The 72,089-nt window shown below is 39.8% G+C and overlaps 2 protein-coding genes across 3 annotated transcripts; both read left to right on the forward strand.

The window, feature by feature from the left end:
- Positions 1 to 1,901: 1,901 nt before the first annotated feature.
- On the forward strand, positions 1,902 to 18,537 carry AKIRIN1 (akirin 1). 2 transcript variants are annotated; one of them, XM_001381050.5, is made up of 5 exons: positions 1,903 to 2,766; positions 12,487 to 12,627; positions 13,990 to 14,124; positions 15,976 to 16,047; positions 16,914 to 18,537. In XM_001381050.5, exons 1-5 carry the CDS (start codon positions 2,562 to 2,564, stop codon positions 16,922 to 16,924), a joined length of 564 nt encoding a protein of 187 aa, XP_001381087.2. In that variant the 5' UTR covers positions 1,903 to 2,561; the 3' UTR covers positions 16,925 to 18,537. The 2 variants fall into 2 exon arrangements, with proteins under 2 accessions (XP_007492894.1, XP_001381087.2); XM_007492832.3 differs by lacking the exon at positions 15,976 to 16,047 and having other exon boundaries at positions 1,902 to 2,766.
- Positions 18,538 to 29,015: 10,478 nt separating this feature from the next.
- NDUFS5 (NADH:ubiquinone oxidoreductase subunit S5) lies at positions 29,016 to 38,158 on the forward strand. Its single transcript, XM_001365036.3, has 3 exons — positions 29,016 to 29,187; positions 33,296 to 33,513; positions 37,761 to 38,158. Exons 2-3 carry the CDS (start codon positions 33,298 to 33,300, stop codon positions 37,863 to 37,865), a joined length of 321 nt encoding a protein of 106 aa, XP_001365073.1. The 5' UTR covers positions 29,016 to 29,187; positions 33,296 to 33,297; the 3' UTR covers positions 37,866 to 38,158.
- The last annotated feature ends 33,931 nt before the right edge of the window (positions 38,159 to 72,089 follow it).

Genomic DNA, 72,089 nt, shown 5'->3' on the forward strand with positions numbered 1-72,089 from the left:
TACAAGTATACTAAGTGCTATTTGAGTGGTATACTGAATGTGAAGCATCAAAGGTGGAAAAAATAAAAATAATATGAAATCATGAGGGTAAAAATGTACTTAGGCTACTTAGGTACTTGGGCATAGATGGATCTGTTTCCTCTCATCTTCTCCCAAGATACAAAAAGTTCAAAAAGGGAAAAAATCACTTCTAAGAAGAAAAATTGCAATTGGCCCTAACTTTTGGGCAGAAGTATATGTCTATTAGAAGATTTAGAGCTGGAAGGCACACCAAAGATATATTGCAACTTAATTTTACAGATGAAGAAACTGAGGTTTGGAAAGATAACTAGACATGCCCAAAGCCACATAATTAATAAGTATTGGGTTTAAAAGCTAGGTCTAGACTCCAAATCCAATCCATATATTGGCATATTGTCAACAAGAAAGATGGACTAGCATGAACAAAGGTGGGAGACAGATTTTTACAGAAAATTAAGTAAAGAAGTTTGCCCAGTGCACAAAGTAGTTTAGAGAAGTAGGATGTTGGGGCCAATTCAAGTAGGCCCTTGAATACACGATTAAAGATTTGGACTTTATTGGGTGGATAAGAGGAAGTCATCAGAGTTCTTTGAGTATCAAAATGACATGATGTGTGTTATTTTTTGTTAAAACCAATCTGGAAATGTATGCAGAATAGATTACAGAGAAAAGAAATTGGATGCAGGAGTTTGGTAATAAGATTTAGGTTCAGTAGGCCAAGAAAAGAAAGGCCTAGATAATAAAAGACATTATGATTTGGTAACTTACAATGAGGGACAAGGGAAAATGGAGTCAAAGATGCTCAAAAGAGTTCTTCACGGCTAGGTTTTAGAGAATTAGGGTAATATCTGGACAGAGAGAGACAGACAAAGACAGACAGGAAGATCATGATGTAGTGCTTAAAGAACTGAACCTAAAGTCAGAAGTACATGAAGAAGTTGAGGAGATGATCCTCCATTCCACTTAAAAGAGGCATTGAATTCTTTAATGGAAGGTTGATGCTCAACCTTATCTTCATAATGAATGTTTACCAAGTTGGCAGGCAAAATTTCATTTGAAAGGATCAGAAGCAATTCTCATTTCATTAAGGCTTCCACCACAACAATCCTTAGAAGGTACATAGTGCGAATGGCATTTTCCTCATTTTACAAAAGAAAAAATGAAGTCTCAGAGAGACTATGCCCAGATCCCCACAGCTGGTAATTATAAGGATTAAATGCCAAACTCCTTACATGCCTTCTTGAGCACCATGTCACCCTGCCCAGGATCACACAAACTTAGAAAGTTTGGAAAGAAAGAACATGTCTTGTACTGCAACAAGGGTGGATTTGGTTAGCTTCCCAAGTAAGGGTAACAACAGAACATGGCACCTAGTTTTTTAGGGTTCTTAAAAATAAGACAGACATCCATCTATCAGGCCTCTTACAGCAGGTAGTGTGGCCCTAATGGAAAGAGCACTGAATTTAGAATTAAAACACACACAGGGCTTTGCCACCTAAGAGAATCACAGGAATCATGTAGACTGGAAAAGGGGTCTTATCATGCACCCAACCACAATGCAATGCAACTTGCTAAAACTCTTACTAAGTAAGCTCCTCTGGGTTAGGTCTTCGGTAGACATAGCCTAAAATAAACCCCTGCCCTCAAGGAGTTTACATTCTAAGGAAGGAAGTTGCTCAGCACCTTCAGAGAGACTGAGAGCTCTTCAGAAAGCAAGGCCTTTCAACTCTCTCAGCCTCAATTTCCTTCTCTCTAAAATGGGGGAGGGGTGCTGGGAAATGTCACAAAGGTGTCCTTTGGGGGATTAAATCTGTGCAGACTTGCGGGACCAGGCGTCACTGCCGCGCCCCTGGACAGGGGTGACCCTAGATGTGGGGGTGGGGAGGGCGGGGTGTGGCGGCTCTCGGGGCATGTGTCAGGGTCACCCATCCCCCGCTCCCCAGGGCGGCCACACGGCGCCCCCTGCCGGACGGCGCCCGTGGGAACCTCCGCCCTAATCCCCTAGTGTGACTTCTCCCTCGGGCCCTGAGTCTGGCAGCCAGCAAAGAGGCCCCGACTCCAGTAGCCCCAGAAACGTAGGGAAGAGAAGGCGAGACTTGGGGGAGGGGCGGGAAGAGGGGAAGGAGAAGGGGAAAGGAAGGAGGCGAAGAGGAGAGGGGGGGAAGGGAGTCTACCACCCGGCTGTTGCTTGGTGACCCTGCCCTCTCTTTCCCCACCCCCACCCCCACCCCACCCCCGCCCTTCTTGGGCATCAGGCGGTTCCATTTCCCCAAAAGGGGACGCCCGCGGCTGAGCCTCGGTTAGATAGGCACTTTCGGATGGTTTCGACCGCCTTCCCCCCTACGGGTGGTGTAGCAGTCCTCCTGACGTCACAGGGGCGGGGCTCGGCGGCGCTGCCGGGTGCGGGAGGCGCCATTGGAGCCGGCTCTGCCCGAGAGCCCCAAGCGGAGGCGCCGTAGCAGGTCGGGCCATTTCGCCACCGCTGCCTCCACCACCTTTCTCCTCGCCGCCCTCGTTGTAGTCGTCCTTCGGCCCCGGGCATGGCGTGCGGGGCGACGCTAAAGCGGCCCATGGAGTTCGAGGCAGCGCTTCTAAGCCCCGGCTCGCCGAAGCGGCGGCGCTGCGCCCCCTTGCCGGGCCCCGCGCCGGGCCTGCGGCCCCCGGACACTGAGCCGCCGCCTCAGCCTCAGCTCCAGCCGCCGCCGCCGTCCCCGCCCGGCAGCGAGCGCCGCCTGCGGACCCCGGGTAACAGGGGTGGGCCCGGGAAGCCGGGGCGGGGGGCAGCGGAGGGGAAGGGGCAGGGCCCAATACTGGAGTCCGGGCTAGGCCGGAGCCTAGGCCTGGGGAGGGGGAGTGGGATCAGGGGCAGAGTTTTGGGGTATGGGGGGCAGCCGGCGAACCTCTGAACCGCCCAGCTCAGTGCGACCCTCAGTGGTCCAGACCTCAGAGAGAATCGAGGCCGGGCCCTAAGAAAGAAAAGAAACCCGGAACAGCTGTGTGTCTGGGGGTTCCGGGGGCCACCCTCGTCCTCTTGTTGTGCTGCACACCCGTGCTTACTTACCTAAACTACAAGCAATACACCGGGCATGGGAGAAAGGAAGAACCTTAGGATTTCAGGGGGCAGAGGGAATTGGAAAATAGAATACATCAATAAAGTATCTGGCATTATTGCAGTTTATATGGGGGGAGTTAAGGCCTTGGGATAAAAAGGAGGGCATAAGAAGAGATGACACAGAACAGAAGGTCACATCAGGGTCCATTTTAACTAATTTAAAGGGATTGGCCCAGTTCTTTTGTTCAGGAATTTTTCTGTGTCAAATTTGGTTTCCAAGTGATAGGCCATCAGAGCTTGAAAATCATTAAATACCCTAAGATTGTTGTGATTGGATTTGGTGTGTAGACTGCCAGGAAAAAGGAGGAAAAAGCTTCCGTGGGAATCTCAGCAAAGGCCTGTCTTGATTTGTATGGGAGCCAAGGGATATGTTAAAAAATTACTTATTTAAAAACAAAATTTAGTTAGATCCAAAGGACTTCCTGAAATAGGAGTGTCAAAAAGAAGTCCTTGGGAAATAACCTTTCAGTACTTAGTCTCCTGATTCTTCAAGTTTATAATCTTAGAACTTCCTTAAACTCATCTCTAACCATTTATTTTTCTTTAATCATCAAATTCTGCCATTCCTTCCTTGCATATAGAAGATTCAACTTTTATTTTATTAACATAATCCAAGCCTTCACCTTCCCATCTAAATTACTGCAAATTTATTGCTTTGTAATGTTAATCTTCCTAAAATTTGATTTCATCCTATTATTCCCAGCTACTTTTCAGGTCATATCCAAACTTCCCATCAATTAACCCCCCTTATGCTTCCAGATTTCTCACTCTTCTCCAAAATTACACATGTTCAAGCTAAACTGGTTTTCTTCCCATCACCCAAATGTTCATTCTTTCTCCATTCTTTCATTCTGTGTTGATCTTGTCACCACAAGGAGGGTGCTCTTCCTCATTACTAAACCAAGTCTTATACTTCCTTGGAGGCTGAGCTCAAAGCTCACTTCCATTAAACTAACGCTACTCCCACAATAATCTTACTTTGAGTCTTTAGCACTAAAAGTGCTGTTATGTTATATAGCTATCACTCTCTGCTTGCCTGAATATTGCCTTAGTATTTTTCCTTTGTTTCAGAGAATGCTGGATTTGATATTAGAGTATTTCTGGCTTTGCCATAAATTAGCTGTGTGACCTTGAAGAAGTCTGTACATCTTTGTGCCTCAGGTTCCTTCTATGTAAAAAGAGGAAGATGAATGGCTGCTCCCATCTCTCCATTCAGTCTAATATTTAAGTGCTTTCTATGTAAAAGGCACTTATGCTAGGTTCTGAGGACGCTTAAGATGAAAAAAATGACATAGGCCTTCTCATCAAGGACCCTACAGAGGAGGCATCAAGGACAGCCTGCTTAAATAAATAGAAGCAAGAGATGTCAAGATAAAATCAGGGAACTGCATAACAGTCCAATTTGATTGGAACATAGAATGCTTCAAGACAAAAAAATGTGAAATAAGACTGGAAAGGTAGGTTGGAATCAGATTGTGGAATGCCTTAAATGCTAGGTTAAGGCATTTGTATTTTATCCAGAGTAAATATAGAGTGTCTTTGGAGACTTTTGAACAAAGGACTAGCATGGTCTAACCTATGCCTTAGGTATAGACAGTTTTAGTTTGCTGTGGGAAAAATGGTCTGGAGAAGAGGAAAAGAAACTAAAGCTAAGGGGGAGACCATTTAGGAGACTATTAAAGTCTACATGAAAAGTGATGGAAAATATCAGAATTAATGTGTAGCAGTGGGAATAGAGAAAAGGACAAAAGATACTGCTGAGGTAGAATTATAAGACTTTCTCATTAGATGTGAGAGGTATGGAATGATTCAAGGTTTTGAGACTGAAAGGCTAGTGGTATCTTTCATAGAAATTTGGAAGTTAAGAAAAGGAACAGATTTAAGTAGGAAGACAACTTAAATTTTGGATATTCTGAGTTTGTAGGACATCCAGGAAGAAGAGTTGAGCAGTTGGGGATACGGGACTAAATATTTTAGGACAGAAATGACACTTCTGAGGATCAAGTGAGATAAAAAAAAATATGTATAAAAGTGATTCAAAGAATAGAAAGAACTATACTTTAGTAAGAGATCTAAGGACAGTGCCTGTGCTCTCTAGTTTTGTATTCCTCAGAATACCGTCCCTGAACTGGACTTGTAAGTTCAGTAAAAGCTTATAGTATAGTGGTAGTCTCTCGGTGATCAAGTATGACTATACAGTAAAAGCTTACTGCATTGAATTTGAAGTGCCTAGGTTTCTAGTGTGGGCCCAGTGCAATATATTTGGTATGCAACATATTTGGAATGAGGACCCAACCTAGTTGAGTTGGAATAGACTTCCCCAACTGTAGGATCCTGTATAGAGCCAGAATGAATCTTTGAAGTGAGGTTGTCTGGTCCAACACTTTACCCCCCAACCCCTCTTTTTTTCTTTTGCTTTACAGATTAAGAAATAACCCTAGGGTGATTAAGTCACTTGCTTAAGGATGTAGAGCTAGTGTGCAACAGAGGCAGAATTTGAACCTGTGTCCTGATTCTAAATCTTGCTTGGTAATGAATTTTTGAGCCACAGGAACTCTTCTAAGCAGAGGGGTTGTGCCTGGTATCAGTGGAGGGAAGCACCCACCCCAAAGAAATTAATCCTCCAAGTAAATATGACCTCATAGACAGGAAGAGAACATAACTGAAATCTCAGAACTATAGAAGACCCAACCCACATCTAAACAGGAATTCCTTCTATAACATCCCCAACAGTAGCTATCCATTTTTGTCTTGAAGATCCTCCAGTAAAACAGGACTTTCAGTCATGATGTAGTCTCATTAGTAATAGGAATATGCTTTTTCATCATAGTGAACATTTACCATTTCTAGCCATTGTTCCTTGTTCTGGTTTCTGAGGTGTCATATACAAGTCCATTTCAGATATTTGCTATTGACTCTCCAGCTACCGACAAGGCTTCTTTTCTCAGTATCCCCAGTGCTTTGAGGTAATCCTCCTATGACATTGTCTTTAGTCCCTTCACAATTCTGGTTACTCTGATATTCTCCAGCATGTCAGGGTCCTTTATAACATTCAATAGTGAGAACTAAACACAATATCCTAGAGAGAGGCCTGGCCAGAACAGAAAACAGCAGTACTATTACTACCTCCACTCTGGATATTTGACTTTGATTGATGTAGCCTAAAGTGGAATTAGTTCTTTTGTCTGTCTTATTACAGAGTTATTTAGTGTTGAGCTAATAGTCCACTGAAATCCTAGCTTTTTTTTCTTATGAACTATTGTCTTACCATTTTATACTATATTAATCTTAAAGTGAGCCTAAAGCTTGAAGATCTGGTTAGTAGCTCAGTTATTTATACTGAAAATATTTTGTTTAAATCCAGTAATAAAAGAATACAAAATTACTAATGGTTTGCCCTTCAGGGTATATTTTGTATGAAAGGTGCCATTGGAATTTAAAAGAGAAAACCTTTGATTCCAGAGTAGAAGACTTTGAAAGCATGTAGGATGGAAGTGATAAAAGAAGCTATTTTGCTACATTCACTAAATGAAACCAACCAATCTCACAAATGAATTTTTAAATCAGTAATTAAATCAGTAATTCTTTGCAACTGCTCTAGGATGGCAATGATTATCTTAAAGGTTTTGTCTTGAGGGTTGTCCAACTTCACACGCACACAAAAACTTCTTTAAATAACTCATATTAATTCATAATAATTTGGAAAAATATGCCATGAAACTTTGTGAACGAAATTATAACATCAAACAATAGAGTATTTATAATCTAAAAGTGAATCTGTCATCATTCCTCAAGAATGTTTGTTGGGTCAATTGAAACACCAGAGATGACAGTGTTTTTTTAAAAAAACCAAATTGAACTTGGTCCAGGGTCTTTGGATTTCCTTCAGCTGCTTATGTGATCTAGTAGATTTATCACATTGCATTATTGTCACTTGTAAAGAAGAAGGGATTTTTTTTCTTTTAAAAAATACCCATTAGTATTTTGTAGTTTTAACTTAATGAAGATTAGAGTGGTTGGTGATAGGTTGAAAGATAATTAACATTTGGTAGAATGCTTTTTTTCTTCTTTTAAAATCACCTCAATATAAATTGTGTTTTCCTCTCTTGATCTGTATTCCATTTTAGGGTTGGTATTGGCCAGTCATTTTTGGAGTGCAAAGGATTTGCTTTTGCAGTTTATTCACCTTGTAACTGCAATGGCAGCTGGTGGTTGATGAAAGACCTTCTGTTCTGTAGCATTTGTTCTCCTCACACTTGTCCTTTCTTGTCTTTGCATTTCTTTATATATTTGTACTGAATCTGACAATTCTTTGATTCTGGGACAAAAGAGGGAAGGACTTCATAGTTTCAGTGAGTCAAAATTAGAATTTTGAGAACCTTTGAATGAAAACTTTGCTAATCTTAATGTTCTTTTAAATTGTTCAAGCAAAGAGTGGTAATTATACATGACTTAGACTTAAGTAAATAAGGCTACCTACTTGAGGGTTTTATCTATTTAAAAATCTGAATTCCTCAAGTATGCTTTCTAAATTGAAAACTAAATACCTTGGAAGTGATTGGAAGATTAGAGAATCTAGTGGGGGGGGGTTGGAAAGGGAGGGAGAGAGGAAGGGGAGAAAGAGACTTGATCATGTGTTATAGAGATGGACATGGATCATCCCTGCCTCTTTTTTTTTTAAGCACTGCTTTTAAGGAGCTTGATAGCTGCTGAGATGCACCATGGATATAAAATACATATTACCCAAAGTAGATTGTGGTAGAGGTAAAGGAGAGGTCCAGGCAAAATGAATTAATCACTAGAGAAAAGAGATCTTACTTATAGTAAACTGACATCTAAATTGATTGTTAAATAACAGCTCTATTGTATACAGCATTTAAAAAATATATTTGATAAAGTATTTTATAAAGTTTACACAGCATTTTTACTGAGACAACCTGAGTTTTGGTATTGTGGTTCATCTCATCCCCATTTTATAGATAAGGAAATTGGGGACCAGTGTAATAGGGATCTGCTTAGGCTTTGACTCTTCTCTAGACTCATAAAAGGGGAGCAGTCATGGATTCAGTAAGTGTCATGGTCATGTGCTGAGCTCCTTTGAATTTTTTCAGAGCATTCCTTAAGACTTTTTTGTAGAAGTAGTAATAATAGTTGCTCACATTGCTATAGCACTTTAAAATCTTGAAGTGCTTTGCTTATGGCAAACCTGTATAGTGAAAATATTAGCTCCATTTTATTAAAGGAAACTGAGGCTTAGAACCATGAGGTTCCTTGCCTGAGGCCACAAAACTACTGAGTGTTTGAGGTAGGTGGCTTAATATAGTACTCTCTCTTACAGCATTCTGCAATTAGTGTTCCAAATGAGGTGCTAAATAGGAGACTTTTCTACATTTAAGGAGTCCCCTGTCTACTTTGAAAGATAGAACAATGTAATGATGAAAAAAGTCATGTAGTTCTTATTAATTCAACAAATTAAGTTGGATTCCATTCCTTCCTTAGACTTTACTATTCAACCCTGAAGTCCTCTCTGAGCTTTAGTTTTCTTAGCTATAAAATATCAGCTATTAATTATTTCTACCTCAAGAGCTGTGTGGTTGGTTGTGAGGATCAAATGAAATAATTATGTATTATAGGGCTTTGCAAACTTTAAAAGCGCCCTACAAATTCTAGTTGTTATTTATTGGCTTTACAAGGACAATTCTAAATATTGTGTGGGAGACAAAAAAAATAAAATAGTCACTGTCCTGCATAGAGCTGGGGAGAAAAACATTTATACAAATAGCCACAACATAAGATGGGATATGCAGACCAATACAGAAGTATAAAGTTCCATGTTTAGAGATGAAAGAGACCCCTCCTTCCTGAAGCAGCTTTCATAGAACAGAAAGGAAGGAGACAGTGGTGTGATGGAAAGAAATTAGTTCAAGATCTGCCTCTGAAACTTAAGAGCTGTGTCATTTCTGAGCTTTGGCTTCCTCTTATTTAAAACTGGGGAAGTCATAATTACAATTAAGGTGCTATCTACATATGCATGTGAGTTATTTTTAGAATAGTCCGAAATTGACAGGCTTGGAAGGAAGATTAGAAATTATATGTTGCTGATAGGTAAGAGCATGAACATCCTCCAAATAATATCCTATCATTTATTGGCATTTAGGTGGCTTAGTGTCTTTTCCTGAAAGAAAGCTAGGGTTATTCATGTCCAGTGGTTTAGGAAAAGCTCACTTTTCTTTGATCCTAGTCAATCCAGTACATAGATTACTCTTTAGAAACTAAATTTGGGTAATCTCCTGGGAATTTTAGAGGAAGAGGAAAAGTTAGCAATATTTGGTGGGCATTTTTTTCATAGCTCACATTTATGTAATGTTTTATGGTTTACAAAGAACTTAAATATGATGAGAAATAAGACACTGAGGAAGTGGTAGATGAAATATCCTTAGGGAATAGGTAATACTTGTTTGGAAGTTTAAAAAATGAAAAGCTCAGCACACTGGAAAGCATATAAAGGGAACTTGATAAAGGTGCATTATATATTGAACTCCTTTGTGTTTAGGCAAGTTGAGTAAATGTTGCTTTTGAACTCTCACTTTAAAATTACAAGAACATTGTCAGACAGGAAAATGAACAATTTTCTCATAAGCAGTGATTATTCTCAAGATCACTACTGATATGATTTAACCAATTATGGGCACTTCTTCCACCACTGCAAATTGCAACTCCTTTCTGAACTTTTTATCCTTTACAGGTCATATACATAAATGCTTCATCTATCCAATGCACTGGAGGCTTTATTCATGGTTTCTTCCTCCTGTGTCTGTTCCCACCCTAATATCTCATTGTATTTCTCTCTGCTGTCTCTGTGCCGTGACCACCTCCATTTCTGTTCATAGATATCTCCATTGATATCTTTAATGTAACTTCTTGCAGTTTGTTGTTGGTAACCCAACTATAGTTTAGTTTGAGGTGTTCATGAGTTCCAGGTACATATCATCACCAGAAGAATATTAGTATTAGAGAGATGGGCTTTTGCTGCCTTAAGCAGTTTGATGTGATTGTGATTAAAAGCTGATCAGTTTCCTGGGTGTCATCTAGCTTTCACATCTTCCCCAGTTCTGGAAACAACTCATTGTCCATCTGCAGTACCTCTCCAGGATCTTGATAGACTACCATCCTGTGTTGTAAGAATAACATAGTCTATAAGTTACTAAAAATTGTTATACTCCTACTATGTTCCAGGTATTGGACTAAGTGCTGGGGATACAAATTTGGAAGGGGGGAAAAAAGTTCCTGCCTTTAAGGAACTCAGATTGGAGAGACAACAAACCAAAGAAAGATAGCAAAGGATGGGGTGAGGAGAATGGTGGAAAAGTAAAATTACAAATGATTATAGCTAGGTGAGAAATGAAGAGATGTCTAAAGAAACCTTAAAATTCTTTCAAAGGAAATATTTATGGCCTAGGACCATGATGGTGAACCTGGACCTCTCTGTGGGCATGTGCACCATTGCTTGCCAGAGTAAGTTACTAGAAAGTTGGAGGGAGCTGCTCCCTTACCCCTCTCTACCCCATTACTCTCTCCCCCTGAGCAAAGCACCTGGACCACTCCCTTGTGGAGGAGGGGGAGGCAAGGCAAGGCAAGGCAAGGCGAGCCACTCTGTGGCTAAAAGACCATCACTGGCCACTTGCATTTACTTTTGAGACAATTAAATTCAAATCCTATCTCTACTACTTATGTATGTCTGATCTTCAGCAAATCCTTTCTGGACCTCAGGTTCTTCTTTAAAACGAGAGAGAGGGCTAGACTTGATCTTTAAGGTCTCTCCCCAATCTAAATCCTGTCTTCCAAATGGGAAGATGTCTTTGTTGGTTTTGCATATGGAGATTTGTGATTGGTCATTCTTTAGTTGACTTTGTTACTTTAAATCTTTTTAATAAAAGTCACCCATAAACTTGTCTTTAATAATTATAATAGATATATAAAACTTGAAGATTTTCATATTACTCTGCATACATCATCTTAGTTAAGCCTTATAGCAGCCTTATGAGGTCGGTTCTACAATTATCCTCATTTTATAGATTTGAGAAAGTCAAGGTTCCTAGAGGTTGTTACTTGTCCATGGGCTCACAGCTTGTAGATGCCAGGGGTGAGGCTTTAATCTAGGCCTTTCTGGAAGAAAGAGTATCCACTAGATGACATTGCCCTTCAGTCTTCTAAAACTGTACAAAATACAGATCATCTTGTGGCTCCAGAGATCATGTTGTAGGCCACAGATTCCTAAACAGTCAATTAGTTGCAGGTAATTAGATCTTTTAAGTCTTACCTGCAAGATTCCAAGTAAGGTAGACAGGGGCCAACCTTTCTAGCTGAAGTATTTCCCATTCTAGCCACACCCTTCTTAGTTTGAAATAGCACTAGGAGGAGGGGCAGGGTGACTTTGAGGGACTTGTGGTTGGTGTGGAATAAATCTGAGGATCTTTCCACTCCCTATACATGGCCTTTGCTTTACTTTGTCCCTATTAGCATCTCATTCTTAGTATCACCAGTGATCAAAAAGGCTTCAGAGAAACCAAAAGTAGCTCCTAATCAAGAAAAATTTGGAGATCTCTGTTGTAAATGGTGCCTACCTGGGATGCTCTGCATTTCATAGGCATGAACTCTATAGTCAAAAGAGAACATTGAGGTGCTTATGGGAAGAGTGCTAACCAAAAGATGTACTTCTACCTAAGGATGGAATAAGAAAAGTTCACTGCATTCTGGGAGGCAAAACAAAGAGTCCTTATTTTAGCTGTGCAACTCTGAGAAGCATTTTACAAACCTTAAGGATTTCATTACTACGTTGCTCACTTATAAAATGAGACTGTTGAGAATAGATGTTTTCCAATATCCTTTCTTGTTCTGATATCTATGATTTTCGAATTGTTCAAAATGGAGATCTTGCCTTTGGATGATCCATAAATTGGAATAGATCATAATGGAAGCATACTGTCTAGTGTGGGGCCTGAAAGGAGGGAAAAGAAATATAATGTAATATAAACACAATAATAAACATTTTAGAAAGGAGTTCATTTAAATGCTTTTAGGAAACACCCCAAATTTAGTTAGATAAAGGAAATCTTTGTCCCTTGTCTTATACTAAACCAAGTAGTGTAATGAAGAAGTCTGTGGACCCCTTCTCAGGAATGTGTCTTGTTTAAAATGCATAAAATATGTAGCATTAAAAGGAAACCAATTCTATTGAAGTTCACTTATCAACATTTTTTAAAAAGATAACAGACCCCAAATTAAGAAGTCAATCAACACTATCAAAATTTGAGGAGAAAGATACAGTGTTTTCTTTTTTCTTTTTTTATTAGAGCAAATATTTCAGAACATCAAACAAGAATACAGTCGCTATCAGAGGTGGAGACAATTAGAAGTTGTCCTTAATCAGAGTGAAGCCTGCACTTCAGAGGGTCAGTCACATTCTTCAGGACTTACAGCACCAAGTTCACCAGGTAAGGGTACAGTTTTAAAATTTCTTTAATAGGATTGTGTTTGTTTAATCATACCAATAATAGGGTTTTCATTGAATTTCAGGTTTAGTATTAGTTTATGTTAATAGAACATTTCAGCAATGTACTTTTATATGTATATGTCCACTTGGGAGAAATATTTTTGCATTTCCCAGTATTTTTTTATATTAATTTAATGAGTTTGCCCAGGAGCAGAATCACCAGAAAAACCCAATATATGACTTGCTTTTTTCTATATATTCACACCCCACAAAAGATAGTGCTGACCATCATGGCTCAGTTATAAAGTCATTAATGCATTACTTGCCAACACTGTTGAAACCCAACAATAATATTGTTGCTATGGAATTAACTTCCCCTTCCCACCAGCCTCATTTCACCTTGAGTATTTTCATTGAATCAATAAATATTTGTCAGGGTCTGCTTGGCTTTACACAAGCCAGATGCTCAGTGCTATTTCTTCCGGACTGATAACTTGTATGCTATTCACAGGGGGTAATTTCTCTATCTCTAGTAATGTTTTATATGATTTACTGTTAGTAGCAATCTGATACCTGCATAGTATTGCAATGTAAATTAGCTCTACTTTTTCATCCTTATAGGAGTGGGGTGATCCTTTGTCAGAGAATTCAAGACTGATTCTGAGGTTGAGAATGATGATAACTGATGGCCTTTAGACTTTCAGAGATTGATTCTATTGCATATTTTTTCTGCTAAGAATGTGTCTTATCTTAAAAGTTTATTAGGAGGCATTAGTGTTAGTGACTGATAACATGTTATTAGCTAAATTCACATTATCCATATTGACCCATTGCTTCTACTCCCTAGACCTCAGTTTCTTCACATTAAGAAGAATTAGGATGATGACTAGGATAAGGACTAGATCACTGTAGGATCATGAATGTTTAGTCCAGCCCCTCAGTTTATATTTGAAGATTTTGCCCAGGGACACGTGCTATGTGATAATGCCAACATTCAAACCCAGCCTTGCCTCCTACTGAGGTCTCTTTCTGCTTCGTTTGTTTGAGTTTGAGTTTTTTGCTTTAAAGCCTAATCTTATTCTTTTAGTCTTTGCTGCATTTTGGTAATGTCACAGCATTAAATGTGTGCCACCTTCTATGATGTTAGAGACATTCTTTTGAGCTATATTTGTATAACGGTTTGTGATTCTAAGGGTTTTGTCCATATGTTCTTAGTCAATCTCATAAGGAAACCAGGGTTCATTGATTTGGCCCATTTGGCTCACAAGGGGCCAAACAAGATGTTTGCTCTTAGTCTGAGCTTTTGGAACTAGAGTGACAGTTCAGCAGCAGTTCCATAGACTTTGTATTTTTCTTTGTTTAGGTTCATCCTGGATGAAAAAGGACCAGCCAACATTTACATTACGACAAGTGGGACTATTGTGTGAACGTCTTTTAAAAGACTATGAAGATAGGATTCGGGAGGAATATGAGCAAATCCTCAATACAAAATTAGCAGGTGAGTTGAGGCTGTACTATATTGATGCAATTAGAGCTTTCCTTAAAATAGTAACTATAAGTAGTGTTTTCACTGGTACAGGTAGGAGTTTGGTTTTGTTTTGTTTTTAGGTTTTAAATTTGCTTACTGAGGCACATGATTTTGCTATTATTTTCTAGTTCTTGATTTCATGGTATGGACATAAATATCTTGTGTGTATAAAGTTGCTCAGATACTGATTTGACCTGGTTGGTGTGAGTGACAAAAGGGTGTGTTGTGGCACTTGGATAGCTAAAGCACTTTACAAATACAGGGCAATGCCCAGGAGAGGGCTATCCCCACCCCTCGGGCCATCCTGGGACCATTCAGGTCAGGCTAGAATGGTCTTCCTGCTAGAGATTAGAATGGGTGGGGGGGTAGGGTACAGAGATTGTAGCAGCTTAGGGACTGTGATCAAGATAGCATAGCATATGGCCCTTAGGGACCCTACAGCCTGGAACCTTCTGCATAGTACTTTTTGATCATAAATGCAATGTGGTGGCATTTATAAGGGAGTGAAAAAAGGCCCGAAGTAAAATTAAAGGTATGTGGTAGGAGAGAAATGAAAGGTACTTTAGAAAAGGGGAGGGCTTTATGTAGTCCTAAAATGAATTATTTTTAATTTGATGTTGAAAATAATAACTAGTCAGGAAAGAATTTGAAGAAAGACCAGTGAGTTCAAGAGGATTTAAGTAGCCACTTCTCCAGTGACTCCCTCTGTCCACAGTCAAATTGCCCACAGAGAATTTAGAGCTGGAAGGGACTCAAGGAATCGTCTAGAGGCCCAGGGAGTGGTCATGCAGCTATCATGGCAAGGCAGGGATAGAAACCTAGGCCTTCTGGGATACTTTCTCCTCTACCTTCAAGGCTGCTTTAATTATCTTCTCTGCCTGGATTCCTGCAATATGTTGTTCACTGGCTTTTCTCTAATATCATGGGTCTTTATTTAGTCGTTGCCACAATTGTGCATTTTTACAAATTTGAAGGGGCAGGAGCTATTCTAGCCCTAAAAATTAAGGATGACTGAAGTAGGGGGAGCAGGAAAGGAGTAAAAGTGAGGAGAAAGAGACCATTTATAGAAGGGAGGAGTGCTAGGAACAGTTGGTGCTTTCTTATAGCTCTTATTTTCCATATTCTTCCCTTCACACACCAGGCCAGGGACAGAGTAGATGACTGAGCTCTAATGAGTCTCTGACAGCCCTCTTCCCATCAACTGCATGTTTAGTTATACATACCCCACCCCCTTCCTTATATCCCCATTCAGGTCAGCCCTTCTCTGCTCCTATGTCAGCTTGTGCAGTCTCTGGCACTGAACCTTCTCTGCTGCTTTCCTTCCCTATGCCCCTCCTTGCATCTGTCAGGACGCTTTCCTGCTTTCTAGGCAGTTTCCTCTCCCAAGAAGCCTCTCCAAGGGAATTGGTTGGCAGAGTTTTTCATTGTCGTTATTCACCCTGTTAACCATCTTACTGTTCCCCCTCTGATACACCCTCATTTTGGGGTCTTTGTGGAGAAAGTAGTGATGCAGAGAGAGGGTTAAACTTCTTAGAGTTTATCTTTATTAGTGTCCTCTAGAATGTGTACTGTCTGTGTGTGGCTTTCTGTTTATGAAAGTGCTCAGCAATGGTTTGCTCCTAAAATAGACTCTTTCAAATAACAGAAGACCAAAATGAGGACCAGGCAATTGGCCTTGAACTTCTAGAGGAAGGGGCAGGTACTAGGCAGTAGGAGGACTGGCGGGCTTGGAGACCAACTTTAATGTGGGGAAAGGAGTCTTGTGGAGTTGATCAGAACCCTGAGATTCAATGCATGGAACGGTATCTTTTCCCCTCATAGAACAATATGAATCTTTTGTGAAATTCACACATGATCAGATCATGCGACGATATGGGACAAGGCCAACAAGCTGTAAGTGATTCCTCTGACTCATTTGTCAGGGTCATCTTTATCTTTTCTTTTTCCAAAAATTCTAAAAGTTAAGATTTTTATATTGTGTGCCCAAGACCCATAGGGTCTTCTGCTGAGGGCAGTGGTTGACACTGGGCCAGGCCCCTCTGCAGCACAAGGCGCCAGGTGATTTAACACCCCAGCCCTATTAGGGCAAGGTGCCTTTTCCCTCCCATTGCCATGAATAATGTGAGAAAAGGCAAATGAAACCCACCCAAGAAATCCAAATTATGCTTTTTCCAGATTTAAATCCATCAGTTTGGTACTTTGACTTAAATTTTTTCGTGCAGTGCTCAGGATTTCTTGATTTTGAAGATTGTGGAACTTCCAGATACCTAAAATTTACTTGAGTATATCAGGGGTCTGTGATTTCCTCATTATGAGTACTCCCTCCATTAGGTTAGACTTGCAGTCCTCCTTTTCTTTAGGAGATGGTCATGTTGAGCTTCTGGGGCTGAGAAAATTCCTTCCCTAGTATCTGATTGATCATCTGGCAGAGAAGGTTCTCTAAACTTACCTTAGATGGCTCTTGGAAAACAGACCCAAGGTTAGTTGCCAAGTAGTTGACACCACTGACACAGCATTTAAGACCCTAATAGCACAATGAGACATGGTGGATGGAGGACATTGGTGGAGGCCTAATGTTCTAATTAGTCAAAGGAAGTGCAAAGAGATGGGCCCAAGTTCATTTAAGTAAAGTTTGAGAATTTTCCTTCCAATGAGTAGTAAAACCTGTATGCCAGAGTGTTCTGCCTATATTCTTATTTGTATGTCAATGAAGTACAACATTGTATTTTTACTGATAACTGCTACTCTTCTTTTTGCAGATGTGTCTTGAATTTTCTTTGCATATCTGGGTACCTGGTCTGACCTCAAGAGATGGCTGCTGTACACTTTTGCAACTGGTTTGATATCACATTTCAGCTCCAACTTTGCATCCTGAGAACACTTAAAATATCTCTGCAGGTCCATTTTTATATAACTTGAAAGACCTTGAAACTTTCTGGTTGCCACAAGCATAACTTTCTTTTCTGCTCAGCCAATAAACAGCTGTGCCCTACCACGAGATATTTCCCAAACACAAAATACATGGAGCAGCAGTTTAGCAACGTACGCCTTCATTGGCAACTAAGCAGATGGATCGTCTCCCCAAGCCCAGTTCTGTAAGGTGTGTGTGTGGGTGCGCACGATGTGTGCGTGAATGTAAGTGAGAATGAGAGAGAGTGTGTGTGTGTGTGAGAGAGAGAGAGAGAGTGAGTGAATGTATGCACGTGTGTGGGGGTGTTTTTTAAGTTATTATTTGTACTGTGCAAATTTTCTGATCTTGGGGATCCTGGCTGTGAATTTGATGCACGACAATTATGGTTAGAAACATTTTTTGGTCTACAAGGATCAATAATGTTTTGGTGACCATAGAAGTTATAACCGTGGATTGTTTTGTGTGTAGCTATTATTGTTAAATACAGGGACTATTTTCAGGCACAGAATATTAATCATAATTTAGGTTGGACAATAGATGTGATTATGATGACAGAGAGAGGTTTTTGTGGTTATAGGTTTTATATATACGGCATGGAATTAGTACAAGCTGGAGAAAGGATCATTTGACCTATGGACTCGGCCTAGCCGTGCTAAGAAAACACCTTGACTCCAAGCCTTAAAATACACACGTGGAGTCTGCAGCTCACAGCGGCTTGTGTGTTCATTTACACAACCAGGAGCTCCACCAACACTTTTGACCTCTCAGAAGAAAAGGCTTCCCCAAGAGCAGTAGGTTTTGCTTGTTTCAGTGTCACACAAGTGAATGAGGGTGGCCCTACTCGGTCCAGCATCGTATTGTTACAGTTAGTAACGGTATGTTCATCTTGGGTCATTAGACTAGAAACAGAACTTCTGATCCCACATTCAGGTTTTTCCAAATTCTTCCAAGATGTTTCCGTGCTTGGCTGCTTGGATTTTTTTTGACAGGGTGCAATCCCTGTTCTGAGTTGATAACATGCTGTTCTTCTCCTTTGAATTTCCAAGGTCGAAGGACAGAAAGTAACCTCTGTTTTGAGGAGGTGGAAGTTCAGTGTACTTTTTTTTACTGTGACTTTTCAAGGACCATATTCCACAGCAATGCCTTGTTTCCTTTATTATTGTTTCTTGAAAGTTAAATGTTTTTAGTTTAAATATAGGCTAGAATTTTAAATTAGGGCTTATTTCGAAAAATGCTGAGTTTAGTTCAAATGTATGCCAATGCCTTCTGGGCGGATAATATTCAGAGACAATTGTTCTTGATCAGACGGCATGGAGAAACCTTTTGGAATAGTCACATTTGCAGATTGCCTATTGATGAATGTCTTTGACAAATCTAACCAAAAAACTACAATGTTATCCTTTGTACATTTTCATTATATAGTGTTAACGAGCTTAGTTGCAAACCAATAAAATACTTAAGCTATTTGTTTACCTTGCCTTCTTAATATTGTTATCAAATATTCATTTAACTATATGACTTAATAGGAGGCTGCTTGCCATAAATCATTTACTCAATTTGACATGACATGGAAGATTCTCTTCTTCCATCCTCAGCCCAGGGGTGATCATTAATGATGAAAGAATGATTTTTATCTCAATTTTGAGGACTATTGCTTCATCTCTACTTATTCTTTCCTCCAAGTGGCAGTGGTTGCCAATTGTAGTTAGGAAATTAGATCTACTAAAGTGTAAGCTTCCTGAGGATAAAGACTTCATTTATCTTTCTCTCCTCTAGGGCCAAGCACAATGCATTGCAAGTTAATATTACCCTGCCCAATTACTAGTCATTCAAATGTTTATAGAATGTCAGAGCTAGAAGAAAACAGAAATAGTTCAACCATATCATTTTATAAATAAGGAAACTGAAGCCTAGACAGGAAAAATCACTAGCCCAATGTTATTGGATATTCTGAATCAAGGTATTCTGACTGAAAATCACATTTTCTTTTGGGTAAAATAGTTAATCATCACCTCTCCATACCATAGTGAGCAGACAATGTCTTGTTACCTTAGATGAGGCCACTCATAGCTAAGACAATCTCTCTCCAAGGTACCTCTTAATTTAGCTCTACCAATGAGTTGTGTTCTGGGTCTAATACCATAAAGGGATACAAATGGGAATGAGTACCTTTGAGATAAAGGGACAGCTGGGGAAAGAGCCTTCTCTGGCCTCTGTCTGCCTCTCTTGTTCTCTGTTGAGGTCACCAGAGTGTAGGTTCCAGAGGCCAAAGCAAAAGACCATTGAATTTGGAGGCAGACCTGTCCTTGAGAGCTGACCCTGTCACCCACTGATCATGTGGGAGTTAGAGGGCCTTCTCCAAAGGCCTTTCCAGCTCTAAGATTCTATACTGAGGAAAAGAGAAGCCATATTTACTATTTTGGGGCCCTGAGTTTATGGGGATAGGAGAGGTTTTCCCAACCTGGCTAGTAGGTAAAGGAAAGCCTATCCCCAGAATGATTGTGTCAGTTGGAAAAAGGAGGGTGAGATACCTTTTTAGGCTCTAAATGTCTCTGCACGCATAGCATAGACCTAATCCAAAGTAGGAGGTCAGGTCATCTGAGGGTTTAGAGTGAGTTTTTAGTATAAGTATTAAATAAGGATTTTTCTAAGTGGTGAACTAATTGGAAAAACCACACTGTTGAAAAAGTTCTTCCATTTCATGTCCCCGCCCCTGTTGTCTATTTCCCCTGGGACTTGGTTTTTTAAAGAAACTTCTTTTGGAATACCCAAACATTAGTGTGTTATTGCTAGAGGGAAGGTTAGAATCTCTTGGTTTAAATGTCCACAGGCCTCCTAGGAGTAGGATGCTAGAGGAATTGATGGTGACAGAAATCCAGATGATGTTGGCCAAATTGGAATAGGAAAGGGAATAAATAGAAAAGTGCCTACTATGTGCCAGTCACTTTACAGATATTTCATTTGATACTCAACAACAACCCAGGGAGTCAAGTGCTATTATGATCCCTATTTTATAGCTGAGGAAACCAAAGCAAATTCCTTAAATACTTCATCCAGTCTTCTTGCTAGTAAGCATCTGAAGCTAGATTTGAACTCAGGTCTCCATCCCCAGGCCCAGTGCTTCATATAACACCATTTAGCTGCTAAGTAGAAGAAAAGGCACATGGTAGGAGGGGACCCTACTGAAGAGACCTGGAATAAGGTCCACACAGAGGAGAGTGTTAAACTGGGCTTAGGGGGAGGGAAGGACACTAGGGAGCCGCAAGCAGGAATATAACAGGTCTGTGGAAGGGGCCTTGAATGTTAGGGTAAAATGTTTTGGCTGTTTTTAGGCAAGCAATTAAAAGATTAGTTTTGAGCCAGAGGTATAAAAGACTGACCAACGTGCTAGCCAGATGGGACAGGGAAAGAATTTTGGTTTGGATAGTCTGAACCAAGGAACGCTGGGAAGGAAAACTTGATGAAATTCTGTCATTGCATGTGATCCACTCTGCTGTTCCAGGGGCAAGAATAAATATGCATTCGGATTAGAGGCCATCTCTGATCTCATGAAGTTTATATTCTAGATACAGAATAAGACACCTAGCTAATTCTACGGAATTTTTCCACAAATACATTATCTGGGAGATAAAGTATTATGTGAATGTGAGATGGATCGCCTAGGTGTGTGTGCTTGGTGGGGGATGATCAGAGAAGGCTTCTCCTGGCCACTTAGCTAGAGGAGAGCGTGTTTAGGGAAGAGTCAGAAGGTAATAGTTGGAGCCTGGGAGACCAGGAGCCCCAGGGATCTCACACAGGCAGCTCCACATTTCAGAAGAATCACTTTAAAATCCCAGCTTCACCTGCCAGCCGTGGGAACCTGTGCAGTCACTTCAGCTCCCCCTGAATGAACTGCAGGAATTGAATTCCATCAAGGATTCTTAAGGTTTGGTCTGTGACCTTGTGAAAATTGGTAACTCTTTGCATGTAATTTGTATTCCTTTGTATTTTATGCATTAAAAAAATATTCTTCTGAGAAGGGATGCCTAAGTGTTACCAGACTCCCAAAGGAGTCTGACTCAGAAACAAAGGTTACTGAGCTCCAGCCTTGTTTTCCAGTTCATTTCATATTCAAGTGAGCCCCATTTGAAGTACAGCCATCCCAGCCCCCTAACTGTTCCCTTGGATTCCTCTGACCAAAGGATCTTGTCCATTTGCTGGCTGCTGCCCCATGATCCTATGATCCTCAATTTACTGGCCAGAGTATCAGGAATTCCCATATAAAATGGGAAATTGAGTGACCCCACCACCCCATTCTTTGCCTGGCTTTTCTGCTGTCCTCCTGGGCAGTGCCACCTTGTGTTCACCATCCTGATACTGTTTCACAGTATTTTCTGACGACCGACCATCCTTTCCTTGTTAGTGCCAGCCTGGTTGTCTTGCCTAGGACCTTCAGAATCTCTTATAGTGACTGAGAAAGCTATAGCCAGTGAGTTCCCTCCTTTGACCCTTACTTCAGTCCCAGGAGGCAGGTGCCCTTTATTATACCCATTTTACAGATGAGGGAACTGAGACTTAGCTAAAGTAATCTGGCATAGTAAGGGTCCTGAATGAGAAATTTGAATGCTAGTCTCCTTGATACTGTGTCTGCTAGCTGCTTCATTAGCCAATCTAATTACCTGCCCATCAACAAGGAAGGAGCCTTGTGTGTTATCTAGCCCAACCGCTTTGTATTACAGACTGGGAAACTGAGGACAAAGTGAAGTAACTTGCCCAGGGTCACCAAGCAGAGTTGGGATTCCAACCCAAATCTTCTGACTCAAAACTCAATGTTTTTCCCACTCCTTCAAGCTGCCTGTCATCCCTGTAGCTTAATAGACGTCTCTGGCTTTACCCTCAGCCTTCCAAACTCTTTAGGCTGCCTCCCACAAAGCTTTTCTTGTTACCCTCTTTTCCTCCTGAAGAATTCAGAGATTCAGTTCAGTTATTTTTCAGTCCTGTCCAACTTCATGACCCCATTTAGGATTTTCTTGGCAATGATATGGAGTGGTCTGTCATTTCCTCTTCCAGCTCATTTTACAGATGAGGACACCGAGGCAGATAGGGTTAAGTGACTTGCCCAGGATCACACAGCTACAAAGTGTCAGATCAGATTTGAACTCAGAAAGATGAGTCTTCTTGACTCTGGGTCCAGGATGGTAGCCATCTAGGCTGCCTTAAAAATTCAAAGAAATCTTGGTTCAAATTTCACTTCTAAGAGTTGTTAGCTCGATGACCAAGGGCTATTTGTCTTTCCTGTGCCTCAGTTTCTGTATCTATAAAACAAGGGTAATAATATTTATCTTACCTGCTTCACAAGCTTCTCATGAGGAAAGCATTAACTGGGGAGCTATAATTATGCCACCCCCTTCAAACCCAACATTACTTAGTGAAATCTCTTTTTCTTTTGATCCCACGGGTACAACTTGTAAGACTTTTTTTAAAGGTTCTCCACCTGAAATGCCTCTTCCCCTTTTAGTCCAACAAAAGACTTTTGATTTCTTATTTTTTCTCATTTAACTTTTTATTGTCTTCCTTTTTTTAGATCTAATTTTATTTTTAAAATACTTTCCCATGGTTACATGATTCAGGTTGTCTCCCTCACCTCTTCCCTCCACCCTCCCAGAGCTGATAAGCAATTCCACTGAGTTAGACATATATTATCACTCAAAACCTTTTCCTATATTATTCATTTTTGTAATAGTCTCATCTTTTAAGACTAAAACCCCAAATCATGTACCCATATAAATAAGTGATAAATCATGTTTTTCTTCTGTTTCTACTCTCACAGTTCTTTTTCTAGATTTGGATAGTATTCTCTCTCCCTCTGTCTCTCTGCCTCTCTGTCTCTGTCTCTCTCCCTCTGTCTCTCTGTCTCTCTGTCTCCCTCCCTCTCTCTTCCTCTCTCTGTCTCTCTGTCTCTCTGCCTCTCTGCCTGTCCCTCTTTCTGTCTGTCTCTGCCTTCCCCTCTCTCTCTGCCTCTCTGTCTCTCTCCCCCTCTCCATTCATTCCTCCTCCTTCCGCCCCCTCTCCACTTCAGGATGGCAGGATGGTATATCGAATAAGAAATCGAGGACTTAGAAAGGCCCCCATTTAAATCCTGCCTAACTGTGACCCTGTAAAATGGGCCGTGTTAAAACTTGACCGCCTTTAAGGCCCCTTCCAGCTTGAAATCTATGATCCTCTAATCCTTTTCTCTTCTGACACTGTCATTCCTTTAACTTGTCTTGGATGGCTGTTTTAGGTAGGGATGTAAATCCAGATTGTAGGAAACTCGGAGATGATGACTGAAGGCTTTTGATGATCGAAATGGATTTGTTTCCCAGAGAAAGGTGGTATGAGGCGGAACAAAGTGGGAATAGACAAGGGACCAGAGAGCCACAGGGGGAGAGAATGGAGCTGGGTGGATGCTGAGTGGACGCACCACATTCCCTTCCATCCCATGTCTGCCCAGCCAGGGCTGCTGGCTTCAGGGCTAGGCTTGTCCCCAAGCCAATTCAACACAATTAGTAAATAGCCATATAGATGTGTATATAATTCCACTCTTTCACTATGAAATGGTCTTTGGGCAGAGGCACTGGAGTGCTTTGTCATTTCCTTCTCCAGCTCATTTTACAGAGGGGGAAACTGAGGCAAACAGTTAAACAACCTACCCAGGATCAGACTACTATTGTCTGAGGCTAGATTTGAACTCGGAAGAGGAGTCTCCCTGACTGAGCCCAGCGCTCCTTCCACTGCACCACCCAGCTACCCCCCCACAGAAACAAATAAAGATAGGCTCCCTCCCTCTTTGCATTTGTATTTACACGTGTGCACGGAAGCATACGAGAAGAACCTGCGCTGCCTGCCCTCGGAGAACGCGGCTCCAGCGCCCCGGAAGCAGGCGGTCTTGGGCCAGGATGTCCCTCGCGTTAGGCTACCTCATCCTATAGGATGCGTCCAAACCCCGAGTCGTTGGGGTATGGCTGGGGGGAGGCAGCCTCCCGAAGGAGGCTTAAATGCCGTCTTACAGGGTCACTAGTAAGGCAAGCCGGGGAAGGGGAGGAACGACGGGGCAGAAATGAGAGAACCCGGAGAGTGTTTGGGGGACCCCGAGGAAGAGTTTGGCTGGAGCAGGCTTCGAAATACGGCCGCCGCCGCCCCGCCCAAGGAGCCGGGAGCCCGGGAGGATGCGGCGGGATCGGGCGGGGACGGTCTGCTGTTTTGTCCACAAGGGGGCACCGCCGCGGCCCACAGGGAAGCTTGTCGCTCTCCCCCGGGAGATGGGGAGGGCCGCCGCAGTGCCCGAGGGAGCCAGCGCAGATTTTGCAGGACGAGGGCTCACACGAGGTGAGTTACGGTGAAGGGATTCTCCCGAGAGGACCGCGATTCCGTTCAGCGTGCGGCAGATGCTCGTTTCCAAAGGGCTGAGCTGCGGGCTGCGGCCATCATCCCTATTTTACGGCTGAAGAAACTGAGACGCGCCGCGGTGAGGGAGGGCCCACAACCGCACAAATTGGGCAGCCAAACGCCATTTATTAGGCCCCTCCTACCCGGCGTAAAAGGACCGGCCGGCGGCTTCCCGGCCTAGGGAGGTGGCCGAGGCCCCCCTTCTAGCTCCAGAGTGTAGAGGAGAGCGGATGGGGACGGAGAGGCGTAGATCAGGGCCAGAAGAGAGTGCAAAAGCCGCCTAATCCCTTCCCCTCCTTTCACGTAGGAGGAAATGGAGGCCCGAATATTATATTATGTCAGAGGTGGGATTAGAACCCGGATAAACTTGATTCTAAAGCCAATATACTTTCCACAGCATCCCACTTCCTGTCCCATGAATGGGAAAACCCCTCATAGAAGAATAGAATTCCTTTTTCTTTACCTGACCTTCCGTCTTAGGCCCCTCCTACCCGGCGTAAAAGGACTGGGCGGTGGCTAGGGGACCCGTTCCAACGCAGAAGAGTGATTAGGGCTAGGCAGTGGAGGTCAGGTGACTTGCCCAGGGTCACCCAGCTGGGAAGTATCTGAGGCCTAATTTGAACCCAGGACCTCCCATCTCTAGGCCTGTCTCCATCCACTGAGCCACCCAACTGCCCCCCCAGAATAATAGAATTCCAAGAGCTGGGGGGGCCTCCAAGCTTTTAAGGCTCCTCTATCTTGAAGATTCTTAATCTCTGGTCTGTGATCATGGATGGAAGGAAAAACTTCCTATTTTTACCGAACTTTTGTTTCCTTTGTCATCCCATATATTTTACTTTCTGCATGAAAAAGTATTTTGAAAAGGGATCTTTGGGCTTCAGCAGACTGCCAAAGTAGAGCCTGTGACCTTTGGGGTGACCTCTGAGGTTCCTTCTTGTGTCCCCCTGACCGACAGACCTCACCTCCAGGAAGCCTCCCTTCCTGCCCTCAACCAAGACCTCTACCCCAATTCCAAGAGCTAAGGAACTTAGTTTAACCATTATCTCATTTGGTTTTCCCAACCACCCCAGGAAGGGATACTGCCATTGGGAAGAGTATAAGAAGATTGGAAAAGACATGGGGATTGGGTCATGAAGAACTTTAAAAAGTACAATTAACAGGACTTTGTAAGTGCATGTAAGGAGTGAGAGTCAACAAGGATTAGGTGAAAGTTATGTACCAGGCTTTGAAGAAAAGTAAGACAATCCCTTTTCTCAAGGAACTCAGTCTAATAGAGGAGATAATAGGAAAGCACTTCCCCATTGGCAGGGGAATTTTCATCACCTAGAGTTCCTTTTATCAATGAAATTGGGTCTGTTTAGAAAAAAAATGGGCTCAACCCTCATTTTTACCATCCTCAACACAATTTGTGATGCAATTGGTTCTTCGTGACCCCATTTGGGGTTTTCTTGGCAAAGATACTGGAGTAGTTTGCCATTTCCTTCTCCAGCTCATTTTACAGATGAGGAAACTGAGGCATATGGGGTTAAGTGACTTACCCAGGGTCATACAACTAATAAGTATATGAGGGCAGATTTGGGCTCTGATGTTCCTTACTCCAAGTCTAACTATCCACTGCTTCACTACAATAGTAAACCCAATAAATGAGAAATAGTAGAGTAGGGCATTCAGGATGACACCTTGGTTGGGAATTTGGGTGATTGCCCTCAACAATAATAGGGAAATTTCAAAGTGAAAGGAAGTTGGGGGTAGGGGTTTGGGGGGAATAATGACTAAGTGAAGACTCAAAGCTTGGTCTCCTGACTTCTGGTACTCTTTTTACTATTCCAGGCCACCTCAGTGTTCTAATCCCTGATCCCTCCCTCTCTTGAGGGATTCACATTTATTAATAAAATTTATTTCTTAATAAAATGCACATTCATTTGTTTGCTTGTTTGTTTGTTTATTTTTTAAGCCCTTACCTTCCATCTTAGAATCAATACTGTGTATTGGCTCCAAGGCAGAAGAGTGATAAGGGCTAGGCAATGGGGGTCAAGTGACTTGCCCAGGGTCACCCAGTTGGGAACATTTATTTTTAAAAGACATTTATTATTGATGATAATGCTGTGTAAATTAGAGGCATCCTTGCCTTTACCATTGTCTTAGTAATTTGATAAATGAATTATCCCCATTTACTCTTATACAGTCTCATGAACAATGATGGTCTCCAGTATTTCCAAAGAGCCTTCATTTCATCCATTGCTCCGCTACCCATTGCATATCCAGGATTTGTCCCTGGGGAGAAGCATAGGTTTAATTCCAGCTCCATGACTCACTGAGAACGATCATGGGTGGCTTGTGGCACTTTCTCCAAACTCCCTGATGATACACTCAGTCCCTACCTACCTTCCGGAGAGATTGAACACAGAGCAGAAGAGAAGACACAAAGAAAGCCTTTTGTCCAATCTAACTCACTGTAGAAATGCCATTTCTTGTTAAAGAGGTGACACTCCCAAGAGTGACCCCAGGCCAGTTCTTCAGCCACTCATGTGTAAAATGAAGGGAGTTGGGGCATCAGGCCTCTTTCCAGCTCTTTTGTCCACCCGAGTGTGCCCTGCAGAGATTTGGACTCTTTATGAACTGCTATGGACAGCCTGGTCCAGCCTTAGTGAGACAGTTAACAGCCTCTTCCTGGAGCTCAGATTTGTGGTCTTGAGGACCTGTAAGCAGGGGAGAAGAAAAGTGGAAGAAAGGGATAGATATGACCACAAAGTGGGCACTGTCATACTTTCATTCCTGATTCCATAGGCTGCTGCTCCCCACCAAAAAGAAGAGCATCCCATACCAATGGGCTTAGGGACTGGGGTTACACTAGGAAAAAATTAAACTGGAAACATGCTGTTATGCTTAATTGAATTAACATTTATGAATGTAACAATGATTGTTGTTCAGCAGTGTCCATTTTTTTTTTTTTGTAAAAAAACTGGAATGGTTTGCCAATTCCTTCTTCAGCTCATCCTACAGATAAGGAACTGAAGCAAATAAGGTTTAGTGACTTGCCCTGGGTCACACAGCTAGTAAGAGTCTGAGTCCTGGTTAGAACTCTGAAAGAGTTCTGGGTCGGCACTCTATCCACTGAATCACCTGGCTGCCCTAATGAAATAGTATGGTGCTATTAAAAACAAAATAAAACAACCAAAAAAACCCCACTAAACACAAAGCATATAAGAAAATATGGAAAGACTTACATGTAGGGATACAAAGGAAGATTTCAGAATGGGAATTATAAACAGTTTTTTTAAAAATAGAAAACAATTCCCAAAATGGTAGAATTGTAGAGGCTCAATAAAAGCTTTCTCTAATTAGGTAAGTCTGAGAATCTACATTGTTAAATAGTGAGGATTTCCTTTTGTAATTTTTGTAATTTTTTAAAAGTATTTATTTAAAATATTTTTCCCATGGTTACATGATTCATGTTCTTTCCCTCCCCTCCTCCCACCCCTTCCCGTAGCCAAGGAGCAATTCCACTGGGTTTTACATGTGTCATTGATCAAGACCTATTTCCACATTGTTGATATTTGCACTTGGGTGATCATTTAGAGTCTACATCCCCAATCATATCCCCATCAACCCATGTGATCAAGCAGTCATTTTTCTTCTGTTTCTGCTCCCACAGTTTTTCCTCTGAATGTAGATAATGTTTTTTCTCGAAGATTCCTCCAAGTTGTTCAGGGTCACTGCATTGCCGCTAATGGAGAAGGCCATTGCATTCTATTGTACCACAGTGTATCAGTCTCTGTGTATAACGTTCTCCTGGCTCTGCTCCCTTCACTCTGCATCAATTCCTGGAGGTTGTTCCAGTTCACATGGGATTAAGGATTTCCTTTTATGTAAGATTATTTGGATCAAAAAGGTCATTTATAAAGCACTTTGCAAAACTTAAAAGTGCTATATGTATTACTAGTTTTTATTATACTTTGTGTGCATGATTGTTTTTGTTGTCATCCAATTTATAATATGATTAGGGTCAGCTAGGGAATAGAGTGGATAGAGCCCCAGGCCTGCAGTTGAGAGGACCTGGATTCAAATCTCACTTCAAAGGCTTCCTATCTTTGTGACCCTAGGCAAGTCTCTTAACCTCCATTGTCTAGACCCTACCAAATTGATCCTAATACAAGAGGTAAGGGTTTGGAAAAGGAAAAAAGGTGAAATTATTTACAATAAGTAAACTCCCAATTTCCTTCTGGATCTCAGGCCAACCCTTCCTTGTCCATCACTCCTACCCCCCTGGCAGCAACAGAATGTAAACACGATTGGGAGGCAAGAATCTTGGGTCTATTCCTGTCGGTGCAACTAATTAGTGATCAATTCCCCATACTGATCCTGGCTGGCTAGACAACATCCCTCTAAAGTCCTTTTTAGGAAGATGTAAATTTCTGAATGATAAAGCGATTCCATCCCAACCTAGCTGCAAGATGGTGCGTGCCGCCCATCCTCCTTTCCATTATTTCACCCCTTGGAATAGCCCACATGGTTTCGTCCTAGCCCTGTGTATTCTTCCTTCGTCCCACCTTCCCCGCTGCTATCTTCCCACGCGCATGTGCAGAACGGCGGCCTTTTTTTTTTTTCCTTGCGGCTTGGGCTGAACTTCCGCGGAGGGGTGCAGTCTCCGGGTGTCGCGCTACTACTACGACGCTTTACGGCCTGCTGGGGCGCGACTGAGCTGTAGGAGAACGGTGAGTTGTGGTTGAGAAGGACGCGGCTACGTTTGGCCTAGGCCGCAGGTGCTCTGCTCCGTGTTCACCGGAGTGGCGGGAGGGTTGGCAGGCGAGTCTGTCTGCAAACCATTTCTACACACTCCTCTCCCTGCGCTTGCTTCTGCCTAGGGTCCCCTTGAGGAGAGGGGGCGGGGTCTGGACCTTCGGGGTGACCTCTGAGGTCTTGTGACCCCCTGACCGACAGACCTCACCTCCCTTCCTGCCGGCAACGAAGACCTTTCTACCCCAATTCCAAGAGCTAATGAATTTAGTTTAACCATTATCTCATTTGATTTTCCCAACCACCCCGGGAAGGGATACTGCCATCCCCATTTTGCCGAGGGGGAACCTGGGGCAAACTAAGGCGAAATGACTTGCGTAGTCCTCCAGAAGCTGGATTTGAGCCCCTGATCAGGTGCTTTATCACTGTACAACCCGGCATTTTATTTGCGCTTTGCTCACCGGTTGTAAAGGGGGCGTAGACTTGGGAGACGTGGGGCTTTAGTTCCTGCTCTCCACACTTGATATGACCCTGGACAAATCCTGGGACGTTAGAGATTATCATCCAGTTTCCCGGTTTTACAGTTGAGGAAACTGAGGCCCAGAGGAGAGAAATCGATGTAGTTGGCCAGGCTTTGAGATAGTCAAAGCTTGGGATAAAAAGTCTTGATCAAAATGTGGCTTGTGAAAGCTAAAAGGACCCTTCTCTAGTCTCATCTTCCCCATCCTGCATTAAAAGAAAATTCTTTTATCTGGTACTTTTGTTGTTTACATCACAGCCATTTCAATTGTTATTCCCCTCCTCTAGATTTAACTCTTACCTTCCATCTTAGAATCAGTGGTAATTGGGTTAAGTGACTTGCCCAGGGTCATATTTGAACCCAGGACCTCCCATCTTTGGCCTTGGCTCTTAATCCACTAAAACATGTAGTTGCCTCCAACCCTCTTTTGATGTAATGGGAAATAAGGAATAGCATAAGATACTATGACTTCACCTGGCACTATACTACCCTCCCTTCCCAATCCCTTATTGTGACAGGGTCCTCATACTTCAATTTCTGATCCAGGACCTCCATCGTTTTGGGGTTTGGAAAAGACTATAAAGACCATTGGATTCAAATTTATTTTTCAGATGAGGAAACTGAGGCACAGAGAAGTTTTAATAATTTGCACTTACTAAGTGTCTGAGATGGGACTTGAACTTCCTTTTGGTGCTCAATTAATTTGCATTGTTATAGTCATGTATATTATTGTCTTGATTCTGTTTACATTTGCCATGCATAAATTCACTCAATCTTCCCATATTTTACTCAAATTCCTCATATCTCGAATATATTTTTTCTTAAAAGATTTTATTTTCTGAGTTACATGTAATATCAAATTTCCACATACATTTTCTGAAGTTATACGGTCCAAATTGTCTTCCCTTCCTATTCCTCCTCTCTCCTGGAGATGAGAATCCATTTAATCTGAGTTATACATGTATTGTCATCCTGCATGCATTTATGCAAGCCATTCCTATTGCCTGGAATGCACCAGAAAACACTACCTTTTTTCTTCATTGTCCAACTCTTCATAATCTCATTTGGGTTTTTTGGTATGTTTATTTTTTTGCAAAGATATTGGAATGGTTCGCTATTTTCTTCTCCAGCTCATTTGACAGATTAGGAAAAGGAGGCAGAGTTAAATGACTTGTTCAGGGTCATCCAGCTAAGTAAGAGTCTGAGGCCCCATTTGGACTCAGGAAAGTAAATCTAGTCACTGCACTGCCTAACTACACCTAAAAATACTCCTTCCCTGGTGTGTGCTTTTTGAAATCCTCTTTCCCACAAGGCCCAGCCAAAGTACTACCTCTTTCATCAAGCCTTTCTTGATTCTCCCATCAGTTGAAAATCATCTCTTCCTAAATTCTTCTAGGCTACTTTATCAGGATCTCCCTTTGTTGCTGACACATTCTACCTTGTAATATTCCTTTGTGTAAATGTTTTATCCCCCCCTCCCCCCAGTTTTAGATTGTAAGCTTATTTAGGGTAGGAACTGTATAATCTTTTTTTTTCTCTGAGTTAAGTATCTTTCACATATATATTTTATATGTTTGTTGAATGAAGATAATTCCTTTGTAATTATGTTCTCAGTATTCTTTTTTTGAGTTTCAAATTACTCGTCTGTCAAATGGGAATTGTAATCTCTATCCCACAGGATTGTTGTATGGGAAGCACTTTGTACATAGTTAAAGTTTTGTATTTATGCAACTGAGTACTAGGAAATGTTTTGTATTTGTGCATTAATATTTTTGTATTTTGCATTAATTGTTATTTTTCTCTACTTGGCTATCAGATCTGTAAGGGCAACAAGGAACTTGCTTTTCCTAAACAGTGGAAATCTTGTTAAAACAGTTTAAATGCCACCTTTCTATACTGTAGGGCCAGAAAGATCAATCAATCAGTCAACAAGTATTTATTTAGCTCTTACTGAGTACCAGGCACTTGCTAAATGCTGGAGATAAAAAGTAAGACAAAAACAAATGTAATATTTTGGGATCATTAAAGCCAGAAAGGGTCTTAGACAACACTTAGTTCAATATCTTCATTTTATTGAGAGGTAACAATATAATGGAGCAGAAGATATATATATATATATATATATATATATAATTCTTGAACTTGGAGTTCAGAGAGCTTGCATTTGAATCCTACAACAGACACCTAGAAGCTATGTGGCTCTGGGAAAGTTCCCTAACCTTTAAGGCTATTACTTCATCTGTAAATGCACCTCTCACTTGGGGTAAGAGGGGTCTTAAACGATAGAACAGTTAATGTATGTAAAACATTTTTACAAACCTTAAAGCCTATATTAAAAATTATCATAATGAGATAATTAATGTCTAGAAATGAACTGCTTTGCCTCATCACATGAATAAATTAGCAGAGTTGGGATTTGAATCCATTTCCTTTGATTCTAAATCTAGTCCTTTTTCTCAGTATAGTAGACCTTTGATCTCTTGATATTGCAACAAAGAGACACCAGGATAAACTAGATAATATAAATCATCTTTTGCATTCCTTCTGCATTCAGTAAGTACTCAAATATTTATGAATTGAATTAGTGCCTCAAATTGATTGCAGAGCAGATCCTAATAATTGCTAACATTTATCTAGTACTTGAAGGTTTACAAAATGTTTTACATATATTATCTCATTTGATCTTCACAACAGCCTTATGAAATGGATATTCACCATTTTGGAGATGAGGAAAGGAAGATTTAGAGAAATAAATGATTCACTTAGTAGGTATCAGAGGTGGGATCTAGATTTCTTCTTGCAAGTCTAACACTTTTTTCTGTTTTTCCAGCAGGTGGTTTTTATTTAAGGAAATAATTTGTAGAGCCAGTAGGACAGGATATTTTTAGATTTTCATATTCTTCTCTAAGAAAATCCCTTCTAGCATGATTCTTTTTTGATGAAATATATTCTCTCTCATTTAGTTCTCATATCTTTGGGCAAACTTTGAATTTAAAATTTCACAAAATCTTTAATAATATTTTGTACAGATCAGCCTGCTAGGTATTGGGGTGAGATACAAAGATGAAGAGGGCATGGTATTTGCCACAAAGTTTATACAGAATAAGGGGAATGAAGCCAACAAAAATAAATATAATGCAAATTAGTAAATGCAAAAGGAAGGTACATAAGAATTTTGAGGAAGAAATTAGTTCCTGTTGAAGGAGGAAGGAAGATTTCATGGAAGAAGTAGGCCTGAATAAAGGGAAGGTTCTAAAATATCTCTGTCACTAAGGCCATCTACCATGGTTAAATATTATATTTCCTTTTTGTTTTTTATATCTTTACCTTCTATGTTAGTATCAGTTCTAAGGCAGAAGAAGAGTAAGGACTAAACAATTGGGCTTAAGTAACTTGCTCAGGGTCACATAGTAGGCAAGATTTGAACCTAGGACCTCCTATCTCTAAGCCTGGCTCTCTATTCATTGAGTCATCCAGCTGCCACTTTTAGTATATTTTATAAAAACTTTATTATTTGTCTTGGTTTCTGTAGCTTAATATTGCTTCTCTTGTTATCTTTAATGCAGCCATGCCATTCTTTGATCTTCAGGGCCGTTTGGGCCTCGATATTGACAAATGGATGACAATTTTGAGTGCTGAACAACCTTACAAGATACCAGCCCGATGCCATGCTTTTGAGAAAGAATTCATTGAGTGTGCCCATGGAATTGGTATGACCCGAGCCAAGAAAGAATGCAAACTGGAACTTGATGATTTCATTGAATGTTTGCATAGGCGGAAAACGGTGAGGATTTGGAACAATGATGGAAGGAAGTAGATAACTGTTTTTTGAGAAATGCTCAATTTATATATATTATATATATATATATATTAGACTGTCCCCATAGTTCTCTTCATTCTAGTGCTGAATTCATTATAAGGCTGTCTTGCTTAGTTTGTAGATTACTATAATGACCTTTAAAAGGCAGGACATATATATAAGCAAGGGTATAGTTTTGGTGTCTACTGCTTCTTCAGCTACCTGCTAATGTATATTTTATTTATTTTTCAATCTGGAAAGTTTTATTTAATTAATTAATTTTGTATGTTTTTCCATGGTTACAAGATTAATGTTCTTTCCCTCCACCCCTTCCCATAGCTGACACACAATTCCGCTGGGTTTCACATGTGTCATTGATCAAGACCTATTTCCATATTATTAATATTTGAAAAAAATATTTGCACTAGGATGATTGTTTAGAGTCCATATCCCTAATCATAATGCATATTTTACTGGCATAGTAATGAGACCTTTTTTCTTGCTATTCAATTTAATTCAAAGTCACATGCAAGAAAATTTCCCATCCTTTGATTATATGCAATAATAGTAACTGGATCTTGGGCCTTCTTTGATAGGTATTTTGAATTGAATTGAATTTGATAATAGACACTAAAGTAGGGAGGAATTTTTCTTACTTCTGAGATCCATTCTTGTCTTCTTTTAGAGTAGAGGAGCTTCAGCTAGAGGTTCAACTCCAGTTTGACATACCCATAAGAGTTCATAGAAGTATGGAATCTGAGAAACAGTTTATGCAGTCTGCCAACTTTTTGTTAGGACAAACTGTGTCTTAATTTCATGTTCTTTGTGTTGCTTTTGTTCCGGATCATTTATTGATCATATTAAGGTCTTAACTCTTTTTTAAAAAGTCTTTTTAAAAGACCCCTTAAAAGGTCTCAAAGTCAGACATGTACCATGAACTGAGGGGAAGTGTTCCCTTCCTCTCCCCACTTTCCCTTTTTAGGCCTTGCAGCCCTGAGAAACAGGTTGGTTGTATTATTATTTCTCCTTTTCAGTTTTAGGCATAGACCTGGCACTCAAGCCATGACCTTGTTATCCTTGGAAGCAGGATTATAGGCCAAAAGTTGCTTTCATTTCAGAAGGGAAACCTTGAGAAGCTAAAGTCTGAGACTTAAATTCAAGTGGGGAGGCTTTGAACTTTGGTGGGACAATGTTATATAGAAATTGAGCCAAACTGTGAACCTCTTCTCTCTCCCCTCTTGAAAGACTAAGGTGGTAGAGGGGAAGGATTATGCTTCCATGTGTTGGGAACAGAGAAATGTTGCATATGTGTTTTTGCTATCACTTACAAGTAAATAATTCCATTGTAAAAGTTAATGGGACTGTTAAATGATTAAATGGAACCTGCCATAGAGAACCCCTAAAACAGATACAGACTAGAGCCAATGGCAGAGGCTAAACGCCATCTAGGCCAACCTTAAGGTTACCAAAGGACCCAAGGGGAGAGATAAAATGTAACACACCTGGTCTTCAAGAACCTGGGGCAGGCAAGATTAAGATAATAGACTAAACTCAGGATGTTAGTACCAAACCCTGGCCTGCTTGTCTTTGTTTTACTTTGAACTTTCTTTCCTCTTCTGGAAGTTTTAAATTTCACATTGGCCTTATTTTGAGCTCAACCTTTTTTGGCTGAGGGGTAGTGGATATTGTTATCATAACATCCCTCTCTTCCTAATTCTTTTCACCTCCCTCTCCCAACTCCACAAAAAAACAGACTCCCTTGTTAAAAATTAATATAGTCAAATAAAGCAAATCTGTATATTAGCCATGACCAAAATAAAATAAACTTTAAATTTAAAAAAGACCCCTTGGAAAATTGGAGGAACAGGCAGTAAGTAGGCTGAGAAATTAGAGTCATAGAAACTAGTAAACAATGAAGGAAGTAGAACAAGGAGAACAATTTACATGATGACCACAGTAATCTAAAGAAAACATATTGAAAACTTCAGAATGCTGAGGGTGCATAAAACAACTTGGACCTCAAAGTGAAGCACACCTACTGCCTTTGTCAAAAAAGGGAGAATATTATTATATTGGGGCAAGGTGAGGTCTTTGTGGTCAGACAGTGAACAAAGTGTCATTTATTTGGTGAGATGTGGCGGTGGGGGCAAGGAGTCTATGTGTCATTGGGTAGTGACAACAGGTTAAAAAACATCAGTGCAGAGGCAGCTAAATAGCTCAGTAGATAGAGAAACAGACTTGGAGATGGGAGATGCTGGGGTGACCCTGGGCAAGTCATTTAAACCCCCATTACCTAGCCCTTACCACTCTTCTGCCTTGGAACCAGTACTTAGTATGAATTCTAAGCCAGAAGGTAAGAGTTGTTTTTTCTTTGAAATTTTTATTTAATTAATTAATTTAGAATATTTTTACATGGTTACAAGATTCATGTTCTTTCCCTGCCCTTCCCCAAACCCCTTCCTGTAGCCCACGTGCAGTTCCTCTGGGTTAAGATAAGAGTTTTTAAAAAATCAATGCATTTAAAACTTTTTAATCATAAAATGCTAGAAATGGAGAGAGACCTTGAAAACTAATCCTACCCTCTCATTATGCAAATGAAGAACCAAGCCTGGTTGGGCCCCAGTGTTATGAGTGGGTTATTGGCAGAGCCAGAATTAGGAACTTTTCTCCATTCAAGGTTTTTCCCGTCTTTTATCTCTATTGTAGCTACTTGCTATAATATTATAAATAAATTAATAAAATTTTTTGTTAATTAAACAAAAAAGTCAATTCCAAGGTAGCTTTGGTTCAGGAGTTGCTAGCCATTTAGGCTTCTAGGCATTGCCCAAAGTGTAGGGGCAGCACATTATCCTGTGTTGTTAAGATCACTGGAGTTTTTATTTTCTAAGTATTTCAGAATGATAATCCATGGAAAATACACTAACGGTGAAATACTAGTGGGCAGCTGGGTAGCACAATGGAGAGAGCACCAGACCTGGAAGTGGGAGGATCTGGATTCAAATTTTGCCTTCTGACACTTCCTAAACTGTGTGACCCTGGGCAAGTCACTTAACCCTGATTGCCTTGCCCTTGCTATTCTTCTTTCTTAGAATTGATACTAAAACAGAACATAAAGGTTTAAAAAAAAAGTTAAATACTAAAAGGACCTATGATTTCATTATTGGGGACATTCTTAACTTATACAGATCCACATCTCTGACATAATTGAAAATATTAAAGAATTGTCTCTGGGAGGGGGGGAGGGAAAAGGGGAGAGAAAGAAGATGAATCATGTAATCATGGAAAAATACTTATATAAAAAAATAAAAACAGTAGCATAAAAAATTAAAAGGATACAAAGGGTGAAAAAAACAAAATAAAGAATTATCTGTAGCTTCCTGGGCAGGAATCTCTCTGAATCTAGCTTTGGGGCTCCTGGGACAACAAATAGAGTCTCTCGCCAGGCCCATGTTTGGTAAGATCTACCAGAGTTTTCCTATTTATTGACAAAGCCTTCAAGTATCTGGGATCACTTCTAGAACCATGGTTAGGTGTCAGAAGAAGAATGAAATAGAGAGAGAACGTAAAACTTAGACTAACATCTTCTTCTGTAGCCTAAGCTCTTAGATAATCTTGAACTAGAGGAAGAGGCCAGTCATTTTTTTACCCCCTTGGAGAAAATGTTGTGTTCTACTATTGTTGTAGCTAGAAAATGACCTTTATTGTAAGATAATCTAAACATGTCATGAGCATGCAGCACTGTTGACCACCCCCTCCTTTGACTACCCTACCATAAAACCTTGTACATAACCAGTGCCTGATTAATGTTTGAACTGTATTAAACTGTGTCCCAAAATGTAGACCAGGTTTACAACTGGCACCCTTGTGACATTATTGTGATTGGCCAGGAAACAAGTTAAGTAAATTTCAGAGGTCAATTTGAGAAACTGTATTAGTGAGGATGGCCACAAAGCAAAAATCAACCCTCTGGTATGTTGTAAATCATCTATATTTAAAAATGAAGTTTGAAGCTTTAGTAGCTTTAAACTGATTGAGGACACCCTGAATTCTAGGCTAGGTATTGGTTATTTCAGCTACACCCATACCAGCAGAGTAGTGTCATTGCCAAACATAAAGTCTGTAATATAATAATATAGTATATAGACTATTCACAAAATTGTATTTATTTGTAGCCTGAATGATTATACCTTTCTGAATTTTTTTTCACTGGCTGTCTATTTTTCCATATGCAGATTGAACGCTTGGGACAGGTCATGAAGCGGAAGGAGCAGCTAATGAAGGAAGGAAAGTACACTCCCCCAGATTGCCACTCAGGCAAGGACAAGCCGAGGCCTTGACCAGTCAGTGGTGACATTGGGCAGCTTCACTCCTGTTAAAGGATTAAAGTGTACCCTGTTGTTCCCCAGAAATGTCTTATTTCTTAAAACAGGCACCTTCTTTGGAAGATTAAAAATTAGAGTAATGAAGCCATCCTGCTTTTCTCCCTATCCAGTACTCTCTGTACTCTGCCATGAGGACAGCCAAACCAGACAAGTTGGTATCAATGATTCTTCCTCTAAGATATGATCTGTGATTCTGCCTGTATTGGAAAATAAGCATTTCAGAAAGTAAACAATTATTTGCTCTCTTCCTCCAGCCTGATTTGTTTTTCTTAAATTGCAGGGTAAAATTCATGTACACATGTATATATGTGTGAGATTGTGAGTGTGTATGATCCATAAACTGCAAGGATACTGGTAGGTGGATGAAGAAGGCCCAAACAAACAAAAAACACCAGGTTAAAAAATATTGGAAGGGAACATGGTCACCAAGTTTTAATTTTGCATTTACCTTTCTGTACAAGTAGGAGGCAGCATGGTATAGTTTTACATTCAGAGCCAGAGGACTAAAGTGAAAATCCCAATTCTGCCACTTACTACCTGGATAATTTCATTGGGCCTCAGTTTCCTCATCAGTAAAATGAAGGGATTGGACTAAATGAACTTTAAAGTCCCTCCTAGTTCTAATGCCAAATTGGAATAATTAGGATTGAAAAAGTAAGAAACTATAGATGTAGAAAGGGAGGATATAAATCCAGAAAATTTGTATATAGAGTGAAAGAAATAAGGTAATATAATACCAGTATACTAATATAGTTCTTGCTGCTTCCGCATTGTCTTATCAGAATCAGAATTTAGCTTTTGGGCCTGATTCCCACATGTCTTCATTTTGTGGCCAAACAACATTTGTTTAAACCCACTTCTGGCACATCTCTCATCCAAGAGAACTAGAAGACCAAGCTGGAGCCCTTTTAGAAAATGCCAGAGCTTAATCTCAGAGTTAGCTTGTTCTACCCTCTAAGCTTCTCAAAGGTTCTCATTGTTCATAAATCACTGAATTTGGAATCAGGAACATAAGTTTAGACACTGGTGAATTATGCGACCCTGGGCAAATCTCTAGACCATAGAGCCTCAATTTCCTCATCTGCAAAGTGAAACTAAATGGTGCCTGCCTCTCTCGGTTGTTGTGAGGACGAATAGGAAAAATACATTAAAAGTGATTTGCAAACTGTAAAATGTTACAGAAATCTTAATTTGTTAATAATTCCATGGGAGCTAGATTAGATCTTTCATTTGATTCATGAATTTGAAAGTTTGAAGGGTAGGGACACTGAACCCAGAATGTTAATAGTGACATCAATAGGTCCCTTTATAATTGTTAATTTAAGGTTTACAAGTGCTTTCTTTGTGGAAGAACTCTGTAGTTTTGAGTTTTAAAGGAGGTTTTACAGGGACAATTTATCAATATTCAAACATTCTTGCTTGAGACAGCAATCTATTGGCAAAGTTTCCTCGGCTAATTGGAATTCTCCTCAAACAATTTCCATTTGTATTTTATAGTAAAGCCTAAAACAGTAGACAAACACTGCAAATCAAAATAAAGGAATATAATTTCAAGTTTTGCTAGGTAAAAGAAAACCTATTCCAGGTTGAGAAGACTTGAGTTCAAATCCAGCCTCAATCAATCATTAGCTTTATGATTCTGGGCAAGTCACCTTGCCTATCTACTTCAGTTTCTTCCTTTGTAAAATGAAGATAATAATAGCACCCACCTCACTGAGGATCAAATGCAATAATATATCAAAAGGAAACCTCAACATGCTCGAGTAGCTCTAGCTTAACGCTAATGCTAGGGCACCTGAAAGAAGATATATTCCTAAAACCAATCACTCCCTCTTTAATCCCCTCTTTGTCTGGCCCAAGTTGAACCCAGAGATAATTCTCAACTGAATTTTAAAGACATTTTCACACTTATTTTCACCTTAGTTACAACTAGTTTCAGAGTCAAGAGATTCCTGCTTGAATTGAGTCTTCCATTTAAGGAAGACTCAGTAGATCTTCGATTCAAGTGAGACTAAAGTCTTCAGATTAGTAGAGTGTCATAACACCTCTTCATATTCATTACATAACTGATGCGTGGTATTATGTCTCCATACTTGCAACATTGTGAAGGTAGTACAGGCATTATTATCCTAAGGTATAAGAAACAAAAAGATAATTTGTCCAGAGACACATGTAACATCCAGGTGATGAACCTCTATCTCTTGGCTTTCTAAGTTCAATACTCACCACTGGACCACACTACTTGTCAACAGAAGCCAAGTATTGTGGCCCAGAACAGAAGGATGCATATAATCATTAAATTTAAAGTGACCTAGGACCAAAACTATGGGTTAGAGTGAAGAAATCTCAATTAGAGAATTGAGAACTCTGGATTCCAGTCTGGACAGTTTCTATTTGTTAGCTGTGCTACCTTGGGCAAATTCCCTTCCATCTCCAAGCTTCTCTTCCCCTCTTAAAATATGGGTAAAGACCAGAGGTCGGGGTCCACAAACTGCTGATATAGGCCAAATTAGGCCAACTGCCTGTGGTTTGTTAGGTTGCAAGCTAAGAATTTTTTTACATTTAAAAACTAAGACATTTATTTTAAAATGTAAAAACCATTCTTAGTTCCCTAGCCTCTACAAGAAAAGGCAGCCCAACAGTAACTAGTTCAGTCACCCCTGGATAGACTTGAAAATCTCTCAAGTTCTTTCCATTCTTGGTGACAGTTTTTCTTGTGTTTATTCCCTTTGCTCTGAATTTGAGCATAAAAGGAAACCTTAAATCCCAACCCATTAGTGTTTATGTAAATGTAGAAAAGAAAAGGGACCTTTTATTAATGCTCTTTCTTCTCCAGCACTGGAAAGAACTGGCACCCATTGGAGAATCGGATGCATTCTTTCCACTAAGCACCCACAACCAATTGAGGAGCGAGTATTAGTTACATTTGGCTTTTCACAATTGGCCACCGTTTTGCTTTTTCTCAATCTCCTGGATATTTGGGAAGCATTTGGGGACCCAGTAGAAATTAGAAAATAGAATAGATCAACTTGATACTGACTCCAGGAGCCCTCTTTTAGCACATTATATTTTAAGAAGTCTGAATGTGAATAATGTTCTCTTAGGACTATTTGTGCTGTTGGGGCTCCAAAGCTGAGGCAGAATAGAATTGGAGGGGGCAGAGACAGCAGAGAGATCCTTTCAACTTGGTGATTCAGCCTTATGTTAAAAGGCAAGTCAGTTTTATTTCCACAAAGAATGTGTGCAAGCTTTCTGTGGCTCTGATATTTCTTCCCTGCCTGCACCCTGGTAAATTGGATCTGGAATACTAAGGGTGCTGCATTCTGCTTAACCTGGAGAATACTTTGCCTGCTTATGAGAAAGCACAGAATGTTTCGGGCCCTCTTAATAGGTTGGCCTGGAACCAGAATTGCTATGTCTGGGGTACTTCTCTCTGCCAAGTTACTTTACCTGTTATCCTTAGGTACATAGCATAGACAAAATTCATTCACTCATCTGTTTTTCTGTAGGGAATGTTTATCCCTTCTTTCTTGAAAGGTTGTGGAATATGCTGGCTTTTAAACATCATGCAATAACAGAAGACTTCTTAGAAATTATTAAAAATTATAGTCTATTCTATTTGACAAGTCAAAAAATAGATTTGGGAGACTATATTCAATTCCATTTGTAATATAATAATACTATGTATAAGACACTGCTAGGACATAAAATGTACACAAAGTAAGCTCTAGTATCGTCCTTAACCATAAGGAACTTTCATATGAGACTAAATACATCAAGACTGGTTTTACTTGGTTATGTAAGGGGTAAAATTAGGATTGTTGACTGAATATATTATACTAGTGGTCACCAGGGATTAAAATTCAATCCCAATAAAATATTCAAGTCAGTTTGGGATTTTTATGGTGGTTTAATTACAATAGAGGGAAGAAATTAAGAAGAAGAGACAGAGAAACGGGAATTGGACTACTCTGGCAAGCCAGATAGAAGTTGGAGGTCAAGGAAAGGAGGAATCAGTCACTTCACTGCCAAGCTGCAAACGCCAAAACCCACCAAGATGCCAAGAATGCTGCCATGAGCTCCCAACATGGAAAAAACCCAACGTCTCCGAGAGTGAGAGAGCGAGTGTGAGAGGAAGTGATGCAAAATATATAGACCATTCTTTATATCACTTCCTGCATCTCAAATGTACCAATGTACCAATGGTAGCTTAAGCTTGACTTATGACAGCCTAGGGGGTCTGTCAGTTATTTGTCACTTGCTAGCGCATGTTGGTCATAGGCCATCCTCCTCAACACTTAATCCTTAAGTAGGGGTGTATACATTCCTGGTTGCTAGAATTCTAAGACTAAGCAAAATGGAAAAAAATCTAAGATTCACAGTTATCAGCATTGAAATCTGGACTTGTTAGGATGATTTCCTCAGAAGCAGCTACTGGGTCTTTAGTAATTTCTCTGATATTTAGTACAGCTTGGCCACCTGTCACCAGTAGGGTGGGCAAGCCAGCCTAGCTAAGGCAGCAGGGAATCCTGAGGAAGAAGCAGGGGTTAGCATGTGCCAGGAAAGTAGGTTATAGTGCCCACTGCTATTACCATGACCAGGTTCTTCCCCTTACACCCCCTGTGGGCCTCTAATAGATGCTTTTTCATTCATTCACAGGGCTATTTATACTATAAATTGTTAATAAATACTCATTGAAAGCCTATTGGAGGGGTTGGATTGGTGGTTCAGTAGATGGCGAGCCAGCCTTAGAGAGTGAGGTTTGGGGTTCAAATATGACCTTGGACTCTTCCTAGCTGTGTGACTCTGGGCAAGTCATTTAACCCTCATTGCCTTACCACTCTTCTGCCTTGGAACCAATACACAGTATTGATTCTAAGATGGAAGGGAAGGGTTTTAATTTTTTTTTTTAATCTTCTCTTTATTTATAGTTTTTCTTTTTTCATGACCTTCATTTCTGAATATGTTTCTCTCCTAATCATGGGCCTGTCCCTTTTGATAAAGATTTCAAAAGTGGGAGGAAAAATGGTTCAACTATGCTAGTGCATCACCCATGTTTGATAATACATGAGAAGCATTTTCTCAACTCTTCCAAGACCAACTTTGGCTATAGTCACAGTTTTAGGTTTGTTTGTTTTTTTCTTTCCATTTTCCTTGTTATTGTTTCCCTAGTTCTATTTATTCCATATTGTATCAGTTCATATGAAAACAGAACCTTTTAAAAATTGATGCTTATACTTATTTGGTGGATTTCAATGTTGGAAAAGATCTTATATCACATTAGGCCAAATCTTTTATTTTTCTGAAGAGGCCAATAAGGTCAGAGAGACCCCCACAGCCACAACAAAGAAGAGACAAAAGAGGCACTAATGTTTAGATTTCATGGATCGCTCCACTGTACTACATTTCTTCTCATGGACTCAGTTTTCTTCTCGAGAGCCCACTAATGGCCCAACATCAAAACATGTTGGAAGGCTAGCATCAATCAGAACAAAAAACTGGCTTTCTCATTCTCATAGTTTTTATTAATTCATTTTTAAACCCTTGTTTTCCATCTTGGCATCAATGCTGTGTATTGTTTTCAGGGCAGAAGAGTGGTAAGGGTCAGACAATGAGGGTTGGTTAACTTGCCCAGGGCCACATGATTAGGGAGTATCTGAAGTCATATTTGAACCCAGAAACTCCTGTCTCTAGGCCTGGCACTCTATCCACTGAGCCACCTGGCTATCCCCTCATAGTCTTTAAATACCTCCAAATTGGGATGAATACACTTTTGTAGGATGGGTTAATAGTCTTTCATCTTAATGAAAGCACTTAAGAATAGGTTGGCGCTTGGGAATTCTCTAGCAGAGACTTGGATGCTCCATTACCTCTTCATATCCAGGTAAGAGTTTAGCTTTGTTAGCATAAGCCCAGAACTGAAAATGAGTCAAGCAGTATCTGATTTTTTTATTTTGATGAGAAGACTCTAAATTATTTTTATTATTTTTAGGTTGAATTTAGTGACAAGTCAATGCAAATTGCCCAGGTAGTTTTATTATTGGGGAACTTAAAAATTTTTTTTTCTTTTTTTATAAATCCTTCCCTTCCATCTTGGAATCAATATTGTGTATTGGTTCCCAGTCAGAAGAACAGTAAGGGCTAGGCAATGGGGGTTAAGTGACTTGCCCAGGGTCATATAGCTGGGAAGTGTCTGATGCCAAATTTGAACCTAGGACCTCCCATCTCTAGGCCTGGCTCTCAATCCACTGAGCTACCCAGCTGCCCCCCCCCCAAATTTTTTTTTTAAAGCAAAAATCGATGTCTCTTTCCCAGGCCTCCATTGCAAAAAAGAAAAACAAAACCCTGATAACAAATAAGCACCATAAATCAGAACAAATTCTCTCACTGACTTTATCTAACTATGCTTTACTCTGCACCCCCAAATCTTCCACTTATTACCAGTATGACCTCAATTGGGCTTGTTGGGCTTGATTAGGTTGTAAAAAAATCTTTTCAGCTCCAGATCCAGTTATCTTGTGTCACCCCACCCCCTGACTACTAGAGTGGGTTGGGGTGTGGGTAGAAAATTGTGTTTTTAAAATGACCCTTGTGAAAGGTTCCCTTTGTACAAAAACATTTATAGCGGTGCTTTTTGTGGTGTCAAAAAAATGGAAAATTAGGGGGTGTCCTTGATTGGGGAATGGCTAAACAAATTGTGGCATATGATGGTGATAGAATACTATTGAACTATAAGGAATGATGAAATGCTTGATTTCTATAAGAACTGGAAAGAACTCTGTGAACTGATGCAGAATGAAATGAGCAGAACCAGGAGAACATTGTACACAGTAACTGAAACATTGTGGGACAATCAAATGTAATCAAATTTGCTACTGATAGCAATGTAAAGATCCAGGACAATTTGGAGGGATTTATGAGAAAGATGCTATCCACATTGAGAGAGAGAACTGTGGGAGTAGAAATCCAGAAGGAAATGTATGACTTATCACTTGTTTACATGGGTATGTGATTTGGAGTTTGACTTTTAAAAGATTACTCTATTACAAAAATGAATAATATGGAAATGGGTATCGAGTGATAATACATGTATAACCCAGTGGAATTGCTTTTTGGCTCTGGGAGGGGAAAAGAAAGAGGGGAGGGGAAGAATATGAATCATGTAACCATGGGAAAATAATGGGAAAATAAAAATAATAAAATGACCCTTGTCATTTTAGTCTCTAGAGGAGGAAGAAGGTATTGGAAGAGACAGACCAGCCTATGAAGGCTTAGGCTCTTGTTTAAGAGTAGGGAGAGGGATAATAAGGGACAGCAAGATGAGCAGGTCAGATGTTGTCAACTATGAGATACTATCTGGTTTGAGGTCCTAAAAGGGCTTCCCAGAAGAATTAGAACAGATATTCTGTGCAAAACAAAAGGTTTTTGTTGAATATATCTTTACATTTCATTAAAATTTTTTTCCTTAATTACATGTAAACACAAATTTTCAATATTCTCAAAAATTTTTGAGTTTCATATTATTTCCTCCTTTGCCTTCTGCTTCTTTGAGATGGCAAACAATTTGATGTAGATTATAGATATAAAACATTTCCATATTAACCCTATTGCAAAAGAAAATGCAGACCAAGAAAACCAAAAATAATAATTTTTTTAAAAGTGTGCTTTGATCTGTATTCAGACTTCATCAGTTCTTTCTCTGGAGGTAGATAGCATTTTTCATCATAAATCCTTTGCAATTGTCTCAGATCATTATTGCCGAGAATGACTATCATTCACAGTTGTTTTTAAACTTACCTTCTGTTTTAGAATTGATACTAAGCCTCTGTTCCAAGACAGAAGAGTAATAAGGGCGGCAGTTGGGAATAAGTGACTTGCTCAGGGTCATACTGCTAAGAATTGTCTGAGACCAGCTTTGAAAAGGACCTTCTTTCTCTTGGTCTGGCTCTCTATCCACTGAGCCACCTAGCTGCCTCTAAGTCATCCTCAGTTGATCATCACTACAGCATTGCTGTTGCTCTGATCAATGTTTTCCTAGTTCCATTCACTTCATTTTGACCAATGCATACAAGTCTTTCCAGACCTAATAATGGTATTGTTGGTCAAAAGGTAGGCCTAGTTTTATAGTCCTTTGAGCATAGTACCAAATTGTTCTCCAGAATCATTGGATCAGTACACAGCTCCACCAAAGGTGCATTAATATCCCAATTTTCCTAAATCCCATTCAACATTTTTCATTTTCCTTTTGTGTCATATTAGCTAGTCTGACAAGTGTGAGATGGTACCTGACTTGTTTTCATTTGTATTTTTCTAATCAAGTGATTTAGTCCTTACAAGTATACATAGCTTTGATTTCCTCTTCTGAAAACTGCCTATTTATATCCTTTGACCATTTGTCAACTAGGGAATGACTGGATTTGATTCTCTATTTATTTGAGAAATGAGACTTTTATCAGAGAAACTTGCTAGAAAAATTTCCCTCAATTTCCTTCTTTCCTTTTTTTAAAAACATTATTTTATTTGGTCATTTTCACACATTATTCATTGGATACAAAGATAATTTTCTTTTCCTTCCCTTCTCCCACCACCCTTCCCATAGCTGACGCATGATTCCACTGGGTATCACACGTGTCCTTGATTCAAATCCATTTTCATGAACCTTCTTTCCTTCTAATGTTGGCTATTTTGATTTTGTTTGTGCAAAAACCTTTGAACTTAATATAATCAAAACTATCTATATTGCATCCTATAATGCTTTCTATCTCTTCTTTGGTCATACATTCTTATCTTATCCATAAATCTGACAGGTAAAATATCCCGCATTCCCATAGTTTGTTTATATTATCTTATATGTCTAAGTCATATACCCATTTTGACTTCTAAATCATGTGCCCATTTTGACTGGATATATTTTTAACACACAGCTGAATGGTTTACGAGACACCCAAGCATGGATGTGTATAGAAGAAGGCAGGCAACAAGAGAAAGGGTATTGGGACAAAAGCCACCAATTGAACTAGGACAGAAATTGAAACAAAGTAAGATAGAAAAGGGAAGTATAACTTGATGTTACTAGAGTTTTGTTTTTTTAATTAATTTTTTCAGTTACATATAGAAACAATTTTTGACAACCATTTTCTAACATTTCAGGATTCCAATTTTTACCCTCCCTCCCTTCCTGCCCTCCTTTCCCTGAGGTGGTAAATAGTCTGGTATAGGTTAAATCAGTACTTTCAGGTTGCCAGAATCTTAAGGCTTGGTAGGAGGAGAAATTAAATTCAGGACTTTGCAAGAGGCCACTCCTTGGCTGGCCCATTGTTAGATTCTTCCCAGGTTGATGGCTGAGACTCCTTACTCTCCCCAAATTAAGGCAGTTCTGAGATGGCATCTTAGACTTGTGTTTTCTTGGGGAGGGGTCAAGCCTTTAACAGGACATCTAATTGACTTCCTACCTCTTATGTCATAGTCAGGGAGCTGCCAATGAAACTGGAAGTTTCCAGCATGGAAGATTCCAGATCTGACTGAGGAATAAAGACAAGGAACTGGGAAAGGCAGGCAAGAAGAGAATGTGAATCTAAAGCAGCCTGTCTGAAAAAGACTAGGCATAGAAAATCACAAGCTTTCTGGAATACGACAGATGTGATCTCTTCTAGCGAGACTTTGGAGTCTCTTTTCTTGTCTCCTGCCTCCCCATCCATGGCAACCTACTTTCCTTTAGTCCAATGTCCTTTACTGAGAAATGATGGAATTCGACCCCATTGTTTCTTATTCAGACTAATAAGTACAGTAGCAATAGCAATGTAGAAACCAAGTAACAAGTGCTATCAAACTCTTCAGTTTGTTTCCTGCTGTGTCTGACTCTTCCCAACCCTATTTGACCTCTTTTTAAAAATTATTTTTAATTTTACTGTTAGTGTCCTGCAAAACCCACTTCCATATTGGTCATTGTTTTAAGAGCACACTCTTACATAACCAAAACCCCAAAATAAAACCATAAATACACTGATGTGATGAGAAACAGTTGTTTCTCTGGGGGTGGATAACATTACCCATCATAAGTCTTTCAAGATTGTCCTAGATCTTTCATTGTATTGCTGAGAGTAGCCAAATTTTCACAGATGATCATGGTATACAATATTCTCCCAGATCTCATTTGGCCTCTTCTTGATAAAGATGCTAGATGGTTTGCCATTTCCTTTTCTAGCTCATTTTACAGATGAGGAAACTAAGGCAAAAAGGTCTAAGTGACTTTCCCAGAGTCAAACATCTAATGCATGCCTGAGACTGGATTTAAACTCACAAAGATGAATCTTTCTGACTCCAGACCCAGCATTCTGTCCACTGTGCCACCTAGCTGTTCATTTCTAATTGTAGCCATAAATTTTCTTTCTTTCTTTCTTTCTTTCTTTCTTTCTTTCTTTCTTTCTTTCTTTCTTTCTTTCTTTCTTTCTTTCTTTCTTTCTTTCTTTCTTTCTTTCTTTCTTTCTTTCTTTCTTTCTTTCTTTCTTTCTTTCTTTCTTTCTTTCTTTCTTTCTTTCTTTCTTTCTTTCTTTCTTTCTTTCTTTCTTTCTTTCTTTCTTTCTTTCTTTCTTTCTTTCTTTCTTTCTTTCTTTCTTTCTCTCCTTTACTGATTAGGGGCAATAGTCAGATATAGGATATCCTTTAGATTAAAAAACAAACAAACAAACAAACATAGGGGGCAGCTAGGTAGCTCAGTAGATTGAGAGCCAGGCCTAGAGATGGGAGGTCCTAGGTTCAAATCGGGCCTCAGACACTTCTTAGCTGTGTGACCCTGGGCAAGTCACTTAACCCCCATTGCCTAGCCCTTACCACTCTTCTGCTTTGGAACCAATACATAGCATTGATTCCAAGATGGAAGGTAAGGGTTTACAAACAAACAACTCCTACCTTCCATCTTAAAATCAATACAGTGTATTAGTTCCAAGGCAGAGGAGTGATAAGAGCTAAGCAATGGGGGTTAAGTGACTTCCCCAGGGTCACATAGGTAGAAAGTGCCTCAGACCAGATTTGGAACCAGGACCTCCTGTCTCTAGACCTAGCTCTTGATCCACTGAGCCACCCAACAGACCTTCTTCCTTAGGTTTTAGACAGGCCAAAGACCACCTGCAGGCACCCAGCAGATTGCCTGTGGTCTTTTATACTCAACTTTGCAATTGAGGTCAGCTGCCTGAATTATTTACTTATTAGGAAGGAACAAAGTTGGTGGCAAAGAATTCAAACCAAAGGGATATCCATTAGTTGAGGAATGGCTGAACAAATTGTAGTATATGATGGTGATGGAATACTGTTGTGCTGAAAGGAATGATGAATTGATGAATTTCTATAAGAACTGAAAAGACCTCCATGAACTGATGTGGAGTGAAATGAGCAGGACCAGGAGAACATTGTACGCAGAAATGCAATGTTGTGGAATGATCAGCTGTGATAGACTTAGCTTCTCTCATCAATAGATCCAGGACAATTCCAAGGGACTTATGTCCAGAGTTGGAGTAGTAATGCAGATGAAACATATGATTTTTCAGTTCTTTCTTTGGGTACATATTGTGGGGTTTGGGTTTTATAAGATTATTCACTTGCAAAATTGAACAATATGAAAATGTGTTTTGCATGTTGATACATGTGTTACCCATATCTAATGGCTTGTCGACTCCAGGAGGGGGGAGGAAAAAGGGAGGGAGACACTTTGGATCATGTAACTTTGGAAAACTTATGTAGAAATTTATTAAATGTAATTGGTTAAAAATTCATTAATTAAAAATTAGGATGAACACAGTTTAATTTTCTTGTTTCAGTTACTTTTCCAAATGTTCAGCTTTGAGTTTAGCCACTGTAACTTTAAACTCTGCTGCTGAAAACATTTCTAAAGGAATTGTGGAGGAGTCAATAGCTAGAGGATTCCAGAAGAAACTTAGTAAAAGTTTGGCTGGTATGTAGCCTTGTTATTGTATGTAGATCCCCAAACTACCCACTTCAGGGGAGGTATTAATATGTGACCTAAATCTCTATAACTTTCTATCACTGTGAGGTGTAGGAGCAGCACTGGTATCAGATACAAGGTTTCTTCCAAAGGAGATTTTATTTACATTTAACTCTTTAAGTCTGAAGAACTCTGGAATAACCAAGATATTTTAAACTCAGTTGTACTTGGGAATCAGCTCTTAAAATTAATTAACAATACTCTTCTGAGAAAATAACTTTTGGGGTTTGGGATTTTTTTTTGTATTTTGTTTTAGGGTTGACTTTCTTTATTCAGGGATTTTGTGATGGCTTTATCCTTGCCTATTCTTTTGAGGATAAGAAACATTTCTAAATGTTTGGTCTGTTATCACTTAAGCACTCAAACTGTATTTAGGTCAAAGCCATAGCTGATGTTGAGCTTTCTCTTCAAGTTCTTCAAATCTGCCATTTCTTGTTTTGTATCTAGGGAGTTGGAAGAGGGATAGGGAAGAAGGTTTGAAAGGAGGGACTTAACTTTATTACTTCTGTTATGTCTTCCTTAGTGACTTTTGGGAAAATATGTTCCTATATTGACAGTATGGGAGAGATTAGGTCTGGATCAAAATCTCACACCCTACACCAAGATAAACTCAGAATGGGTGAATGACTTTAATATAAAGAAGGAAACTAAGTAAATTGGGTAAACACAGAATAATATACATGTCAGATCTTTGGGAAATGAAAGACTTTAAAACCAAGCAAGAGCTAGAAAAAAATCACAAAATGTAAAATCAATAATTTTGATTACATCAAAGTTTTTGTACAAACAAAACCAATGCAACCAAAATTAGAAGGGAAGCAACAAATTGGGAAACAATCTTCCTAACAAAAACCTCTGACAAAGGTCTAATCACTCAAATTTATAAAGAGCTAAACCAATTGCACAAAAAATCAAGCCATTCTCCAATTGATAAATGGGCAAGGGACATGAATAGGCAATTTTCAATTAAAGAAATAAAAACTATTAATAAGCACATGAAAAAGTGCACAAAATCTCTTATAATCAAAGAGATGCAAATCAAAACAACCCTGAGGTATCACCTCACACCTAGCAGATTGACTAACATGACAGCAAAGGAAAGTAATGAATACTGGAGGGGATGTGGCAAAGTTGGGACATTAATACATTGCTGGTGGAGTTGTGAACTGATCCAACCATTCTGGAGGGCAATTTGGAACTATGCCCAAAGGGAAATAAAAGACTGTCTGCCTTTTGATCCAGCCATAGCACTGCTGGGTTTGTACCCCAAAGAGATAATAAGGAAAAAAGACTTGTACAAGAATATTTATAGCTGCACTCCTTATGGTGGCAAAAAAATGGAAAATGAAGGGATGCCCTTCAATTAGGGAATGACTGAACAAATTGTGATATTTGTTGGTGATGGAATACTATTGTGCTCAAAGGAATAATGAACTGGAGGAATTCCATGGGAACTGGAACAACTTCCAGGAATTGATGCAGAGTGAGAGGAGCAGAACCAGGAGAACATTGTACCCAGAGACTGATACACTGTGGCACAATCGAATGTAATGGACACCTCCACTAGTGACAATGCAGTGATCCTGAACAACCCACAGGGATCTATGAGAAAAAAATGCCATCCACATTCAGAGGAAAAACTGTGGGAGTAGAAACACAGAAGAAAAACAACTGCTTAATTACATGGGTTGAGGGAACATGGTTGGGGATGTAGAGTCTAATGAACATCCTAGTGCAAACAACAACATGGAAATAGGTTTTGATCAAAGACACATGTAATATCCAGTGAAATTGCACATCAGCTACAGGAATGGTGGGGGAAGGGGAGGGAGGGAAATAATATGATTCTTGTAACCAAGGAATAATGTTCTAAATTGACTAAATAAATTAATTTAAATAAAAAAAAAGAAAATATGTTCCTATACCTATACAACTTTCAAAGCCTTCCACTATCTGGACTCAGCCTTATTTTCTACCGCCTTCCTACCTTGTGCTCTAATCCGATTGGACCCTTCACTATTCCCTCTTATGTCTTGTGCTTCCTCCCTTCATGCCTTTGTTTAGAAGGCAGTGTGGTGCAATGGGAAGATCATTGGATCTGGAATCAGAAGATGTAGGTTTGCATCCTAGTGATGTCACTATCTGTGTAACCTTGGGAAAGTCACTGACCTTATGTTAGCCCCTGTAGGTCCCTGTTGTTCAGTAGTTTCAATTGGATCTGATTCTTTGTGACCCCATTTGGGATTTTCTTGGCAAAGATATCGGAGGAGTTTGCCATTTCCTTCTCTATTTCATTTTACTATGAGGAAATTGAAGCAACATGATTAAGTGACTTGTCCAGAGTCACATAGCTACTCAGGAAGGTGAGTCTTCCTGACTCCAAGCCCAGTACTCTATCCACTTAACCACCTAGCTGTCCCTCTTATGATGAATGACTTTTAGCCTTCCCAATCTCTCCCATCTCTGTCCTTTTAAATTGTATCTGTCCTTCAAGACATTTCAAATCTACCTTTATTTTCAGTTTCTAGGTACACCCCCAAATTTAGCCCCTTCCCAACCCTAACCCTTAGTCCTCTGAACCCCGTTTTGTTCTTGCAGTCCCTTGACAAACATTAGTTTTAGTGCTGGCTGTATCCTGGTTGCTCCAACAGATCTCTCCACATTCACTCAATTTAAGAAATTTATTAAATGCCTAATAAGTGGTTGAATAAAGCACATTGCTCAGTTTGTGACATTGAATTAATCCATTAATACCTATGTTTTAAGCAGGTGTTACAGGTGGATCATTGATTAGCTAGGTAAAGAATGGCATAAAAGTAGGATCATAGAAACAGAAGGTTCCAAGAAGAACAATTTGTTCAAGGTCACACAATTAGTAGTCAATGGCAGGCTGAGATTTGAATCTAGGTCTTCTAACTTGAAATACAACCTTATTTGCCCTCTTAGTGTTTGCTACCACAAACTCCCATCATTCTTTTTGTAAATATATTTTATTTTACCAGTTACTTGTAATAATTTTACACGTAATTTTTCTGACATTATGTGATCCAAATTGTCTTTCTCCTTCCCTTCCCTCATTTCTTCTGGAGCTGGTAAACAATTCAGTCTGTGTTATATGTGGATTATCATACAGAACATTTCCATATAGTTCATTTTTGTAAGTGAATAATCTTATAAAACCCAAACCCTAAAACATAAACCCAAATAAACAAGTGAAAATCTATATGCTTTCATCTGCATTTCTACTCCAACAGCTCTTTCTCTGGAGGTGGATAGCATTCTTTGTCATATGTCCCTCAGACTTGTCCTGGATTATTGTATTGTTGAGAGTAGTGACTAAGTCTTTCATAGTTAATCATCACACAATATTGCTATTACTGTGTACAGTGTTCTCCTGGTTCTGCTTATTTCACTCTGCATCAATTCATGTAGATATTTCCAGCTTTTTCTGAAATCATCATGCTCATCGTTTCTTATAGTACAATAGTATTCCATTACCAACATGTACCACAATTTGTTCAGTCATTCCCCAGTTGATGGGCATACCCTCAACTTTCAATTTTTGCCATCACAAAAAGATCTACTACAAATATTTTTTGTATAAGTAGGGCCTCCCCCACACTGTTTTTCTTTTCCTTTTGGGATACAGACCTAGTAGTGATAGTACTGGATCAAAGGGTATGTATTGTTTCATAGCCCTTTGGGCATAATTCCAAATTGCCGTCAGAGTGGTTGGATCAATTCACAATTCCACCAACAATGTATTGGTATCCCAATTTTGTCACATCCCCTCCAACATTTACCACTTTCCTTTACTGTCATATTGGCCAATCTGATAGATATGAGGTGATACTTCAGAGTTGTTTTAATTTGCATTTCTCTAATAAAGAGTGATTTAGAACATTTTTTTCATATACGTATTGATAGCTTTGATTTCTTCATCTGAAAACTGCTTGTTCCTATCCTTTGACCATTTGTCATTTGGGGAATAAAAGCCCATTGTCTCTCTGCTAATCTCAGATCTCCAGCTGCCTATGGACATATCAAACTGGATGTCTTGAAAACATCTTAAATTCAAGATGGCCAAAATTGAATTCATTTTCTTCCTCCACCCAATCCCTCTTCTCTTCTTAACTTTCCTATGCTTATCAGGGAAAACATCATTCTTCCAGGCATATAGACTTAGGTGTTGTTCTCTATTCCTCGCTCGCCACCCCCCAATATCCAATTGGCTGCCAAGTCCTATCATTTCTACTTTCATAAAATCTCTCCAATATGACCCCTTTTCTCCTCTGACACTGCCAGCATACACACACACACAGGCTCAGCAAACTCCTGTGGCTCCCTAAAGCCTCCAGGATTATAAAATTCTCTGGTTGACATTCAGAAGCCTTCATAACCTGGCTCCCCTCCAACGTTTCTAATCTTCTGACACCCTACTTTCTGGACCCACACTGGCCTCCTTGCTGTTTCTCACACAAGATGTTCTCTCTTCTATCTGCCTTTTTATTAGCTGTCTCCCCTATCTATCTCTTGGCCTCACCATCTTCCTTCTATCCTAGCTAAACTCTCACTTTCTTCAAAAAAGTCTTTCCTGGTCTCCTTATTAGTGCCTTCCCTTTCTTGATTAGCTCCAATTTATCCTGTCTATGTCTTGTATGCACATAATTGTTTTTATATTATCACCCCCACTGGATTGTGAGCTCCTCTGAGAGCAGAGTCTTTTGCCTTTCATTTTATCACCAGTATTTGCCACAATGCCCGGCACATAGTAGGTACTGTAAAATTTAAATTAATGTCCAATACTTTAAGTATTAATTTTATAAAGTTTATTATCTGACAAAACAGAACTATATGACTAAGTTTTTCTACTTGCTCAAAAATCCCCACTGACCCAAAGCTCCATGGAACCCCACGGAATTTATATCCTGTCTACATCAACACATAAAGACAGGAAGTGAGGAAGTGAGTGGAGTACAGGGAATTGTAGTTTTGCTGGGGATCATAGTTTTTAGAGTAACAGATTCAAAGTACATGATACTTAATAAATTCTCATTGACTTGACTTGGTGGGTATTAGGCTATGGTATCTTAGCAGTGATGATCCACTCCCCCCCCCCCCCAATTTAATGTAAATGTTATTAGAGAGGTCATATATGAACAGAAAAAAAAAGTGAAATAACCAGAGAGCCCCAGCATTGCACAGATTGTCTATAACTTATTGGACTAAATATATGAAGACTTTGAGTGTGTTGAGCTTGTCTTCTGGGAGGATTTATAGGAATCTGTGGTCAAGATGAGAAGCAGAAGATAAGAAGACCTCAAGGGGTTTGGATCTACACCAGCAGAGAAAATGCCAAATCCCCAAGATCTTGAATCCTTCAAAATAGAGAATAATACTTTCTAACATTATATTTACATGGTTCTTTAACATTTTCAAGGGCACTTAGATGATGCAGACTCCAAGCTTGGAGTCAGGAAGACCTGAGTTCAATCTGGCCTTGGACACTTACTATGTGACCCTGGGCAAGTCACTTAACTCTGTAAAATTTAAATTTAAATAAATAAGACCAAGTTCTTGTTTTTTCATAAAGTGTATTCATAACCACTTGAAGTAGAGAAAATAAAAAAATAAAAGTAGAAAACCTAATATTCTACCCTAAGTTGACCACATGTATAGATTCTCTTGCCCAGCCTCTGCAGCCATGTTCAGGGAAGGAGAGAGACAGAGACAGAGAAAGAGAGACAGAAAGACAGAGAGAGAGAGAGAGAGAGAGAGAGAGAGAGAGAGAGAGACAGAGAGAGAGAGACAGAGACAGAGACAGAGACAGAGACAGAGACAGAGACAGAGACAGAGACAGAGACAGAGACAGAGACAGAGAGAGATCACACAAAACTATACCCCTGGGGATGCTGGACAAGAGAGTCTACACACGTGGTCATACTTAGGGTAGAATATTAGGCTTTGTACTTTGATTTTGTTTATTTCTTCTACTTCAAGTGATTATTAATAAACTTTATGAAAAATAAGAACTTGGAGTTGATTTAAATTTAAATCCTACAACCCTATTTACCTCAGTTTCTTCATCTGTAAAATATCTTTGCCCCCCAAATCCCAAACGGGGTCAAAAGAGACACAACTGAACAACAACAGGATTTTCAAGCACTTGACATCTCTCATTTAATTTAATTTAAAAGGAGATGTGCCTCTCCCTCTATCAACATCCTTCTCTTCTATCTCCTCCTGGAGAGCTAAAGCTCTCGTAAGATGCTCCAAGTCAGAATGACTTGGCTTCTAGACTTGGCATGGAATTGGAGTACAGGCTGACTCCTTCAATGCTGAGAGGCTCAAGATCAGAAGTCTAGCCATCAGGTGGTCACTTTTCCAGCCTCAGCAATTCATTAAAACATTCCCAGAGGCATGTGAGGGTTGCAATCTGCTTTAGCAAAGGGAATAGCCACTTGGATGAAATCATGTATCTTGAAGTAATGAGGTAGCTGCAAACACTGTGTTCCAGGTACCCTAATGAGTGAAAAAACTGAATAGGCCTCTCTGTCTCCCAAAAAGGGAAACCAGGAGGACCTTTGAAAATGTTTTCAATTAAAATTGCTCTTGTATTTGTGTATTCCTTGGCAGTGACAGGGAATGATGTCATTTGGAGGATCCTGCTGAGAAACCTAGTTCCTTCTAGCTTGCATCCATGTGGGTTTAGCCATCAGGAGGCAAATGCTGGTTAAAGATTAGAAACTTAATTGTGTTCTAGTGAGTTTGTCCAAGCTATGAGGCAGTTCCTTTTCCCATCTGACAAGCTAGGACATTGTGTTACTCTATTGGCTCCCTTTCCTCCACAGGACCAGTGTAAACTAAATGGGAGGCTGGAATAGCTTCTATGAAGGAGCACCCCAGGGGAGCTGGAATAGCTTCTGTGAAGAAACACCCTGGGGAGGCTGGGAATAGCTTCTCAACTTCCTTTCTCAAAGGGTTTCCTCCTCAAATTTGCTGCTGCCAGTTTACCAGGCCCCCCACCCCCACCCCAAAGGAAATTGGTATGTTTTCTTGCTCCTCTAAGCCAAAGTCAAAAGGAATTTACCTTCTCTCTTCATTTAGCTTGGGTAGGGCTGAAAACAAAGATCTGTTAAGAAACTAAGGGGAAAAATTAAATGCAACTAAATAAAATTAATTCAACATTACTGATGTCCGGAAAAACACCCATGGCAATAAAATCTTTTGAGGGATATGAGGAAGTCTGGGGAAATGACGATTTTTTATTGCTATCCTCCCTACTAGACAACCCAATGGCATTTCAACTTCAATATCTCTAAAGTGTAACTCACATTTCCACACAACAGTATCTTCCCTCTAGACACCCCCCTGCATTTTTTTTTTGTTCTACTATCCTTCTAGGTTTAAAACTTGAATCATCTTAGGCTTTTACCTTTCTCTCACCAGTTTGTATCCTGTCAGTTGCCAAATTTGGTCAGTTCTTCCATGACTACTCTTTAAAAATCAAAACAAAACAAAAAAACCCTGACCTTCTGTCTTAGAGACAATTCAAAGTATGGGTTCCAAGGCAGAAAAGTGGTAAGGGCCAGGCAACTGAGGTCAAGTGTCTTGCCTAGTATCACACAGCTAGAAAGTATCTTTTGCTAGATTTGAACCCGGGATTTCCTGACTCTAGGCTTGGCTCTATTCATTGAGCCACCTAGCTATTCCCTCCACAATTACTTGCATCCATTCTCAGTTCAGTCTTTAATTACCACTCTCCAAGTCTATTGTAATACCTTCCTTCCTTCCTTCCTTCCTTCCTTCCTTCCTTCCTTCCTTCCTTCCTTCCTTCCTCTCTCTTTCTCTCTCTCTCTCTCTCTCTCTCTCTTCTCTCTCTCTCTCTCTTTCTTTCTTTCTTTCTTTCTTTCTTTCTTTCTTTCTTTCTTTCTTTCTTTCTTTCTTTCTTTCTTTCTTTCTTTCTTTCTTTCTTTCTGTCTTTCTTTCTTCCCTTACCTTCTGTCTTGGAATCAATACTGGGTATTGATTCCAAGGCAGAAGAGTGGTAAGGGCTAGCTAGGCAATGGGGGTTAAGTGACTTGCCCAGGGTCACACAACTAGGAAGTGTCTGAGGCCAGTTTTGAACCTATGACCTCCTGTCTCTATGTCTGGCTCTCAATTCACTAAGCTACCCAGCTGCCCCCTGTAACAGCTTTCTAATTGGTCTCCCTACTTTCCATTTTTCCCTCTTCTCCAATCCATGTGTTACCCAGCTACCAAATTCATATTTTTGTGACACACATCTGACCATGTAATTCTTCTGCAAAAAAAATTTCAGTGACTCCCTATTGCCTGTAAGATAAAATAGAGACTCTTTAAAGCTTTCAGGATCTGGCTTCTGCTTGTTTCAGACTTCTTTCACCTTATATACTTTAAACACTCTTCATTCTAGTCAGGCAGGCTTCCTCAAATCAGTTATTCCATCCTCTGTCTCCTTTGCCTGAAATGAATGAATGAAAAAACCATCAGTAGTAAATAGAAGCAGGGCAGCTAGGTAGCTCAGCGAAGCGGATGTGGGCAAGGCTGATTGGGGTCTCAGCCAAAGAATTGATGGACAGCTCACACTGACTTCATTGTGAGGAAACAAGCTTCATTATAAAAGAATATAGTAATATGGTGGCTCTACACGGTTTGCTAGCTAGTATATTAAGTAAATAAGGTAAATGAAGGTACAGGTATCCACCAGGGATTCCCAGGGAGTATTTCTTGATTAGTGACTAAGGTGGGGGTCATTTGTTTGGGCAGTTGTTGCCCTGAGTTTCCAAGGAACTGATATCACTTTACCCATGGTCCACTTTGGTCTGTGTGGCTTTATCCATGATTCACTCTGTTTGCCCATTGGGAGGAGGGGAACAAACCACAATATAAATGGGATGCTAAGACAGAAGGTATAGGTCTTAAATAATGATAATAAATAGAAGCTAGCATGCATACAGTGCTTTACATGCCGCAACAACCCTGAGGCACAGGTGCTGTTATTATCCCCTTTTTAGAAGATGAGGAAGTTTAAATCAGAGATGTTAAATTACTTGCCTGGTCATACAGCTAATCAAAGTCTGAGGCAGGATTTGAACTTGGATTTTTCTGCCTGCTGGTGCAGCATTCTATCCACTGTATCAAGTAACTGTCTATTAAAAATATACTATTTGGGAGCAGTTGGGTGACTCAGTGGATTGAGAGCCAGACCTAGAAATAGGATTCTAGGATCAAATCTGGCCTCAGACACTCCCCGTGTGACCCCCATTGCCTAGCCCTTACCACTCTTCTACCTTGGAACCAATACACAGTATTGATTCTAAGACAGAAGGTAAGGATTAAAAATATATCGATGCACTGTTTTTCTTAATTAACCAATGAAATAAAAATTTAAACATATATAGAGAGAATATATTATAAAAAGCATGTTGAATCATATTAATTAATCATTTTATATATTATTTATATTAAAATTATATTAAAAACTATATAACCTAGACACTGCATTAAGTATTGGGGATAGAAATATGAAAGCAGCACAATCCTGTTCTCAAGGAGCTTACATTCTCATAGGGGAAAACATCATAATTCAGAATAGTTGCTCAGGAAGGGAATGTGTGGCGAGTTACATAGTCAAGTCATAAAGATGGTGGATTGATGATCTATGGGGCAGTCTATTGACATGCCCTTTCCCAGAACAATGGTAGTATTGCTTTGGTTACTGAACACCAAGCAAGAGGTGAAAGCAGGAGTTGTGATGACAGGGCAGATGGAAAGATAACAAGAGCCAGTGACTAAGATGTGAAGCAAAGAATGCATTCTCTCTTCATCATCTTTTAGAGTCTCCAACTTGATTCTAGGCTCAGCTTAGGTGCCACCTCCTTTAAGAAGCCTCCTTTGGGCATATTGCCCTCCCCATCTTCCTTTGTTAGTACTTCCTGCTGAAATTGTTTTATATTTGCTTATCCATTTACATATTCTATTCTTCCTAGGGAACTGAGCTTCTTAAAGACAAGCACTGTTTTGGGAAAAAATTTTTTAAAATTTGTCTTTATATCACACAATTTCTTAAATATTTTATTGTGGTGGTCATTTTTCAATCGTGTCTGACTATGATCCCATTTGGGGTTTTCTTGGCAAAGATACAGGACTGGTTTGCTATTTCCTTCTTTAGCTCATTTGACAGATGAAGAAAGTGACTAAACAGGATTAAATGACTTGCCCAGATTCACACAGTTAAGAAATTTTTTCCCAGTTTGTTGCTTCCCTTCTGATCCTGGTTGCATTGGCTTCATTTGTACAAAATTTTTTTTTATTTAATGTAATCAAAATGATTCATTTTATATCTTATAATGCTTTGTATCTCTTGTTTGGTCATAAATTCTTTCCTTCTCCACAAATCTGACAGGTAAACTATTCTATGTTCCCCTAATTTAGTTATAGTATCACCCTTTATGTCTAAATCATATGCCCATTTTGGCCTCATCTTGGTATAGGGTGTGAGGTGTTGATCAATACCTAATTTTTGCCATACTGTTTTCCAATTTTCCCAGCAGTTTTTGTCAAATAATAAGTTCTTATCCCAAAGACTTGGATCTTTTATGCCTAATGTATTCCATTGATCCACTCTTTTATTTCTTAGCCAGTATCAGATTGTTTTCATGATTACTGCTTTATAGTACAACTTAAGATCTAGTATCCCTAGGCCCCCATCCTTCACATTTTTTTTCATTAGTTCCCTTGATATTCTTGACATTTCATTCTTCCAGATTAAAATTTGGTTATTTTTTCTAGTTCTAGAAAATAGTTTTTTGGTAATTTGATTGACATGGCATCGAATATTTAAGTATGTATTGTCATTTTTATTACATTAGCTCAGTCTATCCATGAGCAATTAGTGTTTTTCCAATTGCTTAAATCTAGCATTATTTATGTGAAAAGTGTTTTGTAATTGTGTTCATATAATTCCTATGTTTGTCTTGGCAATTCCCAAGTATTTTAAATTGTTTAAAATGATTTTAAGTGGAACTTCTCTTTCTTTTTTATTTTAATTTTTAATTTTGTCTTTATTTTATTCCAATAACAAGTTTACATATAAGTTTTCCAAAGTTAAATGATTCATGTTGTCTCCCTCCCCTCCCATCCCCCTCCTGGGGTTGACAAGCAATTCCACTGGGTTATACATGTATTATCACTCAAAACCCATTTCCATATTTTTTATTTTTGTGAGTAACCTTATAAAACCAAAACCACAAATCATAAACCCAAATAAATAAATGGTAAATCATATGTTTTCTTTTGCATTCCTACTCCAACGTTCTTTCTCTAGAGGTGGATAGCATTCTTTTTCATAAGTCCCTCAGAATTGTCCTGGATCATTGTGTTGCTGTTAGTATCGAACTATCACTCACATTTGATCGTTACACAGTATTACAGTTACTGTGTGTAATGATCTCCTGGTTCTGCTTATTTCACTCTGCATCAGTTCATGTAGCTCTTTCTAGTTCTTTCTGAAATAATTCTTTTCATCATTCCTTCTAGCACAATAGTATTCCATCACTATCATATACCACAATTTGCTCAGCCATTCCCCAATTGGGGGATATTTCTTTAGCTTCCAATGCTTTGCCACCATAAAAAGAGCATCTATAAATATTTTTGTACAAATAGATCCTTTCCCATTTAAAAAAACCTCTTTGGAATACAGACTTAATAATAGTGGTATTGCTGATCAAAAGACATGGATTCTTTTAAAGCTCTTTAGGCTGGAATTTCTCTTTTTACCTCTTGCTGCTGGACTTTGTTGGAAATATAGAATTGCTGATAATTGATGTGGGCTTATTTTGTATCCTGCAACTTTGCTAAACTTATTAATTATTTCAACTAGTTTTTTAGTTGATTCTGTAGGATTCTCTAAGTATACCATCATATCATCTTCAAAGAGTGATAGTTTAGTTTCCTCATTGCCTTCTTTAATTCCTTCAATTTCTTTTTCTTTCCTTATTGCTAAAGGTAGTGTTTCTAATATAATATTAAATAATGGTGATAATGGGCATCCTTGCTTCACTACTGATCTTATTGGGAAGGTTTCTAACATATTTCCATTGCAGATGATACTTGCTGATGGTTTTAGATGTATTTCCAGCGTTTAGTCCAGTGCTTGGTACATAGTAGGCATTCAATAAATGTTGATTGATTAATAACTGCTTTTACAAAGTACTTGACAGTTCACAAAGTTCTTTCTTGGAAATATTCTCATGAGGTATATAATAGAGGTATTATTCTAGTTTCATATAGGGTCAAACTAAAGCCTATGTAAAGGGAACTTAAACTGAAGTCACACCTAGCAAGTGAGAGTAAGAACTTGAACTCACAACTTCCAACCACAAGGTATGTTGCTTCTTGGGAATTGGAGACGCAAAGACAAAAATATGAGTCTCTTCCCGTGTTCTAGAATTTTGCCTGACTTCTGTCAACTAATTTACAAACTACATTCTCTTTTTTTTTTTTTAAGTTGGGGCATATATTGTTGGTGACATGATGCATCACTGATACCATTCTGAACAGCAGTTTGGAACTTTGCTCAAAAGGCTATAAAACTGTGGATATCCTTTGACCCAGCAATATCACTACCTTTTTTTTTTTAAGGACCTATATGTACAAATATCTGCATAGAATTGGAATTGGTAAGGAATTGGAAATTATGGTCATGTCCATCAATTGGGGAATAGCTGAACAAGTTGTTATATATGATTATGATGGAATACTATTTGCTTTAAAAAATGATGAGAGGAATACTTTCATAAAAACCTAGGAAGACTTATATGAACTGATGCAGAGTAAAGTGAGTAGAACCAGGAGGATATTGCACATAGCAATAGCAATATTGCAAAATGATCAACTATGAATTGTGAGAATTAAAATAGTTGAAGGCCTTAAATTGTAGTAGATATGAGAGTGGGTGAGTAAATTGTGACCGCAGAAAATATGTTTTCACTACAGTGTCTTGTTTTAAATCAAATATAAGGTGATCGCCAGGGAAATATTCCCAATTATGAATATACCCAAGTCAACTGGGTTTTATAAAGACTTTAATTAATAATACAATGAGGAATTAAAGAAAGAGAGAAGGAGAGAGAAAAGGAATTAATGAGAAAAGAATAAGCGGGCTCAGGGCCAACCAGGCCTAAGCCTTAAGAGAGAAACTAGTCAGTCCTTAATCACTCACCATAAGATTTGTCCAAGCAAGGGATTCAGAGGGACAGAGTCTCCCCAGAGAGAGTTCCAGCCTCCCTTGAGAGACCTCCTTAGAGATTTCCTCCAAGAGATTCTTTCTCAAGAGACCCTCCTTAGAGCATGTCTCTCAAGAGCTCCTTCTCAAGTGATCCTCATAAGATCTTTCTATTAGCAGGCTGTCTTTTTCTTATATAGGGGGTTTTCTCCTATGTAACCTCCCCCAAGTTCTTCCATCTACCAATCACAGTAGACGTTTTCCAAAGGACAGCCCATTCTGAATTCACAGCCGAGTCGACTAATCCCTTTAGTAAGTTTGAACCAGAAAAAACACAGCTGAGTAAGTTTTCACCTCTTTGCTCCTGGCAAGTTTATAAGTTGCCTGACCTTTAATAGGTACTTAGCACCTCTTTGTATTACTTCTAAAAATAGGCATGGCTTAAAGAACTTTTTGCCTCATTATAAGTATGGGTTTAAGTACTTTCATTGTTTAGCAAGGAGTTTTCTCCCTTAAAGCAGTCTTAAGTACTGTGGAGTAGAGGTCCTCCCATTTCTGATCCAAGTAGAGTTCTCACTGTCAAAATGGGGAATGTTCCCAGTAGGGAATTGTTCCAATGAAGAATTCCCCAATGGGGAAATTTTTAACATTCACAAGTCTGAGAAATTTCAAGATTCACAGAATGACTTAGCTATTCTCAGCAATACAGGGATCCAAGACAATTCCAAAGGACTCAAAATAAAAACATCTATCCACCTCCAAAGAAAGAATCAATGAACTATGAATGCAAACTGAACCCTACTTAAATTTTTTTCTTTCTTCCTTTTTTTTCATAATATGACTAATATGGAATTTTGTTTTACATGACTACACATGTGTAACATGTATTAAATTGGCTTCCTTCTCAGTGAAGGGAGAGAGGAGAGAGGGTGGGAGAGGATTTGGAAATCAAAATTGCAGAAAAACCCAAATGTTTAAAATTTTTTACAAGGAACTTAAAAAAAACCATATATATGTAAAGAAAGTTGGTGCCTATGCTCTTCTCTAGTCTTATAGAATCTCTCCTCTTCTCCACAATCTCTCAGAGATGAACAGATTGTGGCCATTTAAAGCCCTGTTTTACTTGTTTTACAATGTAAGATACACACTGATAACAACATACTATTTTCCTAGGAGTAAGGGAAGGGCCAGTTCATCTTAGCTTCTAGGCAAAGAGATAATGAGGAGCAAGGATGGATTGTCATGTGGTAATCACAGAATTGTAGGATTTATAGCTAGAAAGGATTTTAGAAATCCTCTAGTCCAACCTAAACAGGATTTTTGGTACAACTCACCTCTGTATCCCTGTTCTTTCTTTCTTTCTTTCTTTCTTTCTTTCTTTCTTTCTTTCTTTCTTTCTTTCTTTCTTTCTTTCTTTCTTTCTTTCTTTCTTTCTTTCTTTCTTTCTTTCTTTCTTTCTTTCTTTCTTTCTTCCTTCCTTCCTTCCTTCCTTCCTTCCTTCCTTCCTTCCTTCCTTCCTTCCTTCCTTCCTTCCTTCCTTCCTTCCTTCCTTCCTTCCTTCCTTCCTTCCTTCCTTTCTTTCTTTCTTTCTTTCTTTCTTTCTTTCTTTCTTTCTTTCTTTCTTTCTTTCTTTCTTTCTTTCTTTCTTTCTTTCTTTCTTTCTTTCTTTCTTTCTTTCTTTCTTTCTTTCTTTCTTTCTTTCTTTCTTTCTTTCTTTCTCTCTTTCTCTCTTTCTCTCTTTCTTTCTTTCTTTCTCTCTTTCTCTCTTTCTTTCTTTCTCTCTTTCTTTCTCTCTCTCTCTCCCTCTCTCTCTCTCTCTCTCTTTCTCTCTCCCTCCCTCCCTCTCTCCCTTCCTTCCTTCCTTCCTTCCTTCCTTCCTTCCTTCCTTCCTTGCCTCCCTCTTTCCTTCCTTCCTTCCTTCCTTCCTTCCTTCCTTCCTTCCTTCCTTCCTTCCTTCCTTCCTTCCTTCCTTCCTTCCTTCCTTCCTTCCTTCCTTCCTCCCTCTCCCTTCCTTCACACAAGCAATAAGTAGCAGAGTCAGAATTTGAACCCAGGTCTTTTAATTTTAAACCAGAAGCCCTTGGACCCTTTCCTCTATTTCATCATTTCTAGAAAGTCAAGATGAGATCAACTCTGAAACTCATGTCTCTGCTTGTGACCCCTTCTTCCCTCTGGTTGGAGAGAGTTAGAGGATGGACTTCGGAGAGCTCTTCCTACATCCTCCACTTAAGGAAGGTACCCAGAACATTTTCATCATTTTCCATTCAGCTACTTTCTTGGATTTCATCATCTCCAGAAACTCATCATTCTGTAAAATGAAATCAACCCCAAAACTTACTTCCTCATATCATTTCCCACCCTGGCTGCAGGAATTCATTATGTCCTTTTCCCTTCTCCCCTCCTTTTCAACTTCTTTTTAAATGTTATCTCCTCCAGACTGTGAGCTCCTTGAAATCAGGAACAATCTTAAAAAAAAAAAAAGTTAAAACTCTTACTTTCTGTCTTAGTCACAACTCTAAGACTGAAGAGCAAGGGCTAGGCAACCAAGGTTAAGAGACTTGCCCAGGGTTATACAGCTAGGAGGTGCCTGAGGCCAGATTTTAACCCAGGTCTTTTTGACTCCAGTCCTGGCTCTCTATTCACTGTACCACCTAGCTGCTGGTCAAGGGTAGTCTCAGGCCTTTCTTTGTGTCCCCAGAATTTAACATAGTGTCTGGCACATAGTAGGTGCTTAAGGTTTATTGACTCTGACATTATTATTATTTTTTTATTTTTAAAACCCTTACCTTCTATCTTGGAGTCAATCCTGTGTATTGGTTCCAAGGCAGATGAGTAGTAAGAGCTAGGGAATGGGGCTCAAGTGACTTGCCCAGGGTCACACAGCTAGGAAGTGTCTGAGGCCAGATTTGAACCTAGGACCTCCTGTCTCTAGGCCTGGCTTTCAATCCACTGAGCTATGCTGACTCTGACATTATAAGAGATCTGAGAGACAGGAGTCTTGAGTTCCAGTCTCTGTGATAAAATTTGTTCAAGTATCTTCCCATCTCTGCCCTACCTATATTGTCTCAGAAGTCAACTTCAGAGATCATCTAGTCAAACTATACTTTGATTTAGTTATGGATATGTAAATGTACTCGGGGACCAGTCAAACTCTCCTGGTAAATTAGCACAGATATAAGCCCTGGGTTTGATAATACCCAGCTTCAGAAAAAGAAAATTTGGAATATTGGTGGAAAAGATTACTCATTCTGAGGCAGCAAGGTGACATAGTGGACAGAGAGCCAGAACTGAAGTCAAGAGGACCAGGTTCAAATATGACCTCAGATATTTCCTAGATGTGTGACCCTGGGCAAGTCACCTAACCCTATTTGCCTAGCCCTTGACCTTTTGTCTTAGAGTTATTACTAAGAGAAAGTAAGCATTTAAAAAAAAAAGAGAGAGTATTCATGACAGGGAGAAGGGAAGGTAATAGGCAAGTACTGTACTGTCTCTCCCTCCCCCAAGAACATTTTCTCATTTGATCCTCACAATAGCCCTTCAAAGTAAGTGCTATAATCAGCCCTATTTTACAATCCCCCCAAACCTAGGCAAACAGCTGAAGGTACTTACTGAGGGTACCAGAACTAAAAAAAGAGTCTGAATCTGGATTTGAACTCACATCTTCCTAATTGGGCCCAGTGTTCTATTCATTGTGCAGCTGCCTTGAACGGTGGCCTCTTTGGCTTCATCACCATTGATTGAACCTCCTACCACGACTCTGCTAAGCATAAGAAGAACTGAGGGTGTTCAATTCAATTCAAGAAAAATGTATGAAGCACTTTCTGTGTGTAAGACCTTATCCGAGTTGGGCCCAGAAATAGAGCTGAAAGACTGGTTACCTGCGGGAGTGCCTGGGGGCTTCTGAATTTTCTCTCTACAGTTGCGGGTAGTGTTGGTGCAGTGTCTCCGGAGACAGGCACAGGACGACAGAAAATCCCACATTCCTCCCCTGAACCTGCCTGCGCCCTGTAAAATAGACATTCCTTGTGACTTGGCTGATGTGGCACAACCAAGAGAGGAAAATGGTCGCTGAAGCTCTAACTGCAGCCTTCCTGGCCCAGACAATAGCTTGTGATGAACTGCTTGGCTAAGCTGTTTCTGGTCCAAGTACAGAGGAATGGGGAAAGGATTATGCTTAGCGTTTAACACAAAGCTAAACCGTTACCGGCAAGTGAAACCCTTTCACAGCCTAGTTTTAGAAACAACCCAAAAAAGAGGAGGGAGCGATGGGGAGGAGAGGGGAGGGGATACCTTTGTAACCCGCTGTTATACATCCCCCAAGTCTGGGGACTCTGACACGTTCCAACAAGTCCCCGCCCCCCATTCAGGAAGTCGAGGGTTACAGTCTCATTGAATTGCCGCACCACATTCTGTCACCCTGATGCTACCACCGGCTTAATTGCTGGTTTGCCAACTTGGCTTCCTGACAGACAGGCACCCTAAAGGAGTGGTAGGAGGGGGCTGGGCTCGACCCACCAAATCCGGAGGAACATGATATGGAGAGGGAAGACTTGCAGCCAAGGCTTTACCAGCTGTTGTCTTCGGAGAGTGTTGCATATTTCCCAACGTACCCATCTCCTTCTCAGTAGATCAATTCGCCATCTAATTGCCCTGGGAGCTCAGCCAGCTAGGAAGGGCGACAAATATCAGCCTTAGCTCTAGCTTAAGGGAATGGAGAATTTTATTGTTATTCAGTCATTTCAGTCATGGCTGTCTCTTCATGACCCATTTGGAACCTTATTTCTTGGCAAAGATGCAGGAGTGATCTGCCATTTCCTTCTCCTGCTCATTTGACAGATGAGGAAACTGAGGCAGAGGGGTTAAGTGACTTACCCAGAATTACACAGCCAGTAAATGTCTGAAACTAGATTTGAACTGAGGTCTTTCTGACTAGTGCTTTGTCCACTTAACCACGTAACTGCCCTGGGTTGGAGAAGATGAACCCACTAGCTCCCATACTTTTATCAGGTTTGGAGGAGATGAAAATCTACCCAAAGCAGTCATACCTAAATGAAAAAGTCCTTTCTCCCTCCCTTCCTCCCTCCCTTCCTCCCTTCTTCCCTTCCTTCCTTCCTCCCTTCTTCCCTTCCTTCCTTCCTTCCTTCCTTCCTTCCTTCCTTCCTTCCTTCCTTCCTTCCTTCCTTCCTTCCTTCCTTCCTTTCCTTCCTTCCTTCCTTCTTCCCTTCCTTCCTTCCTTTCCTTCCTTTCCTTCCTTCCTTCCTCCCTCCCTCCCTTCCTCCCTTCCTTCCTTCCTTCCTCCCTCCCTCCCTTCCTCCCTTCCTCTCCTCCTTCCGTCCTTCCCTTGGACCGGTCACTTGTCCTGCTAGGGATTCATTGATCCTCATGTGTAAAATGTCAATAATAAAAACTCTATATCTGAATCTGATTAGAAATAATAACAGATATCTGAATGTGTGTGATCTTCTATAGTTCATTTCCTTTCTCTGATTCTCAGTTCTCTCATCTGAAAAAATAGGAAGAATAAAAATTCAACCACATGTCTCATCCTTGAGAATTTGTGATCAAATTTTTGTGATGATCAGAATAAGCACAACAGAAGTTCAAGCTCTTTGTTACCATAAAATGATGCACAAATGTCTTCAGTTTGTAGGAATAGTAGGGGTGGTGGTGATGGTAGTAATTGTAGTAATATATTAGTTCACATTTAGATAGTACTTGAGGGTATTGTGAGGTAGGTCTAATAAGAAGTATTATCTCTATTTTACAGTTGAGGAAACGGAAACTCTCAGATGGTCCCAAGCAACAGAGTTAGGTCTTTAGGACTGTACTCTAACTACTATACCACACAACTGTTATGTATTACTGTTGTTGTACCTGCCCTGCAGACATTTGCTGACTCTTTGACTGTATCTCTTTATTTACCTGGAACTCCAAGGTTGCCAAACTGGACCTTGACCTCAGCCCCTTTCCCCAGCCTGTCATATCCCATCAATGGGTTAGAGCTGGCCAAGTGCTGGTTTGGACACAATGAAATAGTCCTGGTGCTTCCCTTCCTTCTCAGACTGCTTTTGTTGATTTCTCTACCCTTTATCCCCTGGAGTTGTGCATTTCATTTCTCAGAAGAGCTTAGCATTATCCACAAAATGAGAGATTTCACCATGGACTCCCTTTCCTGCCTCAAATGAGATAATATTTATAAAGTGCTTAGCACAGTCCTTGGCATCATAGAGCAGGCATTTAATAAACACATGATCATAAAATTATAGCTAAAAGGAACCTTAAACACCATTCGATCTGCTCCCCTCATTTTGCAGCAGAAGATACATGAGTTAATAATCAGAAGGCATTTTACACCCCTAGAGTGCTACACAGATTTAAGTGATGATTACAATTTCTAGGCAGTTTGTAGCAAGAGTATTCTTCCAATGATGTGATATGACTGTGAGTCATGGATACCATATTTTCCAAAGAATCAAAATGGCAGGTCATCTAAAGGGCAAGGAAGAAGTGTACATGGTAGGCAGCAATACAGACCCTTGGAAGAATTGCTCCGAAGAATCAATGTAAGTTACATTAAGTAAGAGCACAAAAGTAAGTAAGTAATTAAGTAAGAGCACAAAAAATGGATCAGCTGTGTAGCAGGAGCTAAGAATGGCTCATGACAGCCTGACAGCCTATGTGCTCCACTGATATCTAGGCAATGTTAGAAGATCCAGTCCAGGAATTCTTAGCCTTTTCTGTGTCTTGGACTACGCTTTGGATCCCTTTTCTGAATAATGTTTTTAATGCATAAAATAAATATACAGGTTACAAATGAAACCAGTTATAGGTAATCAAAATGGCAGAGTAATAGGAAGAACAATGGGAAGCTATATTCTGCCATCCCACCATCTGAAAAAAAATCTGCAAATACACCCGACTGAATCCTGGTTAGGAAATTCAAGAGAAAAAGCATAGTGATTTATATTTCCCGTCCAAGTCAGAATAGGGAGACAGAAATCTCAATGGACACTGGGGATGGGTGGGGTCTGGCCTAAGGTACACCTCATGGAGCACTCAAGCCCAAAGAAAGGATCTATTCCAGGGTAAGTGGAAGTTCCCATTTCTAGCACAGAGGAACTTAAGCTTGTTCATGCAGCAGAAACAGGCGCCAAGTGGCGGTTCTACTGCTCACTACCCAGTTTCTGATTTACAGATACAGGGTGATTGAAGAGGAGACCTATGCTTAGACATAATAAGGAACAGTAGCAAGGATCAAGTTCAGAAGCAACCAGCAAGTATATGGGTTGGGGCAGAGCAAGCTCTCAGATCTAGCTTCTAGCCCAGTCTGAAGCCTGCAGAGAAATAACCAAGTTAGGAATCCCAGACAAAAGGAAAGCCTACAGTTCTGTCACTCAGAACCAGGAAAACTATCCAGTGGATGAGTCCAACAGTCTACTGAAACTCCAAATGGATAAGTCTAGAGGCCTGTTGCTCAGAACCAATCCCAGGTAATGGACTTAAAGAGCTCAGTCTAGAGGGGCAAAAGTCAAATTTTGCCCAATATCAGATGACTTTGGGATTAAAAGATGGCTACAGGTTCTAAACCTGAGCCATCATTAAGTTCCTAGAATAACATAACACAACATGTCCAAAAAGAAGCAGCAGGACCAGTCTAGCCATTCCCTCCAGGAGTATGCAGTGCCTGACCTTAAAAAAAGTGTGAAATCAGAAAGTAGGCTGGAAGAATGAGCAAGCAAAAAAGGAATCCCTTCATAAAAAACTATTATGCTAGTAGGGATATCAAGACAGAAGAGAATGATCCCCAAACTTCTAAAACCAAAGCCTGAAAGAATAATACATGAGCAAAAATTTATCTAGACTTCCTGGAACAGATTAAGCAAGAATTTTTAAAAAGAAGAATTTAAAATATCTTAACATATTAAGTGAGTGATAGTAATAGGGAAAATTGGAAAAGAAATGAAAATTATGAAGGAAAAAACTGGAGGGAATTATTAGCTTGACACAAGAAGTACAAAACTATGGCCACGCAACAAACTCCTTGAAAATTACAATATTTCAGAGGGGAAAAGCTATAGTTTATAACCAGGCCTGAGTATATCATAACAGAAAAGGGAAATGGATTCCTATTCATATAAATTCCAAGCATTCCTGACAAAAACAAAACAAAACAGGGAAACAAAGATTTATTAAGTACTACTATGTGCCAGGCACTATACTAAGTGCTTGATAAATATCTCATTTGCTCTTCAACAATACTAGGAGAAAAGTGCTATTATCATCCCCATTTTACAGTTGAAGAAATGGAGGCAGTTAGAGGTGAAGTGACCTGCCTGGGGTTATATGCCTAGTAATTAGACAAGACAATTTGAATTTAGGTCTTCCTGACTCCAGGAAGCAGTCTAAGGTCATTTACCCCTAGTTCATTCCATTGATCCACCCTTCTGTCTCTTAGTACCATATTGTTTTGATGATCACTGCTTTATGGTATAGTTTAAGATCTGATGCTACTAGGCCACCATCCTTCACATTTTTTTTATCATTATTTTCCTTGATATTCTTAATCTTTTGTTCTTCCAGATTATAGTAAGGGATTTTAGCAGGAGCCAGCAGACAGCAAGAGATCCCGCAAACCAACATTTCACACAGAACTCTCAGAAGCTGGGGAACTGAAACTCAGGGGCAGTTGCTGGACAGAGTGAGTGGACTCCTCTAAAAGAGGGAGAGGCTGTTTTTCCCTAGCAGTCAGGAAAGCCCAGAGAGTTTCTGTCTAGTGTCTCTTGGGTGGACTCAGAGAGCCAATGGTTCCTTCTTCTTTGGCTTTCTTGATATTCTGCCTGTCCTTGCTGCTGCAGCTGTTGCTGCTACAGAGAAGTAGATTTCAACAATGCTGGTAACTTACTACTGGAATTATTGCTTGAGTCAGAGAAGA

This window comes from Monodelphis domestica, chromosome 4, assembly GCF_027887165.1.
Source record: "Monodelphis domestica isolate mMonDom1 chromosome 4, mMonDom1.pri, whole genome shotgun sequence".
NCBI classification, from domain to species: domain Eukaryota; kingdom Metazoa; phylum Chordata; class Mammalia; order Didelphimorphia; family Didelphidae; genus Monodelphis; species Monodelphis domestica.

Coding starts and splice junctions, on each gene's coding strand:
- AKIRIN1 (XM_001381050.5), top strand. CDS start 2,562: ATGGCGTGCGGGGCGACGCTAAAGCGGCCCATGGAGTTCGAGGCAGCG. Junction 2,767..12,486: donor GCGCCGCCTGCGGACCCCGG/GTAACAGGGGTG, acceptor TTTTTTTATTAG/AGCAAATATTTCAGAACATC. Junction 14,125..15,975: donor CCTCAATACAAAATTAGCAG/GTGAGTTGAGGC, acceptor TTCCCCTCATAG/AACAATATGAATCTTTTGTG.
- NDUFS5 (XM_001365036.3), top strand. CDS start 33,298: ATGCCATTCTTTGATCTTCAGGGCCGTTTGGGCCTCGATATTGACAAA. Junction 33,514..37,760: donor GTTTGCATAGGCGGAAAACG/GTGAGGATTTGG, acceptor TTCCATATGCAG/ATTGAACGCTTGGGACAGGT.